This window comes from Lissotriton helveticus, chromosome 1_1, assembly GCF_964261635.1.
Source record: "Lissotriton helveticus chromosome 1_1, aLisHel1.1, whole genome shotgun sequence".
Taxonomy (NCBI): Eukaryota; Metazoa; Chordata; class Amphibia; order Caudata; family Salamandridae; genus Lissotriton; species Lissotriton helveticus.
The window spans coordinates 966,609,827-966,681,915 of NC_136057.1; positions in this window are offsets into that span (position 1 = coordinate 966,609,827).

A 72,089-nucleotide genomic window follows, 5' to 3' on the forward strand; every position below is an offset into this window, starting at 1 on the left:
CTAGAAGTTAAGCCTGGCTGCTCATGCCAAGCTACCAAGGGGGTGAGCGGGGCTATCTCAGAAGGTGACTTTCCTTTCCCTGATGGGGAACCGCGAGTCCCAGTTTGGCCTGAGGTACCTATCTCAGCGAACCAGGGATCCCAGGTGTAACAACTAGCTGAATTAACAAACAATAAAGTTCTTTCGAAGCAGGTAACAACAAAAACAAGTGCACCAACATCGATTTCTCGTCAGCACCCACAACCCAAAGGAAAACAAGCATTTGCAATGCAATGGTTTGGATGTATGACGTTACAACGCAGGCTATTACAACGCCTGCCTTTACAACGCGGTTTTTACATCGCATACCATTACAACGCATAGCGCTATTGGGTGCTGGATAGTGAATAGTTTAATTTACTATTCCAACTCCAGTCCCCGTGGACACTAGGGAAGGTGTTGGATAGTAAATTAAACTTATTCCCTATCCTAGAGCGCCCCCCAGCGCAATGCGTTGTAATAGTTTGCGTTGTAATGACCGCGTTGTAATGGTAGTGCATTGTAAAAGTTTCGTTGTAAGTGATGTTTACCAATGGTTTCGCCTTTGAAAAAGTTAGAGCTATTGGCATTTTAAATGACAAAATTTGTATTTATGTGTTGGTTTTGAAAACAGATAAATAAATGGCATTGTCATTTACATTGCCATTAGCTTAATCTCTCGCAAATGTGAGACCTATTGTACCCTACGGACGAGCTCAGCAGACAGCAATTACTCACGAACAAAAATCATGCAATGAAGACGAGGGAAACTTTAATATATCAGAAATTACAGCCATTTGAGCTACAAGAAACTCCAAGAAGCTAGTGCTCCCTCCTGTAACCTCATATTAAATGGCAAAATTACAGGAAGCTAAAAATAATGACATTTCAGACATTGACAGCTGAAACGCTTAGCACTGAGAACTTGCTACACTGCATGAGATACATAAATTCTCTACATGGAATTCAGTTGTGCACGTTTATTTTAAGGTTAGACTACTGCAGTGCTATATTGTAGGCAACTTTCAGAGATCCCCCGGCCTTTTGACCAATTTTTAATGAAAAGTCTCACCTTGCTCTGGGAGTGACGGGAAAGGGAGCAGGAGCAGTGGCAGTAGGAAAATGATGACGGACATTAAGCTGCCACAGCCGCTTCCAGAAAGCCATGGCCATGTGGGCGATTATGGACGAAAGGATGAGGCAATCAGACGGTGGCGGCAGACAATGAAGCTGTGAGTCCGCAACGTGGGGTGCCCTCACAGCTGCAGTGCTTACGCGTTGAGGCTACAGCCCGCCAGTCACACAGTGGCTTTCCGTGATCAAGCTCCTTCCGAGGTTCAAGTTGGTGAGGCGCGTACCTAGTCCCTTCATTTCCTGTTTAATTTATAAAAGCAGGTGCTACCGCACGCATCTGAGATCTGATGAATTTGCTTTTGTTGGATTTGATCAGATGTCACAAATGAACTATTTCTACGTCCAACTTTTCTTCTCAAGACCGGAAAAGAACGCTGAAAGAAATCGCACTACAATATCACGGGATGTGTTGGAAAAGATGTTTAGGTTCGTGTGTATGCTAATTTCAAGGTTTGTTAAAAATCAATAAAAAAATTAACTAAAACAACTAACACTGAAGACGCTGACCTTTGCCCTCCAACGATACTGATTATAGTTACAGTCTCACTATTATTTGTATTCAGCCCAAATCAAGAACAAGTCACATCTTGGACAGAAGCCCCCGGTTCAGCTCGACTCAGTTTATTGCGCACACAGACGAGGCACAAGTCCGACTTCAGCGAAAAGAATGAAACATCGGCAGGAACCAGTTCAAACTGTGCCAAAAACCGCAGCAATTGCATGAACACACCATCAGCATTTAGGACATTAAAAAAGCCCAGATCGCAGAGCAGCATACACACCTGGCCGGTTACAACCTTCATGTCGCGGCCGGCAGGCGCCCGCACCCCCCGCTGATCTCCAATGACCGCTCCCGGGGGTCACTGTCCGTCCCTGCGCCTCCGGGTCACCGGGCAAATGAACGAGGCAGCACGGGTCACACCTCCGGCCCAGAGACTGTTTACAGATTGTCATAGCGACACTCGTTTAGTATTACAGCACTGCCCTGCCCCGTGACGTCACATCCTGTGAAAAAACGACTGCACTCTCAAAGCCAGCAATTGCTGCCTAAACTTCAGGTTGTTAAGACCGGTGGCAAGAAATCATTCTTGAATTGAGCCGGAATACCAGGAGCCAACGTCAATTTTCTTTGTATCAGGTATTCAGAGTGTTGCAGCAGTGCTCACTGCAGTCGTGACTTTATTGCCCATTTTGACTGCACAAGTTAACACCTGGCAAAATCTGCAGTAGGATCATAGGTTGAAAAGACAAAAAAATGTGTTAATTAGGTGCACAAACATTCTGAGTCTCTGTCCCATCACCTGCTCAAACACACCGAAGCTTTCTCGCTGCCAGGCCGGGGTGGGCAGTAGTGTAACCTGAAAAAGCAGCAGCACGAAGAGCTTTAAACAGCAGTAATTTGCACAACTATGATAAAACAAGCCGAGGTGCCGTGACAGCGGGAGGGGGGCGGGAACGTGCACACGGACAGCGGGAGGGGGGGCGGGAACGGGCACAAGAACAGCGGGAGGGGGGCGGCGGGAACGGCCACAATCAAAAGCACTCACCTGGACCTGGACTTCCTCTGGCGGCGGTCGGCCGCGGAATGACCATTTATGGAGCTAGCCAATGGAAGCCAAAGGCGGGACACAAACCACATATTATTCTCAAAAGTTTTCGCCCTGCGCGAAAGTCTACTGCGCAGCTTTCGGCGAGGCGAAACCTAAAAAGGACATATTCGAACTTGCGCCAATAGAAGGAGGGAAAACCCATGGCCCCTGAGCGAGGGGGTCTTCTTAACACCCGCATAGGTGCTCCGTCCCAATGTACAATCGAACCCTTCCATGGCAATGATACCTTTGGGCTAAATACTGTGAACATTTCTCAGATGGCCTGAAGAAACACAGTCACTGGAGGGGCACAGAGGCCTCCCAGGGGACCCATATGTCGAACTGTAAAATAACAAGAAAAGTTATGTGTACTTATACGTTTATGTACTATCTGCTTACTATGGGTTGTCCCACACTTGAGTACTACTGAGGAACTGCTGAGCCAAAATAGATTCACTAATCGGGAGCTACAACACCTGCGTAGGGACCTCTCATATGTCACCTACAATTACACTAAACAGAACACCAGCATTCCACATGCATTGCACAGGACCCTTTTAAATAACTGCTGGTATCAGCACATGCGCACAGTCAGTTCCCAAGCATCAGCCAGCTCAAGTTATGTCTGCTCATTAATCCCACATGTGGTAGGCGCAGATAGGCTGTACTTGTCCCAAGAAAGCAAAATGCCTCATACACCTCTACCTGTATAGGATAAGGGCCAAGATCCAAATAAAACAAGATAGAACCACACAGGGTACCTGATATGATACCAACACAACAGTGCTATTTATCTTCACTAACCTCACTGATATCCAAACCAAGGTGAACAGGATGCATAGGAAGGGTACCTTAGAGGAGGATTTCACCTGGCCCAAGATTTCCCAGAGAAGAGATGTTTGGAGATAGCCAAACCCCCAACTCAGTGCACAAATATAACCGCTGCAGCGTATACCTGTAGAACAATAGTGGTTCTTATTGTGTCCGGGGTGGTCTTCTTAAACAACAGGTGGTCTGCCGACATGGAATGCCTACGTTGGGCCATCCAGCTCAGGCATAAAAAGGGGAATGGGTTGCATGGGGAAGGGTTTATTGAAAATATGGCTAACGCATGTCAGAAAATCTGGGACCCTGAGGTGGGTGGATACACTTGGTTAGAAGACAAAGGTCAACCCATGATTGTACGGAAACTTACACTGGATTCCTTATGTTTCAGAGGAAAAGTAACACTTTCGATGGGCACGAATGCTAACTGCCGAGTGATTTTATGTATTCTGGATATGCAATGGGGCACATCCACACTTATGGATTTTTTATTTACAGTACAGTAAACATACCTAAACTCTGATGGTTCCCAGGTGGAAAGGTATGTGTTCCCTGGTATCCATGCACACCCCAACCCTGGTCATTCCCGGAAATATGTACCAACACTTGTTAAAGAAAAAGAATACCTAGCTGCACCAACCTCATGAAAGGAGAGTGAAGGACTATTTTGGTTGGGCTCAGTTCAAAGACATTCCAGGAGAATTTAGGCTGTTCTTAGATGCACATCTGGGGGCAGGGTGGGATAATACCTTTCTTCACCCTGCAGACAAAAGCTAATGCCTGCTGGCTCGAGACCACCCGGTGGGAAATGCTCAAAATCATAACCAGCACTAAGCTCTGCCTCAATTTAGTCAAGGAAGAAATGTGAGCCATCCACCTCATGATAATGCAGCACCATTATGTGTTGGACTTAATGACCACAATGCAGGGAGGGGTCTGTGCCAAGATCGGCGCCACCTACTGCTCGTTCATCCCAGGGAATGACATGGACAATGGAATATTCACATTGCCATCTAAGCACTGCATAATCTACATTGGATTGGATTTAGGTTTATAGAGCGCTCGAATGCCGAGGTGTCTTGGCGCTGACGTAAGAAAGAAGAGATCTGACAGTCCCAATACTGATCATTTATGCTTGAGGAAACAACCAAGTTTGTATTTGCTTTCTGAGCACAGTCCTGATAGGTTGAAGTCTAAGTGTAGTAGGCAGTTGGTTCCACAACCTAACCGCACAGTGCAATATGCTCTTTCCCCCTCATCTAGCTCTGCGTACTTTAGCGGCACAGATGAGGCCAGAGTTAGCCGATATAAGACTTCTAGTAGGAATATAGGAGTAGGAGTAGAGAAGCATATGTGAAGAAGGAGGTGCTCCGAGAATGGAAGTACGTTTTATGTAAATCACTGTTGCCCGTTATCGTTGTGTTTCTATTGGTATGGTGGGATTATACAATTGGGGATCACCTGCTGTAAAAAGTCAGTCATCAAATTGGGTACAATGCAAGTAAATAGGGAGGTAGTGGTTGTCAATAGCAAACAGGAACAACAGGCACCAAGTACAGTAAATGTCGAAATGCTTGGGTCAGATAGTGTAGTTGAAAAATCAACTAGAGGGGAGAATGTTAATATGGAAAATGATGCATACATTAATGAAAATGATATATGTCTTTTAACAGATTCGCCCGTTCTGAACTCTACATCAACTTCGACTCGCAAATATGTAGTTAGACAGGCTCTGATACCTACGCCCAGGGATTGCTGATTGATAGGTCACAGGTGGGGGTGCGTAGAAGGCAGGCAAATACTAGGTCAGGAAAAGCTTGATCAATCCCACTGATAGGTGCAGCGCCATTACAATGGTCAGGGGTAATTGCCCCAATAAAGCGGGTACGCGCGCTCCTAAAACACACTATAAAGTCAGATGTCACCTGAGTCTGAAACACATAGCCAATCAGGACCTAGCACACATAGTGATCACTTGCTCCCCGTGCAAGACATCTAGACACATTCACCAGTGCCACACTGTGTCCACGCAAGGTCAAAACCCTCCTGTAGTAACCATTGACTATTAATTTATGACTGTAAAGGAGGCCACCAACATTCCTCCCATATATGGTACGCAGGAAACTTTTTATTACCTACAGTATTTTGTGTATATAAGAAGGACACCAACCCAATGTAAATGGAGACAGTCCTCAGACCTAGTGCCTGCAACTGTTCTCCCAGCTGGACTGTTTCATTAAACAAACTGTTCTGTTATGTTGCTAAATGCCTCTTGTCTTCTGTTTTCTAAGGTATTCTACTTCGAGCAACACAACAATAGTTTCAACTACGTGAAGTTTGTCATGGTACACAGAACTTGTGTCACTCCAACGGTGTGAGAAAAGCTATACTTCACATATGCCCAAAAGGTAATGCAACAGAAGCATTATTCTTACACATGACTTGATTTTGTTCCAAGTAGAAAGGTTCACAGATAGTTCCTGGGAAGGGAGTATATCTCCCTTCAGCACCAACGTTAAAATTCATAAGAGGACAACACATTTTAAAATTGGTGTCAGTTAAACATAGGTTGTTTATCCATTGGATGAGAGTGGAACCCTCTACAGTGATAAATTGGATGTAAGGTATGAGTAAATCAGTGGTAGGACAATAGATTAATATAAAAATGGTACAATCAGACTACAACATAGAAGTCTCTACCAGAGGGCAGATATGGCTGTCTTCAAGAAACAGTGAGTGCCTGATCTAGGCACTGGAGCAGGTGTGAAGGTCGTCTTCTGAGATTCAGTTACTTGTGGAATTCCAGAAGCTAGGAGGAAGCACTCATGTGTAGCGTGAGGTCATTCTGCATTTTGGGTGCAAGGTATAAAAAAGCTAGGCCTCCTGTTCTGCTTTTGCAGATGTGGGGTATGTGTGTGAGAGAGTGAGAGAGAGGGCGAGAGAGAGGTAGTACTTAGGTGTCTGGTGGGCTGGTGGAAGTGGACGTGGAAGCGACAGTTGAGGTATGCTGGTCCAATGTTGTACAGTGCTTTGTATACATGTTTGAGGAGTCCGAATTCGCATTGATTGTATATCAGCCACCAGTGACTAGTTCTGAGGTGAGGCATGATGTGGGTGCACTGCGGGAGGTCCAGGACGAGTCTATCAGCGGCGGGCTGGGTATTCTGAAGATGGTGGAGGAGGTAGTTGGGGATTCCGGCATAGAGTGCATTGCGATAGTCAAGTCTGCTCATGATTTGGGCTTGAGTGATGGTACGTCTGATGCTCTTGGGAATCAACTGAAGATTCTTTTGAGGATGCGCAGCATGTGGAAGCAGGATGCGCTTACTGTGTTCACCTGTGCTGCCAAGTGGAGTTTCTCATCTAATAAGATCCCCAGGTTACATCCATGATTGGTGGGCTATGGAGCTGGACCGAGCTCTGATGGCCACCAAGTGAAGTCCAAGGGGGATTTTTTGTTCCCAAAGATCTGCACTTCTGTCTTATCCATATTGAGTTTCAAGCAGTTGGTTCTCATCCATTCTGCTACGTGAATCATGCATTTGGTGAAGTTAGATCTGGTCGTGAGGGACTTGTCTGGCATAGAGATAATGAGGAGATGCTGTGAGATCTGATAAAGTCCGCAAGTGGTGTCATGTAAATGTTGAACAGGGGGGAGCTGAGGGATGATCCTTAAGGGACTCCACAGATCAGGTCCTTGGGCTCTGATGTGTAGGGGGGAACCTGACTCGCCTTGATCTTGTGAGGAAGGAGCATGTCCATTCAAAAGCTCGGCCTTGGATTCCTGTAGCATGTAATCTTTTGATGAGGCTCGAATGTGCTACAGTGTTTAAATGCTGCAGAGAGATCCAGCAGTATGACGGTTTCTCCTCACTCTAAAATGGTGCGGATGTCATCTGTGGCAATGAAAAGTGCTGTCTCCATACTATGATTGCTATGAAAGCCGGATTGGGTGTGATCAAGAAGATTGTGGCATCCCAGGTAGTTGGTGAGTTACTGGTTGATTGCTTTCTCTTTCGCCTTTGCTATGTATGGCAGTACGGGTTGCGTCAGAAGTTGCAGAGTTTGTTTGTATTTTAAGGAGGGCTGTGACTGCAGCATGCATCCACTCCTCGGGAAGAGATGTGGACTAGATGGAGAAGTTGATGTTGTGGATGAGGAATTTGCTGATCACTGGTCCTCCTAGGTTGTAGACATGGTGAGGACATGGGCTGTGGGGGACCTGGAGTGGTTGGTCTTCATGATTGAGATGGTGTCTTCCTCATTGAGTGTTCTCCAGTTGGCTAGGTGTCTGTCCAAGCGATCGGTAGGTGTGCAGTTTGCTGATGATGTCCTTAGGGTGCGGTTGCTTTTCGAAGTTATTGTATTTGTTCTCGATTTGGTTGTTCAAGTAGTTTGAAAGGTCATCACAGAGTTCCTGGGAAGGTAGTAAAAAATCTCCCTTCAGCACCAGCCGCGGTCGGCAGTAGGAGTTCCTGCAGGGCAGTGATGTGGGGAGGGGGAAGGGCAGGGTGGGGGGGTAGTAATGTATGGATTACGGAGTTTAACAGGTAAGTAAACATATAAATAAATAAAACGAATTTTGTTGCACGCACTGCATCGCATTTGGGGATGCAGTGCACGCAACGAAATTCAAAAGAGGGCAGCACATTTTAAAACATAGGATGTTTATACATTGGATGAGAATGGCTCCCTCTACAGTGATAAACTGGAGGTACGGTATGATTAAATCAGTGGTAGCAGAGTAGATTAATATAACAATGGTACAAATGTACAACAACATAGAAGTGGCTACCAGAGGACAGATATGGCTGACTTCGGGAAACAATGATTGTCTAATTTGAAGTTAGTTCATCATCTTAGTGAGGTAATTTTTTTTATTAGGATAACCTGGATTCCTACAACTAACAAACAAGATAAGCACAATCTGCCCCTTTTCAATATACATCACTATTCCTGTAGCTAACAAGAAAGAGTGGGGTCTTCGATTTGGAACCAGTCATTGACATACTCTTCCCCAGACAATACCCACTTTACAGAGGTTCTTCACAAGGTTCCTGGTCCCCTTGGAGGGGTTCTTATACCAGGTGCTGCGCAGAGAATGTCAACAAAAGGATCAAAGCATTTTTGAATGAAATATGTGCAGTGCTTGTCATGGAGATGTTTCAAGAGGTAACATGGGAAACGCACCATACCTTTGTGCGATGTATTTGTTGATGCTGCAGAATAAAAATAACTAGGAACTTATCGAGGCATTCCCCGAACCAATTCCCTTCATTCCCTCTCTTTTCCTCTTATCATTTTTTGCAGAACAAAAGCTATTGACTGTAGGCAAACACATTCTTAGCGAATATATAACAAGAATGCTGATAAATAGCACAGCATGAGAACACATAAACTCTGTTGATAACAATATGAAAACACAAAATATTTGACAGAACTGCTGTTTCTTAATTGTGTCAAATATCCACAGATCTGTTTACTTTTTGCCCTTTTAAGTCTCACCGACCAGACAGCGCAAGAACCCACCCACCACCTCACGGTGTTGCTCCCCACTTCTCCCGGTTTGTATGTAAAAGCACAGCAACAGGAATATTTGTGCTGCTATTTGACTAAACAGCTAACTTTATTGGCTGTGTTTTTAGGTCTTGTTTAAGTGTTGTGAGACATTTTGTTAGCTTATACTGGGCTTAGAACCCTCCCATTGCCCCCTGGAGCAAGGACGGATTACTTGTGTCCTTCCCCTGCTCATTTTTCAGGCACTACTTTTTCTATTTTGTTTCACCTCTGTACAAGACAACATGTATCTTCCAGCTGTCTCCCTTGTGTACTTCTCCTCCAGCTGTGCTCCTCTCTCACACCCTCTCTCAATAATCATCCTTGCTTCCTCCCCGCCCACCTTCCCTTGCCGTTCTTCCTTCCCTACCACCCCGTTACAAAATTGCTCCTCAGGCAAGTCTGCCCCCCCTCTGCTATCTGCAGTGCTTGAAATGGAAAAATAGAAGTGCAGGTACTCTATACCAGAGAACCTGCTTGTTTCTGAGAAGTGCCGGTACTCTCCAATTAAGTATATTACCTCATGCTCGAGAAGTGCCGGTACTATCCCTCTCAAAATAAAAATGTGCCGGTACTCCATAAAGGACAGTACCGGCCCATTTAAAGCACTGGCTATCGGTTTATTCATCAACGCCTCCCGCCCACCCTCTGTTGTCTATATTTCCCCACCCATGCCCACCCGCTGTTGTCAGCTTGCTTCCCTATCTCCTTCCTCCTGCTCGCTCTCTATTGTCAGCTTCCTTCCCCAGCACCTCCAGCCCACATATCATTGTCAGCTTGCTTCCCCAGTCCCTCCCAATGTCCCTATGCTGCCTTCTTGCTCTCCCAGCCCTTCAGCTTGCAGACCCATCCCCTCCCACTCACTCTCCAGTGTCAGATGTATGCCCCAGTTCTTTCCTTCTACCTCCCATTCTAATCGTGCTCCCCAGCTCCTCCTGCCCACCCTCTATTGTTAGCTTGCTGCCCCAGCCCCTCCCACCTGCCCTTAGTTGTCAGCTTGGTGCCCCAGTCCCTCCCACCCAATGTCTTTTGTCAGCTTGCTCTCACTCCTGCTTGCCCTCTTTTGTGAGCTTGCTTCTGCAGCCCCTTCTGCCCCCCCCCTCAATTCTTAGCTTGCTTCCTCGGCCCTTCCTACCCATCCTCCATTGTTCATTTGCCTCCCCAATGCTTCCTTCCATTATCTGCGTGCTTCCCCATTGTCTCGCGGGTGTCCTCTCCACCCACCTGTGTCCTTTTCTCCGTTCCTCCATGTAGCATGCATGTCAACAGACCCAATTCAGGCAGGAGACTCCCGATCGTTAAAATGGCTTTGTTATAGCTGTCCTCCGCCTCAAATAGACTTTGTTTCAATGTTAGTCAATGGGGGAAATTAATTCCTTCCATTTTTTTCAACTATCTCCTTCTTTCATGTTTCAAAATGTTGCCATGTACGGTATTGCCTCGTCTCTCAAACCACTCCCCCATTTATTCGTTGTTTTTCTAATTAAAAAAACACGTTACTGCTGGACGTGGTATATCACTTTTTAGCACTCGTATAACCAGTGCGCATGCGTTGTTCTGCGAGAGTTATAGTAAGGGGCATTAAAAAATGCCCCCAAAGTCTGCAGGCGGATCTGGCACAGTGCATGTGCGCCGGACGCGCTCACCATCTGTCCGTCTGCAGGCTTTGGGAGCAGTACAGCGTGACGTTGGTGGAATGACAGAAATTACACTGGGGTAATTTGCGTTCGCCCAGGCTTAGTGTTTTTAGGGTATTTTTTTTGTTTGATGCTGCAGATGAAGCACTCGTAAAACTCTGAGCTGGGCAAAACCAATCTCTAATATTTCACGTTCAAGAGGAAGAGTTGCTCGTACACAGCCACGACACTCTTAAACTAATTACAGGGTAAAACATCGAAAGTCAAAAAAACATTTTGGACAGAACAAGTAAACAAGCATTTACAAGGCAATGGTCTCGGCATCATTAAAGGTAGAGCTATTGGCATTGCTCATGAAATTTCTTTTTTTTTTTTAAATCATCAATAAATGGCATTGTCATTTACATTGCCAATAGCTTAATCGTTAAATAAATGGCATTGTCATTTACAATGCCAATAGCTACACCCTACACAGAGCCACCCTCACACAGACAGAGCCACCCACACATAGAGCCTCCTACAAAAAAAAATGGCATTGTCATTTACATTGCCAATAGCACAATCAGGGGGGCAGAGGCAAGAAAAATGGCACAATTAGGGGAGCAGAGGCAAGAAAAACTAGTGCAATCAGGGGGCAGAAGGCAAGAAAACGAGCACCATCAGGGGGGCAGAGGCAAGAAAAATGGCACAATTAGGGGAGTAGAGGCAAAAAAAATGGCACAATCGGGGGAGCAGAGGCAAGACAAGCCAACGGGGGATAGAGCGCTCCAGCAGCAGCATCTGGGGTCGGGGTATCTGGACTAGAAGCAGGCTCTTCTTGGGGTAGGTGAACTGAAAAGCACCCCACATAGAGGGCACTCGGACTGGAAGAGCGCTCTACCGAGGTTGTCGCAGGTTTACACGGACTGGAGTATTCCGCTGTGGGGCATTGAAAGAGGGAGCCCCACCGGACCATCGCAGGCTAGGAGAGCGCAACACTGGCAGGACTTCGGACCGGAGAAGCCCCTACACTGGAAGCTCGGGCAGGAAAAGCGCTCTTTCAGAGTAGCTCAGGCTGGAATACTGCCCCGGTGGGTGCATCTGGGTGAGATGCGTACAGCATCTGGAGGGGGGTTAGTTTTAAAGAGCGCTCCGCTGGGAACATCTGGGGCAGGAAGAGGGCTCCAGAGGTGGTACTTGAAGTCGCAGGTGCACTCTACGGGGGGGGAAGAGATGTTTTCAGCAGCCGGAACGCTCCTCTGGGGCCATATCTTACTGGAAGAGACACCCCCCCTCCCACACACACACACCACCCCCGCTCCCACCACACACACAAACTTTGGCCATCTCAGGGAGTAAGAGGTCCCCCAGTTAGGGCATCTTAGGGAGGAAGAGCTCCCCCAGTGTGAGCATCTTAGGGGGGAAGGGCTTCCCCGCAGTGGGCATCTCAGGGGAGGAACAGGACCCCGCTGTGACAATTTAGGGAGGAAATAGGGGCATCTCGGGGAGGAAGAGATCCCCCTGCAGTGAGGGTCTCTTGAGCTGGACGCGTGCTCCCTGGGAGAGCACCCTGCGGGGACATCTTGTGCTCAAGTGGGCTGGGGTGTTTTCTGTTGCCCAGAGCTGTTTATCTCGGAGTATCTCATAAGAGAGCTCTATTGAGATGCCCTGAGCTGAGACACCTCGGATATAGGATGTGCCGCTTCTAGGCGCGCTCTATTGGGGAGCATCTGCACCGGAGGGAGTCAGCAGAGAGCGCTCCCACCACGGCTGGGGATAGAAACCGTCTCGCAAGCTTCATTCCAGTGCTCAGCAGCTCCTTTTAATTTACAGCTGGGGCCAGAGTGGGGCTGGTCCGTCTCAGGCTGGAGAGCTCTGTTTTATTCATGGGACCAGGGGCTTTGCATTTTGGTACATCTGAATGCCATGGAGCTTTACGTGTCGGGGTCTTGGTCTGAGAGCTCGACTGGAGCAGGGGCGATGCATGCCTCTCTATATATTTCTAGAAAAAAGAGAGGGGGGTTGTGCCCCAATTACCCTCATGTACATGAGCACATGACATCAAAAAGATGTATATAAATACAAAGAGGCACAGAGGGATCGATTCAGTATTTATTTATAATCAAGGTTAAATTAAAAGCCTTGATATATCCAAAAATGAATTTTATAAAGTAATAAATACACAAATTATGGTCACATATATAGCTATATCAAACAACTAGGTGGAGCACATAAACCAAGCAACAGATGATTATATACAACGAGAGTACCTTCACTTGTACTCAATCTTTCCATATAATACAATATACAACATATACATCACATATATATATTTACACTCAAATTGCACAAAGAACACAGCCCTACAAAAGACAAAAAAAAACAAAAAATACACGAAAACACACATATGTCTATGTGCGCATTCCTGAATTTCAATGCTACACTACCAGGTAGTCCTATGTATCAGCGCCTAGGGCAACTAATTACCCCAACAAGATTATTTCAACCGGTGCTTATGCTACAGTATAGCACAAATTTAACAATTGAAACGGACTCCTCCACAGAATGTCTGTCGACGCAGTCGCGGTCGCGTTTCAGCCACACGTATCTATGGGCTTCCTCAGGACAGAAGGGCCAAATTACACTCTAGGTTGGTGCTCACTTCAAATGCCCACTCGGTAGAAAAATACACTGCCGGGGAAGGAATACATTCTTCTCTCTCTGGCAGCTCAAGTCCGCACGGCTCAACAATTTCGAGAAGCGTCGGGAACAAAGTTTACCGGCACAATGAGTGCCCGCTGGGAAAGCCTTCTCTATATATTTCTGAGCAGAAGCAATGCCCCTCAGCCTTGACCTTCGTCAACCCTTGTAACCCAAGCGTGCCAGGCAACCCCATCCTGCCCTTTGGCATCCCCTGCGTTTTTAGTTCTGCGACCACACACTTTAATAAAACCCTTTAACGTCCTCGCTTTATAGCACTAATGCACAGAAGTGACACTACTCCAGCTGTTCCAATGTTGAGAACAATGCAGAGCTTCGGCGGGGCACCTGCACGCCTGCAACTCAGTTATTGTGCCACAGAATGCCAGTGCCAGCGGGGGGGGGAGGCGGGACCCCAATCTCACTTGCACTGGAACATAGATCGCCCTCGGTGTACTGCCGCTAGTCTAGTTCTTTCGCACAGCTCTGTTGGTGCACCCCATTCTGCTCTTCACCAGTCCCCACTACAAATACACCGAGACTGGCAATGGGTTTCACACCTACCATTCGGCACTTCCAGACCCCCAGCTCTGCCAGTGGACCTCCACCCTCCCCTTCAGCCCCTCCTGCTGTTTCACCACGAGACTGCCATTCACCAGCCCCTAACTCCAGCACCGGGGACTCGCGTAGCTCTGAGAGCGCCCCAGTCATGCCCTTCGGCGGCCCAGGACTCAGCACGACGCACACATCTGACCGTGCACGTCACGGCTGTCATGCAGTTCTCGTGTGGTCCTCAGAGCACACGGTGCATGCCGAGGGACGCCAGTTCCAGGGAGGGTTTAAATTGAGCAATCGGTTCTCACGCTGCAGAGGGTGATGTAATGAGAACCCAGGGCCCTGACATCATCACCGAGGAGCATCCCATGTGTCCCGAGCAGGGGCCGGGAGACCCACAGGCTGCAGGGCAGACGGATGTAAACAGACAGGGGAGCAGGCAGACAGACGGACGCAGACAGAAATACATACCGAACACGCACACAAGTAACGAGGCACGAAGAACGGCACAAACAGGGGGGCAGAGGCTTACCTCATGTCCTGGTAGACGCTGCTCGAGCAGCAAAATGGCGGCCGCAAGCTTCCGAACATTTTCGGATTCGGGGGCGTGTATTTGTTGTTTTGAGTGACGGATGACGTCACTGGCGAAAGAACAGCAAAATGTACGCCCCCGAATCCGAAAGAGACGGAGCTTGTTTCGAGTGACGCCTCTCTCCTCCAATGGCTGGCCTCCGTTTAGGAAGCCAGCCAATGGAGGAGAGAGGCGGGTTAAACCACACTGCTAAGAGACATAAATAAGATCTCCTCCTGGAAGCTGGCAAGCCAGCATTTCCGGTCCTCGACCTAAAAAGACATTCTAGTCATCCGAAAGCAACGTGTTCACAATAAATAACTGGCAAGAGACGTGTTTTGACAACGCAGGAGAGGCTCGAACGAACCATACTCTAAATATTTGTTAGAATGTTTTGGTACCTTAATTTTGATGCGCATGCGCCCCACGCTTTGGCAGATGGGTACTCTCCATTTAAGCTAATTAACACTGAGACCTGTGTCGGATATCACCAGCAATACAAATGGGGGCATTTGGACTTGATTTCTCTCCACTAAATCCTGGTTCAATATTTATCGTTAAGTGCACCAAACGACCTTTCGTTACTTCTACTGCTCATGACAGGTGCCTGAATGACTAGGCCGGAAAAGGCAGGCAAAAAAAACATAACGTAGTTAATTATTCTGCCGTTTTTTTCCAAGCATAAAAACAATTGCTGTTCAAATCCTATCCTAGAGCCCTTCCCTTTACTCACGCCAAAACGACCTGTAGCATTTGCAATTTATGTAAATTAAACGGGCTGAAGTTCCCAGAGTCGTACACAAGGCATTTGTTTGGAATATGCAAAGTACAGTTTGTAACGTATGCTTCTTAAACTTCAGAAAACGTCAGTTTGGCGTTCAGTCTGCTTCTAAATAGTTTGATGGGACCGAAGGATGTGTTCTTCTTCTGCTACTGACATCATAAAAATGGAGGACAATGGATGTGTTAAGAGGGCTGGCCTCAGATTGTTTTGAGCGAGAAACACTTTATAGTTCAGAAAAAGCATAGCTCATGTTGTGCAAGAAGGCACAAGTTCTTGTTTAAATCGCTCTTCATTTTTGCCCCGTTGGAAAAATCTTCATGACATTTCCCAAAAGGATGCACATAATTAAGATTGTTTTTAGCACATTTTATGAACTTTAATCCGGGCATGGGTGGAGCGATTATTTATAGCGGATGTCCCTAATTTTGTATTTCCCATTCAAAGTCCCTAATGACATTTCCCAAGTGCACAGCAAAAACTATTGAAAGGATTTAAAACAATCTTGCAATGGTTAGGTTTGGGACAACTTGAAATCCTTTCGTGGTTTGGTGGAAATCTGTACGATGATTGCTTTAACTTTATGTGAATCTGTTGATGAACTGCTTAACAGAGCAAATCACTTTAGCTCTGGTGGCCAAAATGCAGTACACAAACTGCTTCTCTCCAGATATGGGGCCCTCTACTGTGAAAATATATGGTGGTGCCTTGTGGGTCAAAGTGAACACCTCTGTAGCAGCGGTCTTCTTTCCCTGGTTCGCAAACATGTATTTTTTTATTTTTATTTTAATGATCTTTATTCAAGTTTCACTGTAAACAATTTACAATGGTAATAATCATCTGTTACTTTGCAACTTTAGTCAATAAACTGCAATAAGATTACAACTACCCTCCACCCCCATGCTCTGGTACATAGCTTCATAGACAATTTAGAGAATCATAGCTGCATAAGGGTAATTCAGTCATTGACATCAAAGTACATTGCCATAGGGGACCAAGTACCCATCCATACCATCACACAGACTGATCCCCAGGTGACACATCTTTTGGGGGTTCTTTCAGGTCAGACAACATGGCCACCCACAACCTTAAATCATCTTCCAGTTTTTCATCTTCCAATGTTTCATCCGGATTTCCTCAGCAGTTGCCCACTCGAAGACATCACTCAGCAGCACCACCGCACCACAACCTAAGCATCACTCAGCAGCACCTGAGCACCATATCAGCCCCAGCTCAGCACCAGTACTGCACAATCTGAGCACCAGCACAACACCACCTCCACATCAGTGCAGCACCACCTCACTACCAGCACTGTTTATGCCCCCTCCCAATAACAAAACAAGTATTTAAAATGCAATAGGTCTCGCAATTATTAAGTTTTGAGCTATTGGGATTGCTAAAGAATGCAACACCAATAGCTCAAACTTTAATAATGCGAGACCTATTGCATTGTAAATGCTTGTTTTTAATTATGTTTATCCATGCTGCAGAGCAGCTGCATGTGGGAAAAGAGCAATTTGCTGCACTCACTGAACTGGTGTAGGAAGCTGGCTCTGTATATACTATACCAAAGTAAGAGTCCCGGGAATTCCCAAAGGCTTACAGAGGCTCAAGTAGATAATACTAAAAGCTCTATTTGTGGTAATGTGGTCTAGCAGTTAGGCTTATCAGAGGGTAGAGTTAAGCATTTATTGTACACACTCGGGCAAGAAATGAAAGCACACACTCAAAGACTGAATCCAGACCAATTGGTTTGTGTAAAACAGGATTATTTTATTTCTACTAGAGCCAAGAAGAACCCAGATAAGTAATAGCTTCACCAGTAGTAATACTTTTCGAGTACAGTAAGAATTGTTTTGCAAGGCAGTAGAAAATGCTTTACAGTATTGGAATTACTTTTATAGAATCAGATTAGAACAGTAGAACTGTGCAATAGAAACAGATAGAAATTGTAAATGCAATGCATTCCTAGGGAGAAACACAATGTTATGTATTAACAGGTGACTATTCGACTTACAATCCAGGTCTCTGAGGGTTTTGACCAACACTGGGCAAGGTTCAGGTTCAGGTAGGCACTGCCCCACCAGCTGCACTGTGGCGGTCGGGTGCAGAGGTCAGTGGGCCCAGTGTAAATCAATGGAGGCTGGGGCACCTCGAAGAGGCACGGTTTGCAGGTGAGTACCCGTGGTTTACGGGCACAGGCCCCGGGGGTTAATATCAGCATGGGCCCAAAAAAAATACCAAAGCTACACCACCAGCGGCACAGGGGTGGCCGGGTGTAGGGTGCAAAATCGACGTAGGCTGTCCAATGCATTTCATTGGAGGTTGTCGGTCGCACAAAGAGGTTGCAGGCTGGGACCAGGAGGCTGACTGAAGGTGACCACCAGATAGGCAGGTAGGTTGGAGGGCTGGGGGAGGTCGATGCACCATCCAAGACCAAAGGGCTGAGGATGCAGGGGTACCTTTTAATGTCAGATCTTCTGGGTTGGAGCCGGTCGCGGTCAGGGGGATTCTTTGTGTAGAGGCTGCAGGCAACTTTGTGGGGTGCAGTAGAGGTCAGCCACTGATGGAGATGGGGTCAGGATTGCTGGGGTAACTACACCGGACAGGTGAGTCACTTAAACTCGAGCCGTGGGCATTGGGTGCAAAGTGGGCAGGCATAGCAGATCCGCCTGGATCTGAAATCCTCTGTGTTGGAGTTTTCTAGACAGGGCTGCTGTCCTCCTGAGGAGATCTGATTTTTATTGAAGAGTGGCATTCTTCAGGGGATGCTTGGAAGTCACTGGCCACAGGATAGGCATTGTCTTCTTCACAGGCTCGAGAAGCAGAAGACAGGCTGGTAGGGCTGGGGCCAAGGCAGTAGGTCTCTTCTTAATTTGCTGCATAGCGCCCTTTTCACCCGTCTTCTTCTTAGCTTGCAGGAATCTGAGGAAAAAGGTTCAGGGGTGCCCCTAAATACGGAATTCAGGGGTGTTACAGGGCCTTGCAGGTGGTAGTCAATGGGCTACTTGACTTTAGGGTGACTACACCCTTAGAATGTCCCCTCCAGGGCCGTACTGGCCATACAGGCACAGGGCGCTTTACCGGTGGGCCTGAAGGGTGGGTGCCAGTTTTTGGTCCATGGGTGCCGTTTTTAGGTCGAGGACCTAAAGGCTGCGCTTGCCCAATCTCCGGTCGGAGATTTAATGATTTGGAGTATGGGGGCTTGAACCCGCCTCTCTCCTCCATTGGCTGGCTTCCTAAACGGAGGCCAGCCATTGGAGGAGACAGGCGTCACTCCAATAAAGCCCCGTCTCTTTCGGATTTGGGGGCTTGTTTTTGGCGTTCTTTCCACCTGTGACGTCGTCTGTCACTCAGAATGCCAAAAACACACCCCCGATTCCGAAAATATCGGGGCTTTGCGGCCGCCATTTAGTGCTTTGGATTTGCTGCTCCCACACACTTCTTTCATCCCTCAGCGAGGACGGCTTAGAGAGCAGAAGCTGCAGCTCTGCCCGCACTCTTAAGGCAAACCCTCGTTAAGGCGTGTATTGGCAAGTGCTACAATGCCTCATTAGGGGTCGAATGCGCTATATAAGTACATTTACAATTGACGTCCCTTGCCGGCTGCTAGTACTTCCTTTTAACGATAAAGTGCTTCAACCGAACCACAGCCTAACACTTTTCTCTTTCTTGTTAAAACGCATGCCATTGTCGACTTTGAAAATGTATATCTTCTTGCTCTGCCTTGCGTATCTTTGACGCTTAAGCTTCCCTCGAGCCCGTTGATTGGGCAGCATGTGAGGTCCGGTGAGTGTGGCAGCCAATGGCTGATCGGAATGCTGGGAGGTGGGCAGGGCCTTGGAGCGGTTGCTCTGTTCTCCTCACACAGAACCGGACAGACCCTTGGAGTATTTTTTGGCAGCAGCGCCCCCTCCCCTCCTAGCAATGCACGCCGCATCGAAGTGGTGCCCGAGGAGAGCGGGGGAGCAGTCTGTCCGCGTCGCTTAGTCCTTCCTTAGACCAGACTCTCCATTGGTAAAAAAATCCACCCTCAAAGACCCCGGGTTCAGCGCACCCTCGGCATAGCCTCTCTTTCACATAAAGGAAGGGTCCACGTTCCCACCATAGCGGTACTCCCGGCGCATGCACCTCCTCTGAAAAGCAACTGTTATCTCGTATGAGCCCATTTGCATCCTCCTCTTTCTAGCGGTTGAGAGACGCCCACTTCCATAGTGCCTTTATTGGGGCATATCGCCCCCTCCCGATTTGACCCCCCCACCCCACAAAGGGTCGCACCTAGGAGAGGGAGTTCCTTTGACAGGGGCAGACTGACCACCTTCCCACAGACCGGGGAACAGGCCTTTCTGCCCCCATTCCATTCCACAACCTATATTTAGGGCCAGTTGAGTTCTCATGATCCTTGCTATCTCATGCAAAAAAGTACACCCATACCGAGAGTAATAGTTATGAGCCATTCTTTTATGCTGAATGTCAATTGATCTGCAACTGCTACATTATCGAGACATGCTACCCTCATGGTTCCAGTTGCAGTCCTATCTGCCTTTGAGTCCTCGCTTATGCTCGTTCTTCATGCTGAACCCCGAACCCCGTCAGAGGATTGCGGTTTCCGCATGCTGTGAGTTCTTCCCAACTGGGGCTTACTGTTCTCTCGTGTTCTTGTCTTTTTGAGACCTCTGCACTAACTTGCATTCTCGTTCTCTTGTCTCGTCGTTATATCACATTGCTTCCCTGACTCTTAACTGTAAGACAGACTGCATACACCTGTATTCTCTCACTTTTTCTGCTCACAGCCCTTGGCTCCCTCGACGACTACAAATGGTGTAGAGCAGCAGGGAAGGTAAGTCACTGATACTGTTTCATATTTGGAGTTGTCCATCCCTGTTGACATAAGTGTTAATACCGAGGGGTGTCAAGAGTCAACAAAGTGCTGAAAAGGGCTTCTTCGTGTATCCAGAGTCACTAATTTTACTGAGGAATAACTTCCTGCCCGTTTCCTATGATCACGTTTTCCTCAGACCCTTTTATGTTAATAGTTGTAGATAACCGGATATTCCTATTCAGGAAAGCAGGAATTATGCCTTATTCTGTAAGTGCATGGGACTCTTGGGACGATATTATTGGTTCCTGTGCTCCTCTACCTCTGGAAATGTGTAAAGTTGTAGATTAAGTGTAGATGAGCCAAAGTTATTTTCTAAGAATCCCAGGATGAAGGCCTGTAGGTCTGTTATTCTCACTGTATTTGGGGTGTATTAGCTACAAATGTACCAATCACTTCCACTCAACACAACTCCACACGGGCCTTATGTGAGTGGCCCGGTCAGTTTATCAAGCTCAAACACCTGTTTGCATGGGGGGGTCGCATTACAAGTAATTGTGGGGGATTTTATTGGAGCTGGTGATTACCAGATGTGATAAAGTCCGACCCCTGAAGTAAAATTGTGGTTGGTCAAACATGCTTAAAAGGAGAGGGTTAAAACTAAACCCAGTAAAATTTGTGATATGCGAACTAATCTCACTTCTGTCAAGTAGGTAGAGCTGCCAATTGGCCATTGCCCTTACAAAACTTATCCGGTGGCACAGCTATGTATGCACAAATATCACCCCTCGTTGAACCCACTTCTCCTGAAAAAAGCTTATCTTTCAATCCCATTTTCCCTGCCTGCACAGCTGAGGTAGCTATACTTATACTACCCTCTTCTCAGTTCTTATGTCTGAAATTTAAAGTGATGGTATGCACACCAAACCCATAAGTGAAATACTTTGAGTTAGACAGAGATAGCCTTACCAATCTTTATGAACAAAATCTAGTACATGGTTGTTGGCAAACAGATACATATGTGTTCACTTAGTCCTCAAAACACTTGGGGAGGACGTCTGAACTTGCCCTATCTCTAGTTACAATGACACAGATATGTCTCACCATGCCTATACCCTTGGAGACATGGCAGTCTTCCAGATTCTCATTAGCTCTATCCTCCTGTGAGCATTTTCAGATGCTCTCGTCCGTCCATCCTGATTTTGGCGTGGTCACATCTGTTCCTTCATTCTGGTTTTCTGTTTTCCAAACACGAACTGCTTATCAAGAAATTGGAACCCATCTGATAGTGAGATGGTACATGCCCTGTAGGAATTGGGGACAAGCCAAATATATCTTCAGAAATTGGAGTGTGTGTTCCACATTATATTTCTAACACCAAGAGGTTCTTCCATTGGTAGTATGAGTTACAGAAATGACCGTTGTTCAAATTTATGGTCCTGTTATATTTAGTTCAGGGTTTTATTTTTGTTTTCATGCAGCTTTGAAAGTTATTATTTTGATGTTTGAATGTTGTTGCCTGTCTGCCTCCTCTGTGAAGAAGACGCCTTATGTAAAAGGACACGACCATCTGTGATTCTTTTAAATGAAGCGCTAACCAGACCCTCCAGGATATCGTGATTTCGCGGTTTGCCGCGGAATTGGCACATTTGTAAAAATGCTGCGATTTTTACAAAAGTGCCCGCGAAATCGGCCACTTTTGTAGAAATCGAGCGGCATTTTTACAAAAGCCGCTATATCCTGGGGGGTCTGATATGAGCATTCCCTGCCGGTGCTGCAGCTAAGCGCCTGGCGCATCTGTTATCCACTGCCGGCTGTTCTTTTTCTGCTGCTCTAACCTCTCCTGCAGATTTCCATCTCTGAGCACCTGTCTGCTTCAGACTCCCGGAGTTAGGAAACTTCTTATCCCTTCTCTAGACATTTCTCGCGGCCCTCTTCTAATTCCGTTTGCATGGACGGTCTCCATCACTGCCCGGCCCGGCTCATCCCGCCGGGAATGCACGGTGCTTATCTCTCCGCTCCCTGCAGGTCTCGTAGCCAGGATGTTGTGGCCTCAGCTCCCTGACCCCCTCACGCACTCACATGCGGGGCCTCGGCTCTTTCTCTGCTGTGGGTACTTTGCTCGCATGTTTGCTTGCCTTTATCCTGGGGTTCTCGGATGGTGCAAGCAAAGCGAGCAGGGAGGCAAGTGAGGGCTAGACTGGAGCAAGGCCTGAAGGTATAATAAACCCCCTGAAGGAGATATATTGATTCAGCGGAGATGGGTGTTTAAAAATCACCGGAACAAAAGTTTCTTTTGGAAGTGAAAGGCTCAAGCCCTGGGTCTCCTGCTCAGCCCTGGCCTTTGGGTCTCCAGGGCGGATGAGAGCGGGTGTGTTTAGCAGGTGATTCGACTGGAGTCCATAAACGCATCCTCCCCGAGAACAAACAGCCTCTGTGTTCTTGGCTGGAGGCTCTGGTTTACGCACCACATCCATACAAAACCGGCCACAAACGGCGAACCACGCGGGCAGCCTCTCCAGGCATGCTGGGGCCAGCCAGCCCTGGACACGGCCCGCCAATTTTCCGAGGGGCGCAGCAGGAGGGAGCTGCCGAGCGTCATGTCATGCAAACAGCACTTGCTCTCAATCGGGTCCCATTAATTTAATGGGACCCGATTGAGAGCAAGTGCTGTTTGCTAAAGACCTTGTAATCAGCCCTTAAAGTGCCTCAGCGTCACTTGTAGCACCACCATTAACCCCCTCCCCTCTCCTCCCATCTTCCTCACACCTCCGGTCGTGACAACGCAACGACTCCCCTGCCCCCCTCGCCCAATATCAAACACCACATGGCAGACATCACTGCATTGCAGTGCTGGGCAACACCGGGTGCTCGCACTGCAGGAAGCCTGGAGTGATTTCTATCCAGTACTGTTGTTCTACACTGGATCATCGTGACCCAGTGGCATAATGCAAAATAATGGGTCCCCCTGCAAATGGATGGATGCACATAAAATGCCGCAAAATTGCCGCTAAATTTCCATATTTGTGCCGCTAAATTTCTATTTTTGTGCCGCTAAATTTGCTAATCCATGCCGCTATATCCTGGGGGGTCTGAGCTAACCTAGATACTTTGCAGGCTAATTTGAGGATGTTTTTTAAATTGGTATTCAGTTTTTGTTCAATCATAGAAGAAAATTATTTTGCTAAACAATTTATCTCCGAGACATGCTGTACATGTAATTAAGACCCTGGTTTAGCTGATAGGTGGTAACATGGTTGCAGAGGTCACTAGTGGATGTGATGGTTGGTTGTTGACAGAGACAATACAATTATAGTGTGAGGGTGGCTCTGTGTAGGTGGCTCTATGTGAATGACTCTGTGGGTGGCTCTGTATGTGTGTGTGGGTGGCTTTGTGTGTATGGCTCTGTGTGGGTGTAAATGCAATAGGTCAGGAATTTGCGAGTGAATAAGCTATTGGCATTGTAAATGACAATGCCATTTATTTAACGATTAAGCTATTGGCATTGTAAATGACAATGCCATTTATTTATGATTTAAAAAAAGTTCATGAGCAATGCCAATAGCTCTACCTTTAATAATGCTGAGACCATTGCATTGTAAATGCTTGTTGTTACTGAGGGCCGGTTATGCAGCAGTGCTCCAATATCAGCCCCCTGTAACAAATGCGGCAGTGGTGTAATGAGAGCCGGAGGTTCTCAGTAGCCCCACGGGCCGGTTTAGAGGAGCAGCCAGGGATAGCTCGCATTCCCAGTCCAGCCGTGGTCTCCTCTCTTTGGGGAGGGGGCATCCCCCTAACCTCATTGGGTCGAATCCTTCCTTTCAAGATGGAAGATTTCCTAATGAGGGAGTCACCTCAGTCCAGGGCACATTAGAGGTGGCCCTCGCAGAGAGGAAACACACCGCTCCTGATGACTTATTGTTCCATCGACCTTGCAGCCATAAGTGGGGCTTGGTCATGGGGGCGGTGTGAGAAAGTGCCATCTTTCTTGCATGGGTATGCCCCCACTTTTTGCTGATGTGCTTTGACTGAGTGTGCCCTGGGTTCCTGCCAACCAGGTGTCCAGGGCCTGTGTTCCTTCCCTAAATCTGTGTTGAAACTAAAACCCAATTGTCATCTCTGGCCACCTGTCAGTCCCTAGTAAATGGTACCCTATGTACACAGGGCATGGTGATCAGAGAAGACCCCTAAGGGCTGCAGTACTTATTGTGCCACCCTTAGGGGCCCTGTACCCTGACACCCACACAATGCCTTTGCAGGCTGAGTGTCTAAGTACAGAACTACAGAAAAAGTGAAGTGTCCCTGAATCCTTAGATTAGCGGGTTTGAGATAGCCACATAAATATTTATGGACATGGTCTAGTTTTACAGAGGTGAATCTCTCTATCTACATATGGATTACGGCAATCTAACACTAGGCAGAGTTGAATTGCTAGGCTACAATTTGATACAATTAAACACACAACTGAATATAGTACTCAAACAATTTTAGTCATGTTAAAAAAACATAGGTTTTATTATTACCCTCCCAGTTGGGTTACAATCTAAAAAAATCTATGACATCCATATAGTTAAAAAACCACCTAATGTGGTCCTACAATGAAAATATTTAAAAACAGTCAAAGTAACTACAATAGTCGACGCGGCGTTTCGGTGCTTTATTTTTCTTTTTGACACCTTCTTCAGGACTTTAACACATTTGACTCCAATCTCTAAAAATAAATAAGAGCATTTTAGTGTTTGTTTTTGTTGTGTGGGTACAAAACTTTTGCCTAGTTTTACACTATTTCATCGTGGTAGACCTCCTGTCCAGGAAAAACTAAATTTTTGGGTACTTAAACAGCCATTAATAAGTACACCTGTAAAGGTCCTGCATGAGGTTCTCCTTTTAAGTAAAGCAAAACCTTTACATTGTAGTGTTTTACTGAATGCATCACTTTTTCATTTTTAGGTGCAGCTTATGAGTCATACCTGTATTCTTTACAGTAGATTCGTTTCAAATGATTGCTACACGTACTCTGAGATGCTCAGGTCTTTCATGTATCCTAGAGCTATATAAATCATCAATACAAAAAACCTAGATTTAGTCATTCAACCGCATATATGTTAGGTATTGAAGAATTTATCAGCAGAATCAATTACCTCTCATTAGCGATATATCGTTTTCTAGTTGCACGGAGGAGCCACCGTTGGTGGGGAAGGAACTTCTGATAATCTTATTTCCTGAATATAAAAAAAGTTTTTATGTTGCTAGCATTTGTGTGTCTTTTTCATATGTTCTCACTCTTCTTCTATAGTGTACTGACCTGTTTGTAAATCTGGCCAATACGTTAATGGACACTGTTCATGTTGGTTTGATTGCTTCTTGTCATTAGTCCAAAAACGTTCTCCTTATTGGGATTTATCACTCTAAAAATAAAGATAAAAAAATATATATATATACCATCGTGGGTTTTCTGGCTAAATTCTGTGTTACTCTATAAGCATGTCTTTATTATCCTTCTGATATATGGGAGAGTTTGGTAAGCGAGTGTGCTCCAAAATATATAGAAAGACGAACGTTTTAAAAAGGTTACCCAAGCTGTGTTCACCATCGGTATCTATTTTCTGATCCTAGATCTTTTTTTCCCATTCTCTTTTTAATAGGCACTAACCTCATAGTCCATTAGCAAGTTATTTTTATTAGCGTATTCAGTATTTGCAAAAAAGATTAAACTACGACTCTAAATTGGGTTTTATTAAGATATTCCGCATAGGTCCTAAGGGCCGAGCCTCACCTTGTTTTTAGAATACGGCCTCCCTGCTCCTCCGTGCTGTCGTCTTCATGGAAATTCGAAGAGTGCCTACCATATTCGTAGCCGGCGATTTTATGTGTTAGGCACACCCCGTAAACCGGAAGAGATTCGATTATTTCAAATGCCGCAATTAAATATTTAAATATTTATAGCTTGCTAAATTCATTCGTATTTATAATCTTATCCTCATGTTCGATGTGAGTAAATGTAGATGTAAAGGGTTTCACTTGAAGTTTCGAACAAACGAGTACAATGTACCCGGAAGTCCTCTAGTATCGTCAATTCTTTAATCATTTTCTTGTTCAGTGAGGCATAATCAACCTTCTCTTTGAGATATATGCATCAAGAATAAGTTGTCATCACCATTTATTGAGTGTATCTAAAATAATCTATATTTGTATATATAAAATAGTACCCGACTTTACATGGCGGCCATCTTGGAACGGGCTGCTCGACCTCACCTTACTCAAAGATTGGTAAACAACCCCCGTTAGTATTCACTCTAAGTTCATGAATCAGAACCCTACATTCTTGAATTACAATTCAAATCGACATTATTAGTCTCGCAGTACAGAACTAAACAGAGAGTCGACATGGCACACATCCCTGTTTGCCATGCCCACAAACTCACTGCCCTGGCATCCATCATTCACCCCTGTAGCTGGGTGCCCTATGCCAGTGGTGTGGACACAGGTGCATGAGCCCTGTGCCCCCACAGTACCCAGGGCCATTCCAGGCGCACTGTAAGTGCAGTGCTGCCATTTAGGGTATATGGTGCTGGGGAGGTCGTCATTACTAACTCCACAGAACCATGATGGCTTCACTGAAGACTGAGAAGTTTGATATCAAACTTCTCAGCACATTAAACCCGCACTGATGCCAGTGTGGGATTTAATGTAAAATGTACAACAGAGAGATGCCCCCTGAAACCTAACCAACCCCCAGTGTCCTGACTGTGTGGCTGCTGAGGCTGCCACCACCAGACATGTTTCTGGACCCCTGGGTCGAGAGCATGCCGCTCTCGGGGGCCTGAAACAATGCACATCCTGGGGTGAGATACCAGGCCTCCTCCCCCAGGATGGGCAGGGGAAGCTTCAAAGGTATACCGTCTTTGTGAGCTTCTCCAGGCCACTTGCTGTACTCAGCAACTGGCCCCCACCAGTTCTGACCCCCACTCTGGCGGGAAGAACGGAGAGAAACCCTAAGTGAGGAAAGGGGGGTGCTAGCCTATGCCAACCCCACCCTTCAGGTGGGAGAGGCGAGGTGAAGCACGACTCTGGGCTCCGGCCATCTTGAAGATGGGGAGCCCTGCCCAATCACAGCTAGGCTCCTGCCCCCCTCCCACAGGAGAGGAGCAGGCTAGGGGATGTACCCACCGCAGGGCAGGGACCCGTTGGTCCCTGCCCTTGCCCTTGCCCTACCTGTAATGTCCCTAAATTTAGTATTTAGGGGCACCCTGAACCTTCCTTCCTCAGATCCCGACTTGCAACATCCAGAAGACCAAGAAACATGAAGACCTGCCGTGCAGCTGCTAACAAAAGGACGACGTCCACTGACTTGGCTCCAGAACTCTACAGGCCTGTTGATCCTTGAAACTGCTCCTGCGAAACTTTGGCGTCTCCAGCGGACAGCAACCCCGACAACCCCGGAGGACCTGTCTGCCTTGAACCTTCCAAAAGACTGGGACTCCCATGAGCAGTGGTTCTGCTCCAACAGCAATACCCCTGGTGCCAGCAAGGAACCGCGAATCCAGCTCACTCTGCACCCGCCAAACCCGGCCTGTGCCTGAGTGATCCAAGACCACGAGGATGTCCCCCCGGTGACTGGGACCTGGAGTCCAGTGCCCAGAGACCCTCCTCGACGACCCAGATGACGCCTGCAGCCTCAGAACCAGGGACCCCTCCAACCGTGACCAGCCGAGGGTAAGATTTCCCGACACCAAAAGACACCCCTGCACCCGGTGTCCCATAGCCCCCTGTGCCCTACTTTGGGGTACCTACCTCTTCTCCAAGATCCCAAATTCCCTCTCGAAGTTGTGGTCGCACCTGAAGAATCTCCCGAGCCTGCAGCCTTTGTTCACTTTTTAACTTTCCCATTGTATAACATTGAGCGCTCAACGGCTCAAGAGCACCCTGCACCCAGTTGCCCGAGTGCCGCTGGAAGTGCAACTACTACCCTACTCTACTTCCCCACTTGCCCTGAGTAAGTGACCAGGAGCTCAACTCCCACAGCCGCGTGGCCTGCCTGCTTGCAACCACCAACCAAAGGCCCCCTACCCTTCATTGGATTGCATTTGGCCTACTCTCTCTGCACCCGGCTGCCCCTGTGCCGCTGAGGGTGTAACAACTGTACCTTTCCGACCCTAGGAGACCTCTGAGTCTATGCCCAGAACCTTAACTCCACCAGTGGAGTACTCACCTCAAAGCTGATAACTCGCTTTACTTCCATAGGCTAACATTGAGTGGTTTTTACTGAAATTTCTTCTAAGTGTGGAGTTTTGAAACTTTAAAATATTCATCTAAAATCAGCCGAATAACGAATTTCGAAATACTCACCTGTGATCAGGAGAGAAGCCAGTACTGTACCTTTTAGCCCAGTACTGAACCGCAAAAGTAATCCTAACTGTACTTACCAGTAACTTGAATTTTCTTCCATAGGAGACCATTGACTGTTTTTCTCTGAAATTTCTTCGAAGTGTCGATTTTTGCAAACTAGAAATATTCCTTAAAAACCATACCAAATACTACAATGTAATTACTTACCTGTCTTAGGTAGAGGTCCTAGTGCTGAACCTAGGAGTCCAGTACTGGATTACAAAAGTAACAAGAACCTACTTTTACCTGTGACTTGAATTTCCTTCAATAGGATAACATTGCTAGTTTTTCACTGAAAAGTTTCTAAGTGTCAACTTTGAAAATACATCTATATTCTTTACAAATCACAACTGTAACCAATACGTTTTTACTTAACTGTTTACAGCTTAGGTCCCAGGACTGAATCCAGGATCCAGCCCTGTGGTTAGAAAAGTAATCCTTAAATTGTGTTTAGAATAGTGTTGCCTATTGCAACTACTGTAGCTGTTGTACTTACAAAGTCTATTGCCTTTCTGCAAAGTAATTACCTAAAGTCACTCATATTGAGAAAAGTATTTTTTGATACCTGATGGTTCTAAAATAAAACAATTATATATTTTGATATAAAAACAATTGGCCTAGAGTTCAGTTCTTGAGTGTGTGAAACCTTTTGCTGACTGAGTGTGTACAACAAATGCTTTACACTGTCCTCTGATGCTGCCTTACTGCTCGACCAAGCTACCACTTTAGAGAGTAAGGTCATATCTGACTTTAGCCTCTGTTATACCGCTGGAGACTGGGGACTCTATACACACAGTACCTTACTTTGATCCAGTATATAGAGAGCCACTTTCTTACAGGCAGGCATGTCCACTATCTGAAGAGGCCCTGGCTAGCATATCATGGGCAGGAAGCCTTTGAGTCACACCACCCTGAATGCTGTTCCTGCTTAGGGGTAGGTTTGAAGACCCTCCATCCCAATCAGCCTTTGTCCCAGACCCAGGAGAGCACAAGGGCTTCCATCTCAGGGGGTCAGAAACATGTCTGAGTGTGGCAGAGTGGTGCAGACCAGTCAGCTGGACACAAGGGAGTTGATCATTTCTCAGGGAGCATCTCTAAGATGTCCTCTTAGTGCATTTTGTAATAAATCCACCACTGGTATAATTGTGGGTTTATTATGCTGAGGAGTTTGATACCAAACTACTTAGCATTCAGTAAAGCTATCATGGAGCTGTGGAGTTCGTAATGAAAAACTCCCAGGCCATGTACACAACATGGCTCCAATTAACTTACAGTATCTGTGACTGTCACAGACACTGTAAGGGAATATTGATCATGCAGCTGTGCCCTCCCCTGTGGTACAGTGCATCCTGCCTTAAGGCTGTGAGGCCTGTTATAGGGGAGACTTACCTATGGCACAGACACAGTTGGTGGGCATGGCACACAGGGATGTGTACCATGTTGACTCTGAAGTTTTGTCTGCACCAAAACACACATTCTGCAATGGCTGTAAGGGGCTCTGGGAGTGGCAAATTGCATTCTGCATCCCTTAGAGACCCTCTCTGGTTACAAGGCCCTTGATACCACTGGTACATTTTACAAAGGAGGTGCATGTGAGCCAAAGGTGTGCCAATTGTGAAAACAAAGGTGCAGTTTTGAGATAGAAAGCAGGCCCAGGGCACCTGATTGGTAGGGACCCATGCCCCACTCCGTCAAAGTGCATCAGATATCAGGCAAAAGGTGTGTGGGGGGTTACTGCAACGGAAACCCACTTTCCTACAACTAGTATCTGAGGCACAGGATATACTTACCATGGCACTCCTCCTGTAGGCCCATAAATCTGCTCACTGGGCTACTACTGAGGACAAAATTGCTGAATCCTGTGGAAAGTAAATTAAGTTTGCCACACACATTTTCCCTCATATTCTGACAGTTCCATGTTATTTTTTTTATAGTTTCGTGAGTTAAAAGTATTTGAAAAATAAATCATGAAATGTAGACATATTGAAAACATTGAATTCAGTGTGCAGTGCCAGTTTTGAGATACCTTGAGATGTGTGTTTGCTTTACCTCTAGTATTTTAAGATGCTGGTTCTATTATTATTTTTTGATAAAACTTTTCAGAAAATCATTGCAAAGTCAGTAGCTCAGCACTTGTATTATAAAGACACGACTTCTTGGCTTTGCCAATGCTTTTCCTCTCTGAGATACTGAATTGTTAAGGCTCCGCCTCGAGGGGACGGTGGGGGGCGGGGGGGCATCGTACATGATTCCTTTACCACGCAGCAGTTTAGCACTGCGCCATTATCTCACGAGTGCGTCTTTGAAACTACTGTGCTGGTAAAAGAAAGACACCTTTCAGAAATGTTCAGCAATTAAAAACATCTTTCCTCCTACGTGTAAAGGGTGTTGCGAGGGGCTGTCCCTCCTCCTTCCACATACAATCCAGATTATCTCCGGGGGTCAGAGTCCACTGGGCTCGGCTCTTTCATCCCAGCAGGGGTGTGATTTCCATCTCGGTGCACTCCCTGCCGGGGTTAGGCCGCGCGCCAGCTGTCCTTTTCAAGTGATAATAGGGCTTCCTGTGCGGCAGGGGACGGATGAGTCACACATTCCAGGCATTCCTTCCTTGCTTCGGGGACCGGCTTCATGAAACGTACCCGCGCATTCAATTTATGGGAACAAAAAATTGCCACAGACCTGGCTCTTACTCTTAATACTGATGTGCAGCCTTTTTTACAAACTCCCATTCTTGATAGAGACGAGAATAGAGAAATAGGTATAAAAGCGATTGATAGAGCACCGCACAATTTTGGAGAACTAAAGGAAGAGGCGTAAATACCGTGCAACATGCCTCGCAGGTCAACAATTGAGCGAACAGGCCAAATCTGCGCTCCCTGTCTCCTTTGGGACAGACTGCACGTCAACATGGGCAGAAACTATCATTTGATCGTTATGGAAATCATAATAATTATTTCTACATAATTTGTATTTAATTATGCACTGCGCTGATGCAGTATTAAACCTGCTTCAGTGGCATCTTGAGGTGGACACTGGGGATTTCCTGAAACTGGTAGGCTTGGCAGGGGGCGGGCAATTTATTTATTTATTTATTTTATTTTAAAAGTTGTATATAGCGCTAGCTTGACCCGTAGGTATCAGAGCGCTTTACATACACTCTGTAAAAAAACAGACGGAAATTGCATTACATAGTAGGCAGGCAGTAAGGAAGCAAACCAGGGATTAAAAAAATACAGCAGAAAAATAAGGTGCTGATCGTGATACTCACGCGTGAGTGACTCCCCCAGGTCACCATTATAACCTGCTAGTCTACACCTGGTGGAGGCCCCGATTCACACGTTTTTTGTCTGTTTAAATCGAAAGTACAGCGAAAATAGCCTTTTAGGAGTGATTCACAAAACTTGAATTCGCATCACTCATTCCGTGGTGTCCATGTGACGACATTTCCTGTGGGGGGTTTGGGGGTGGGTTGTGTTCCAGGCCGGACATGTCCTGGACGTTTTCCCACAGAGTTAACAATTGTGGGTATTCTCATTCTTTTGACTCTGAACGGCGGTCTACCTTTTGCCTAGTGTTCCGTTATACAGATATCACATACATACAGGTAAAACCCCTTTTCTGACCCTTTCCCTCCTAGAAAATCTTTGAGGGTGTACTACCGTCAAGGGTTGTAGTAAATCTATTTCCAGCATACGAAGAGGAAACAAACTCCTCCCAGAAATTATGAGGTTGTGGGCGAAAGGCTTATCTTTTCTTTAAACACAAATATACATTTGTATATATTCTCAAATGTAAAAAGGGAATCTCAAAATAAGTTGTCCTGGAAACTTCTGCCTTTCTTAGCTTTCCATAGTACTCATGCAGAGCTTTGTACGTTGTAAATCTGCACCATGAGGTGGAGTAAAACTGGGGTGCAAATGTCAGCCTTGCTTTCAAAGAATCAGGCCACAGTGACTGCTTTCCAAAATGCTGCTTCCAGAAATGTTAGACGGCGTATTGAAACGATGATTAAAGGGGCATCTTCCACCCACATCATGATGTACGAGATGAATTATTATATCAGGACACTGTGGAACGCCAGTGACTGACACACCTACCAAATGAAGCATAGCCAAACTCCATATGTTTCTGTACATGCATGGTCTTTAATGTTTCTAGGAATATAATTTCCTAATGTAAACACCATGGCCCAGATTCCACTTGGAGCATCACGCTGGGAAGTTTTACACGGACTCTTACATAAATTGGTATATTGTAGTGTTTTATCTAGGAAACCTGAATCGATATTCCTATTTTATGCCCTTGTCCGGCTATAATCAATAATATCCATACAACGGCATAATAATCATATCCATAATTATGTCATAGCACATGCTGTCACATTAAGCAAGGCTACTTCTCCGGCCCCCTAGTAAAGCACACCGAGTTCTCTAAACAAAACCAAGCCTCCAGCAACCTGGGAAATCCCCCTTGCTTTTGTTTTGATTTCGTCTTAGAACTCCTGTAAAGCACTGTAAGAACGGCCAGTTCTTAGTGACATCTTTATTGACGTCTTATGTCCAACCTTACGTCAAACCCAGGCACCTTTCAGGTATAAATATACCAACGTTGCCTTAAGCAAACACACGGTGGTGATTCTGGAGCAGAGCAGCAATCTACTTGCCCGGGAGCCCAGCTGATGCGAGAGCCCACGGACCAGGGCCGGACTGGGAACCAAAACGGGCCCTGGCAAAGTGCTCGGCCGGCCCCCAGGGGGAGGTCTGAGCTCTTTGCCGGGGCCGGTTTTCGGCCGATTTTGTTACAGGGCCGATTTTGCAGCTATGCTGCATAAACGGCCCTGTAACAAAAACGGCCCCCAGGGGCCCAAAATCGGCCCCCACCCTAGCGGCGCACCGGGGGATTGCCCGGTGCCCGCAACGGCCAGTCCGGGCCTGCCACGGACGCTGCCCCTCCTCCCTGACGCGCTGAGAAAGACGCTGTCTTTTCTCCTGCCGAGAAATCCAGCTCCGGCGTTTCCAGCCTACCCTTGCGGGTTGCTGGGATATCGAGTCCTGAGAAAGAGATACAAGACCTACTGCTTTCTATTACCCAGGTACGGAACTGACTAAACCCTTACAGAGAATTCTTGAGTCAGATTCTTGGCAAAACAAACTTAACTTAAACTGCTACTTACTTACTCCTTCCCACGTATTAGGCTTAGGTCAGGTACACCGGGGTAGGCGTATTTAGAAAGCACCAGTTGAGTACGATTAGTCAATGTATATATGTATGTATATATTTTATCTATTTTAAAGTATTATATGGCTAAGAAACCATATCAATGCTTTTACAGTATTATTTTATACTCCTCCTTTTACTGTACGCACTTTACTTTACCATGAGCATTACAATCGTGGCAATTCATTTCTCTTGTATGAGGAAGAAGACTGCTCAATAAATAACATCTTTTATTGAAAACGCCCGTCTCTCTTTTCTCTGCCTTCTGGTGAAACTAAGTACGCACATTTGACTGAGTGAAATAGCTGTCTATTGTTTTCACACGACTCTAGAGATACACTCTTATTCAGGGAGAGCAAAGTTGTCATGTTTTATGGTTGTCAGAAGCTAATCCCTTCTTGTCTATCCAGGGAGGTTAAACTCCTCCTCGTTTATTCGAGAAAGTTTCTAGTGACCTCTGAGCTAGCTGGCAAACCTTAAGTCTAATATAGTCAGTAGAGACCTAGATAACCTCAGTCCTACGTCTACACTGCTGAATATATTATTCCAATGCGCAGAGCCTATTGGGAATATAGGAACTACACTACATGGCGCCCAACGTTTGGTAAGGCGATAAATCTAACGCAAGACATTAGAGTAACTCAGTCGTGCTTTTTCACACAGACCCTTTTCCCCGTAAATACTCCAAAAGACGTCTGGAGTGGGTAAAAGGTTAAAAATCCACCGGAACTTAGTAGGAAGAGATTTCTATGTATAGTTTTTGGTTTATTCAACGTTGAAGGATACAGTGTTCCAAGATATTGTGCACCTAATCTTTGTTTCCTTGAAACTTGATCTGCAACAAAAATCTTTTCTGTCAGTAAAAATGACAGAAAGTGAAGAAGAAAGGGAGACAGCTAGAATAGCAGCTCAACTCCTAGAGGATGACACTAGTCTCCTGCAGACTGACCCGAATGCTATACTCATTCCGGTCAACATAAGAAAAACAATAACTCTTAAACTTATAGAGAATGGACTAACATCGAGAGGTGGTATAGTCGTATTCGTAATTGAGGCACTTGAATATCGGCAGACAGAGGTATTCTATTCATGGATAAACTTTCCAGCAGCAAACGCTGTCACACACGAATTCCACTATTACAAAATAGAGGAACCTCCGGAAGAGTACACTCCTTTCGAGGAGGTGGAAATCCCATTAAAATACCAGGAGCACCTGCTCTGGTTTAAAGGTGCCCTAAAACATAATATTCACATCACCAGGCTCGGTCCACTAGGTAGACCAGGAGCAACGTGGCCGGTTCTAGCCAGCTACACACCACATCCAGACATTGAAAAAATGTCAATACCAGAACTTTTAGCACAGCTAAAACAACTGATTAAAATTCATAGACAATTAGTCCAATATGTAATGCGGACTTCAACAGTCCAACCAGATATTAACATTCCACAGCTGACCCCTCATCAGGGGAATACAATTAAAATAACACCACAGAACATACAATCATGTCTGGGTAAAGTACCCATAAAACGGGAACAAATTCCATTCTGGTTAGCACAAAAAATCACTCAAATAGAGGCAGTATTTCCGGATACTACCCCTACTGAGAAACACAGAATTCTGACTATCTGCCTTCCAATGGGGATCGCACCACATGTGGAGGACTGTGACACTTGGGGCACAGTCTTTGCTTCCATTTACACAAAAACACATGGTGTTCCGTCCATGGCGGTAATACCCGATGTGCTAAGACAGATTCAAAATGAATACGGTCCAGAACCTGCTTTAACTCTGGGTATGAAATTACTAAAAGACTTCAAGTAGGTCTCGGCTATATTATTAGCCAACATAAAAGGGGAAGCAGCATCTGTGGTGATCCGCCAGAAATTGAAAGAAACCGATATAGCAGAACAACCATTTGAACTTGCCAGAATCATAGAAAAATCCTATGAAGAACTAGGAAGAGATAGTTTGGGTGGGAAACCCGTAAAGCCCCAACTAACTGAAAATCCTGAAAAAATATTTATTAAAAATAATCTAAACACTCCAAAAAAGAGCTGAGATGGAAATAAACAATCCACTCCCAGAGAAAAAAAATTCCAGTCCAGAGGAAGGTCTCCTCGGCGGAGAGAAAGATCTCCGGACAAAGGACACAAGTCTCCCCAGAGGGAGCCCTCTGAGAAAAGATACAACCTTAGAAATAGGGATAATCTAAAGAAACCTGATAGATATCAAGATATTGATACACGTCCCTCTCGATCTTTTCAGACTTCTTTGCAGAAATCGGAAAGAAGAGGACGGTCAGAACAAAGGGAAGAGCACGTCAAGTCCAAAGACAAAGAACCTGCTCATCAAAGTAAAACATTACAATTTCCAAGAAAGAAGGTAGCCAGCATTAAAATAGTTAAACATGCCGAGGATACTGAGGACACAGCTGAAAAACGGAGAGTGGGCCCAGACAGTGCTAGACAGCGCAGCAGAAGTGACCATAGCTCGCAAGATCCTGATGAATCATCTGGAGACAGTGGACACGAATGAATACATTCAAGTGGAAACTGCAGACAGCAGAGTTAGCAAACCTCATAAAATATACGAGATAACATTACGTATAGAGGGAGATAAGACTAGGAAAATAAGGGGTCTATTTTGGGATAACCTTTCCAAAGGCTATGACATCCTTTTAGCTGAAAAAGACTGGCCACCAGAGTTTGTCAGGGAGTGCCCTCATGGCGAAGAAATGATTATGCCTGCCTTCTCAAATCACATTCCAATTCATAAAAAATATACACTTGCAAGAAAGTGGGCAGTAGCCCAAGCTCCTGCATTATATAAAAATCATGTAGGATGGGATGAGGACTCTCCTCCTCACAAAATCCAATTAAAATGTCAATCAACTGCACAAAGGCAGTACCCAATTAAGCAAGAAGCTAAAAAACAGGTCAGGGAGATCTTAGATCAACTTGAATACCAGGGGGTGATTGAAACATGCACCTCACAAGTGAACAATCCTTTGTTTCCTGTCTCCAAGCCAGACGATTTATATCGTCTAGTTTTGGACTACAGACACCTTAACTCATGTTGCAAGACATTTGCAGTACAAAACTCACACAGTGCAGCACTAATGAATAACATTGTGCGCAAAAAATACAAAACAACATTAGACATCTCTAATGGATTCTTTTGTCAAAACATTGCACCTGAAAGCAGGTATTTGACCGCTTTCTCAATAATGGGCTCGCAGGAAATTTCTGTCGACTCCCACAGGGGTTCAAGAATAGCCCAGGATTATTCTCAGCAAGAGTAACAGAGTTACTACAAATGTATGATGATGAGGCATTATCTTATGTCGATGACATCTATCTCACAGATGACGATTTGGATACTCACTTGAAAAGAGTGAACACCATAATACTTGGGTTCGCAGCAGAGGGTTACAAATTCAACTTTAAAAAGTCACGAATTGCCCATCTGACTGTCCTGTTTTTAGGCTATGAATTATCAAGTGAAGGCAAAAGCCTAGCAGACAATTTCTTAGAGAAGTGTGCTGTACTCCAAGCACCAAAAACGCTGAGGAACTTACAATCAATACTAGGTTTCCTGAATTTCGGAAGAACTTACATTCTAAATTATGCAGAGAGAGTTAAACCTCTCTATGAATTAATAAAACCTGATTTTAAACCAATCAATTGGACTCAAAAACACACAGAAATTTTGAGATCATTGCAAACAGACATGTTAGCAAAAACAAAATTGCAAACTCGCGATAATACACGCAATCTTGTAATCCGAGTCATCCCAGGAAGATGCGGATTCACGTACCTGACCTCTAATGAGGGAGAAAAGGTACCAATAGCATACAAATTACACTTGTACTCACAAGCTGAAAAAACATTCAGTCTTGCGAAAAATGTTGTAAATGCGGTTCAAACAGCTGTAGCAAAAGAAAGAGCCCAGGCCCAAGGCAGACGGATTACTGTTTTAACAGCAGAATCAGCATTCGAGGCATTAACAAGCCCACGTAATTTAACTACCGTGGCATTAGATCCAAAATGGATACAATGGGAAAATTCTCTTGCTACAGAAAAAGTGAAATACTATTTTGACCCGGAAATGAAAAAATTGAAATATCTAACATATGAAAAAGAATATCCTCTGCCTAGCGACATTCTGCTCCTACAACAGTAAGCCTGCGTAATATACACAAACAGTTATGCAGAACCCTCAGTTTGGGGAAAACAAGCTTATAACGCTACGTGCGAGGTTGTCAAATGCCGGTGGCACGAAGGTAAATTAAGACCACTGGTAACAATGTCACAATCTGTAAAAGACAATTCAGGTCAACAAACTGAATTGATAGCTTTAAAAATGGCGCTTGACATTGCCGATCGCGAATTCCCGACACTAATAGTGTGCGATTCGCATTCCTGCGTCAAATCATACAATAATGACTTGCAGAAATGGATTCAAAACGGTTACAAAGATGACACAGGTGCCACAATCAAGCAAAAATCGCTTTGGGAACAAGTAGTTCTTGTAAAGAAAGAACTACAAAAGACTCACGTGATACATACACTGAGTCATCAGCGTGATGGCGTTCACGCTGCAGGGAATTCATTGGCGGAGACAGCCACAGCGGAAGCAACTAATCCGGCTTCCGTAGCCACAAAAAAGCGTTCAGAAAAATACATAGACGGGGAAACCATGCTGGCGGTAAAAACGTCTTCAAAAGGCGACTGTGCAGCATTACCCGTGAACTATCCACTCAATTATACATACATAATCGATGCAAACTCCGTTCCTTTTGCTCGAATCCCTGGAGGGGGGGATAGAGTAATTCCAAACACGAACAGGAGAGTCTTGCTAATAGCAGACGCACACATGGGTGAAGGTCTAGGGCACCGAAGGATCAAGGAATCTCTGACAGAATTACAATCAGAATACTGGTGGCCGGGAATGAGCTTGGATAATCACAAATTTGCAAAAAATGGTGAAAACTGCAACAGAGATCGAGAGATCGCAGTGGCGAACCGGCCGAAGTAGTGCCAGAACACCTAATAGAAAGCATAAGGTGATCTATACGCATGATTAAACAGGAAACATGCGTCTCTATGTATATTATTTAAGACTAGATTCACTTAAAATGTGGCCCCAGCGCTCGGCTGACGCCAGAACTGTTATAAAAGATTTGCGAGTCTATATCGGCACATACGCAATTGGCATGCTACATTCTGACCAGGGTCCTGCTTCTAGCTCTCGAGCTTATAAGGAGGCCATGACCAGCATGGGCATTGCATTGCGGTACTCTTGTCCCTTCCATCCTGAGGGAAACGGGATTGTGGAAAGAAAAAACCGAGACATAAAGCAATCTATAACGGCGAGGGTATTAGGTACGGGTGATGGGTGGGTCCAACATTTAACAAGTGTCCAACGTAGTCTTAACAATCTGCCAAGAAATTCTCTAAAAGGTTTCAGTCCGTATGAACTATTGTTCGGGACTAGAATGCACATTCAGGACCTCGATAGTCAGACTTCAGTGGTAGAAGAAAAATGCTTTGATATCAAAGATCGTTTGGCTATTTTACAGGACTTAAATGAAACAAGAAAAGACCTGAGCAACGTAAAGCTAAAACAGCAGCCAACAGCCACTGAAGAGAAACCACCTGTCCCAGCAAGGCCTGTCTGGATTCCAAAGATTGGGGATCTGGTCAGAGAGAAGATCACGGTGAAGAAGGAATTTGGGACTTCTTACAGAAAAGCAGTACCTGTCTTAGCTGTCAACGGAACAAGATCAGTTGTACTACCGCCCCTTGCTGGTAAAAAGGAGAACCGAGTTGTATCCATCGACCTGGTAAAACCACAATCATGTGGCCAATAATAAGTAGTAGGCCCTGTGGACTCCCAAGAAATAGCAGAAGACCAAATCTTGCTACAATCCAAGAGGTTCAAACTGAGAGACTAATCACATTTGATAAACCTGCAGTGATTAAAACGGGACTATGCAATAATGCCATGGAACTTGTGCCTCTTGAAGCCCAAATTGAAACAGTTCATCAAGAAACACCTGTCTACAACGATGTAGCCACAGACAATGCTAATAAAACAAAGATAATTCCAAAAGCAAATAAAAATCCGGAAGCGATTCCAACAATTGATAGAACTGCATCTGGCTACTTCATCAATTTCGATGACTTTTCTGAGGATCCAAGCGAGCCTGAGGAACAGCCAACAACGAAATCTTTCAAGAACAAAGTAACAGAACTCTTTCATCAACTCAAAGAAACCTATCTGATTTCTCCATGGATTGAATTTTGGATTGTGTTAGGTGTACTTTTCCTCCTGCTTTGGCTCATCATGGTTCTTTGTTTGGGAAAATTCATTGAAGGAAAATACAGTACAATGGACACAGCAAGTCAGAACATCAACTTGGTCCTAAAGCCACACAAGTCATCTCACATCGAGAAAAGAGAACTATCATCCGTGAATGTCACAGCCAATCCAATACCCGGTGGGGTAGCTTGGGACAAAACAGAATACGATATTTATGGCCCGGTCGAGCTCTTGAAGTATCCACACCAGTTCAAGATTTCATTGAGTGACTTTGTAAAACCGAGCACATTCTCTGATGATTGGGACTTTGAAAGTATTAATGATATGATGTCAGATTTAGTAATGTCAGCAAAATTTACAGAACATGATTACTTGCAGGGTTCATCTAATTATGAACAAATGTACTGCTACAACCACTTTGCACATCACTATTTGCATAAATCTGCTCAACCTAGAAATGTTTTAAACTATAATCAATGGGAACATTGTGCAACTCCACCTAAAGGCAGTTCAAAAACATTTTATGAGAAATTCCCATACTTCTCAGGGTTTAACACAAGTGAGGCAGAAGCCTTTTATTTCAAAATGTTAAATAAGACAGGAATGAAAACAATGCTGACAAACACTAAATTAATCTATTCAGAAGTATTTTATGAACAAATGACTACATTTGGTTTTGATTTTTGGAAAAACAATATTGAAACAAAAACCATCTCGGGTACCAAAGATTGGCAGGTCCAAGGTATGGAATCATTATTTAGAGCCTGCATGATCCCAGAACAAATTATATTTTTGAATGATAGCATTCAACAGACAACCTGTCTTGGCCTAGCCAAAATTAAAGACTTAAACAAACCGTCTATTCCAAAGCCAACACCTGACAGTAATAGCACTACAGACGTTGAGATAGACGTATCCCATATTTTTAACCAAAACAGAACACATCCTGATTGGAAGAAATGGTTGATCTGGCCCACAGACACAAATAACTGTCAAGATAGATTCCTGAACAAAATACAGGGGTTCAAATTGACCAGGCCAGACCCTAGATTCTCCCATAGACACATCCAGGGATAGTTACTACATACAGTGTAGGAAAACTCTGCCTCGAATGGCTACAGAAATCCACACTGGCAGAAATTAAGCAACACTTGACTTTACTTAAAGACGGTACTGACTTGCGTGATTTCATAATGGGACCACGCAAACAGCGTCAAAAACGTTTCATAGCGGCCGGTATATATGCAGCATACAACGAAGCTTGGAAAGAAACGCAAATTGAAACAGCAGAAAAAATACGGGAAATTGACCGTATTAATTTGGAAAAATCACTTTCTGTTGTGGACAATGGGTTAATGACTCTGTCTTCCAGAATATATTCACTGGATAGTATTGTATCATCTGCTATAGATATAATAGAGCAGGACTTGCTAATGTTACAACATGGTCAGTCCCAATTACGTTGTATTGTACAGCTTGGCTGGACGTTACAAAATCTGCGTTCAGGCTACGTGCCTTGGCGTTTAATCAACACAACGTCATTATTCTCTATCTTTAACCTTACTGATACACAAATCAGCTTGGCACAGAAAGGAGCGGAATATACAATTCTGAGCATTGAAAAACTTGAGAGATTACCATTGACAATGTCAGAACGACCTGTCATTGAATGGATAATACACGGAATAATAACTATTCCGATAACAACTTTCAAATTTAAATTCTGTCAAGAATATATACCAGCAGGCCAGTATGAAAGGTTGGGTAAAGGGTACATTAAGTCATCATGGAAATTACCTTACACACACACATGTTATAGTGAAAAGGAACAGAATGTATTTCTTAGTGGTAATAATTGTAAACGGTCACTAAGTGGTATACTTCTGTGTCAAGGTATTAACTTGCATGCGGCCTGTGAGGGGACTTCAAATAACCTTTCATGTCACCAGCATGGCACACCTGCAACTCGAATAGAGCCATTCTTTAGACGGCTTTCTAACGGGAGCTATATTCTAATAGTGGACCACAGATGTTGTGGCATGGTGCCAGGAAAAGCTTATCTAGTTAGCGTTAGTTCCATGGTCACTTGCTGTATGCAAGTATTGTTTCCAAACAGCACTCCAGACAGGGAGGAAAACATTTGGCCATTTTTGAATATCTCTTCTATTCGAATTGATACTTTAAGCAGAATAAAGTCTCTTCTTTTACAGACAACTGTGCCCTTGACCTCATCAAAAGAAACGTATGATCTGCAAGTCGCAAGTACAACGGCAGAGATACATAACCTTTTATCAGCAAATTTCCCCCTACATTTCGCAGAAATGTTAAGCCAAATCCTAAATATGTCTGATACTGGCGGTATCCCACATGTATTTAAGACAACTTTTTCGGGACTGTTAACACCCTTCACAACAGTTCTGGGCATTTTTCCTAATTTTGTCCATTCTGTCTTTGGCGGCCTACCACTCCTGTTGGGACTCGTAGCAGGCATTTTATTTTTGATACTTCTGCTTCGTTATGGCAAGCCAAAACGCAGACAAGACTCCAGCAACAATGGAAGAAACGATCCTAGCTATACGCTATCGGGACCGCATAACTAAAGTCCTTGGATTAGCCCGGCTAAGAGATCTGAATATGACCTGGTTTCTTTCATTCAGACCCATCTGGCAGAATTGTATCTTACCTGTGCTTCGATGTATGCTATGCGGAGAAGAATGCGTGTTGGACGTCTGTCTTACAATACAATCAGCAGTACCATTGGATACAGATACTTTGCTAAATCCGGTAACGGCTCATGCATCGTGTTGTCCCCAGCGGTTACCAATCCTGATGACGGCATTCGTTGAGACTTCACCACTGCGATTAAAGGGTAGTGAAGTACGAGATGAGAGCAACATCACCCAGGTACGATCTTCTGTGAGCACTGCTGATCCTGTCATCGATGATAGCAATCATGCTCACGACTGCACAGTTGCGGCATTTTCCAACTTGGTCGAACTTTCACCTGAAGCGGTAAACCACTTTTTTGAAAGTCTGTCTGAAATGATGTTTTCCCCCGAACAAAAAGAATAACTTTTAAGCAAACTAGTACACAGCGTTCCCTGAACTCTGAATTCGGCCTTCGGCTTTGATAAACAAAAGCTACTGAACATATTTGGAACTATATTTTTTCTCTCTCCCCTGAAAGCGAAATTATTTTTTTTTCCGATTCCAAAATATTTACCCTTTTTTTTGGCACATGTACTCTGCTTGAAGTAAAACTATTCTTAGAGAACAGAGCTTCTATTTTAGGAACTCTAAAGACAATATATCACGTCAGCCTCTAGCACAATTACAGCAATTGTATTTATATGTGATGGGATGGTCTCAACCCTTTTTTTCTGTATTAAGAGCCATTTCATGTGTAAATTTCGCAAATCATTCATGCCGATATATATATGCATCCTTTTTAATGAATGATTACACTGCTTAGAAAGCGTACAGTACCTATAATCATTTTCATGTATTTCGCATACACCATTTCAAATGCAAAAATGTATTTTGGGGTGGGTTGGTATACACATGCACCTTTTGGGGCAGATTTATGAAGGCCTTGCGCCGCCGGTGCGTCACTTTTTCCCATGTTAAAAATGACGCACCGGCGGCGCAAGGCCTTCATAAATCTGCCCCTTTATGTTTACTATTGCTTAAGTTTTAGTAATGATGGACATTAATTCGTGGAGTGGGTGTAGTGTTTTATCTAGGAAACCAGAATCGATATTCCTATTTTATGCCCTTGTCCGGCTATAATCAATAATAGCCGTACAACGGCATAATAATCATATCCATAATTCAGTCGTAGCACATGCTGTCACATTAAGCAAGGCTACTTCTCCGGCCCCCTAGTAAAGCACACCGAGTTCTCTAAACAAAACCAAGCCTCCAGCAACCTGGGAAATCCCCCTTGCTTTTGTTTTGATTTCATCCTAGAACTCCTGTAAAGCACTGTAAGAACGGCCAGGTCTTAGTGACATCTTTATTGACGTCTTATGTCCAACCTTACGTCAAACCCAGGCACCTTTTAGGTATAAATATACCAACGTTGCCTTAAGCAAACACAAGGTGGTGATTCTGGAGCAGAGCAGCAATCTACTTGCCCGGGAGCCCAGCTGATGCGAGAGCCCACGGACGCTGCCCCTCCTCCCTGACGCGCTGAGAAAGACGCTGTCTTTTCTCCTGCCGAGAAATCCAGCTCCGGCGTTTCCAGCCTACCCTTGCGGGTTGCTGGGATATCGAGTCCTGAGAAAGAGATACAAGACCTCCTGCTTTCTATTACCCAGGTACGGAACTGACTAAACCCTTACAGAGAATTCTTGAGTCAGATTCTTGGCAAAACAAACTTAACTTAAACTGCTACTTACTTACTCCTTCCCACGTATTAGGCTTAGGTCAGGTACACCGGGGTAGGCGTATTTAGAAGCACCAGTTGAGTGCGATTAGTCAATGTATATATGTATGTATATATTTTATCTATTTTAAAGTATCATATGGCTAAGAAACCATATCAATGCTTTTACAGTATTATTTTATACTCCTCCTTTTACTGTACGCACTTTACTTTACCATGAGCATTACAATCGTGGCAATTCATTTCTCTTGTATGAGGAAGAAGACTGCGCAATAAATAACACCTTTTATTGAAAACGCCATCTCTCTTTTCTCTGCATTCTGGTGAAACTAAGTATGCACATTTGACTAAGTGAAATAGCTGTCTATTGTTTTCACACGACTCTAGAGATACACTCTTATTCAGGGAGAGCAAAGTTGTCATGTTTTATGGTTGTCAGAAGCTAATCCCTTCTTGTCTATCCAGGGAGGTTAAACTCCTCCTCGTTTATTCGAGAAAGTTTCTAGTGACCTCTGAGCTAGCTGGCAAACCTTAAGTCTAATATAGTCAGTAGAGACCTAGATAACCTCAGTCCTACGTCTACACTGCTGAATATATTATTCCAATGCACAGAGCCTATTGGGAATATAGGAACTACACTACAATATCATTGCGTTTTTACACCGGTCAGCCATCAAAATGTCCACGCAAAATTGCAGATAACTTAACCTAGTGCATAATCTCCTGACTATGGTACGGATGTTGAGAGAGGCAGATAAAGTGCGTAAGAGAGGACAACCTGATCCGGTGTAGACATTGTTATTAGAAATTGGGTCATCTGGTAACTAATCCAGATTTGGCAAACTGATCACTGCCCACATCTCACCCAGTTCGGTAGGAAATGCAAATCTGGTTGTGGGATGCAAAATCGGATTCCATTCATCCATCGCTGCAATTTGAACATTTATGTTTCTACATCATTCAGTGACCCATTGGTCTCTGTACAGTGATCAAAGTCAGCAGGAAGAAACGTCTACTACTTGTATTTCATTTTGAAAGTGTTCTAATTTATAAAAAATAATAATAATAGTTCCACTTCTCATCTCTGGTACTTCCATTCCATTCCTAACCTGTCTTTTCCTTCTCTCACAATCAGCACCTGGCTGGGTCCCATTGTGAGTACTATTTCTATTTCTTTCACTCACGGTTGGCACATACTTCACATGTGGCTGCGCATATTGACCAGGTATTTACATCATCATTCTTCTCCTTTCAGTCACATTTGTGCTAACAACTGGGCCCTATGCTGATATCAATTGTTTCTTTCCTCGTAGATGTCCCGACAATACTAGGTCCTGATGAGACCCCACACCGCAGAGAGAGTCGAAACGTTGTCGACACAAGGCTAAAAGCGAACCATTAGCAAGCGCATATCATTGTATATAGCAGCTGCATATTTTGTACAAAATGAATGCTCAACTTTTAATGATCTGTAGAAACCTTGTTAGAAATACTGTCCCAATTTAGCACTGTTAATTAAGGTTCCTGTTTTCACTGGGACACAACACACAATTGTTTAAATTTTTGTTTATTCTTCACATCATATATACTGGTTTCTCAGTTTTTTCTATATTATAAAATCGAATGTGATCTATTCAATCATTGGTATTGGTAGTTTTTCGCCTCCTGACAACACAATAACCCTTCATATTACTATTACGCAAAAGATTATTATTAAAAATAACAATATTAGGTCACAGTAACCATTGTTTCTTTAAGCATTGTAACTACCCTGGTTCCTCAGTGAGTAGGGTCTCCCCTGTTTCTGTCCTCGACTCATAGTACTGTGGCTGCACAGCGAGGGATTTATCCAACAATTGGATCTATTCCTGACACCCTATAAGCATATAGGGTTACTCATGTCCCAAGGGTTATGTTGTCAGTAGGAGAAGTACCTCTATATACTGATGAATACATTGCCAAAGTTATCAGTGGACCGTCCTTGTTCACAACAGAGCCAAGTAAAATTGTAAGCCGTAGGCAACAATTGCTTGATAGATTGGAGAAAGCTAAGAAAAAGCACATCAGAACCGAACTTCATGCTTGCATGCTTACAGAGTACCTGAAGTCAGGGATTATACCACAGGGACTACAGATTAGGAACGTCCCTGGTAATTTCCGCGAAGATACGAAATTTAAGGGAAATTTTACTCACATCTTGACAACCTGTTCACGTCATTGGATGGTTCTGGGTGTTGAAAGAGCACTGGAACATGCTAAGGCAGAACTCAAAGAAATTGAGGAGTTAGAGAAAGAACTCCATGGAGGTGACGGAGTGGCAGAGGCCAAAATATTGTTAGAGAAATTGAACAAAACCATTGATGAGTTTAATTCTTTTGAACTGAAGAAAAAAATGGATAAGGTCACAAAAGATATAAAAAAATTCTCAAAAGAGAGAGCATATCCCTATCTTAGAGACGATTACTATACCACAATTGGGAACCAGAACAGACCGGATACGTGGGGAAGGTACAGGAAAAAACCAAGCCATTACATTTTCTGAATCCCCAGGAGGATCAGATGACTCAGATGCCCAACCAGGTCCTAGCAGACCAGATAATCGTGCAACAGAGCCTTTTTTAGAACGAGGCGGAAAAGCCAAAGGGAGGACTTGGTACCAGTACCCAGGCAAATGACAAACACAAGGCAAACATTATCAGTGGGGTCGACAGCCGTGCTAGGGCTAAAAATAAACAGAATGACGACCATCCCCATTTTTAACCTGTCGCATCATATTTTGTCATCCTCAGAAATATCACTCCTGAGTAAAGGCCTATCCTTTGCGATAAGCTGAGATTTTTCAATTTTTAGAAATATACGCCTTAAACTTTTCTTCAGAGACAAAGAACCTTTCACACAAGATTCAATGACAGGCCTACGTTCACCATCAACCCTCTTCAATCAATCAATCAATCACGGCATTTATAAAGCGCGCTACTCACCCGGGAGGGTCTCAAGGCGCTGGGGAAGGGGGACCGCTACTGCTCGAACAGCCAGGTCTTGAGCTGCCTTCTGAAGGAGAGATGGTCCTGGGTTCGCCGAAGGTGGGTGGGGAGGGTGTTCCAGGTCTTGGCTGCCAGGTAGGAGAAGGATCTTCCTCCGGCGGTGGCTTTGCGGGTATGGTGGTGAAGGCGTGGCTGGTCGATCGTAGCTGGCGGGTGGGCGTGTAGAAGGTCATGCGGTCGTTGAGGTACTTGGGGCCCAGGTCGTTGAGAGCCTTGTGTGCGTGGGTGAGGAGTCTGAACGTGATCCTCTTGCTGATGGGGAGCCAGTGCAGGTGTCTCAGGTGTCCGGTGATGTGGCTGTGTCGTGGGATGTCCAGGATGAGTCGTGCGGAGGCGTTCTGGATGCGCTGGAGTCTTTTTTGAAGTTTGGCTGTGGTTCCGGCGTAGAGGGTGTTCCCGTTGTCCAGGCGGCTGGTGACGAGTGCCTGGGTGACGGTCTTCCTGGTTTTAGTGGGGATCCATCTGAAGATCTTGCGGAGCATGCGCATGGTGTTGAAGCATGAAGATGAGATGGCGTTGACTTGTCTGGTCATCGACAGGGAGGAGTCCAGGATGAAGCCCAGGTTGCGTGCGTGATCTGTTGGTTTGGGAGCGGTGCCCAGGGCCGGGGGCCACCAGGAGTTGTCCCAGGCGGAGGGTGATGATCCCAGGATGAGGACTTCCATTTTGTCTGAGTTCAGTTTGAGGCGGCTGTTCCTCATCCAGTCGGCGACGTCTTTCATCCCTTCGTGTAGGTTGGCTCTGGCGGTGGTGGGGTCGTTGGTGAGGGAGAGGATCAGCTGGGTGTCGTCGGCGTAGGAGAGGATGTTGAGGTTGTGTTGGCGTGCGATGGCTGCGAGGGGGCTCATGTAGACGTTGAAGAGGGTTGGGCTGAGGGAAGATCCTTGTGGTACGCCGCAGATGACTTTGGTGGCCTCGGATCTGAACAGGGGGAGGCGGACTCTCTGGGTTCTTCCGGCGAGGAACGAGATGATCCACTCCAGTGCTTTCTCTCGGATCCCGATGTTGCTGAGGCGCTTCACTAGGGTGTGGTGGCAGACGGTGTCGAACGCCGCAGAGAGGTCCAGGAGAATGAGGGCTGCTGTTTCCCCGTTGTCGATCAGGGTTCTGATGTCGTCGGTGGCTGCGATTAGGGCGGTCTCGGTGCTGTGGTTGGCCCGGAACCCGGACTGCGAGGGGTCGAGGGATCCGTTCGTCTTGAGGAAGGCGGCAAGCTGTCTGTTGACGGTCTTCTCGATGACTTTGGCCGGAAAGGGAAGGAGCGAGATGGGACGGTAGTTCTTGAGGTCGGTGGGGTCCGCCGTTGGTTTCTTCAGGAGGGCGGTCAGCTCGGCGTGCTTCCAGCTTTCCGGGAAGGTGGTGGTGTGGAAGGACGAGTTGATGATGTTCCGGAGATGGGGTGCGATGACGGCGTCGGCTTTGTTGAAGACGTGGTGTGGGCAGGGGTCGGTTGGTGATCCGGAGTGGATGGTGTTCATCGTGCGGGTGGTGTCTTCGGTGCTGATCGGGGTCCAGTTGCAGAGGGTGGTAGTGGCGGGCGTTGGTTCGGTGATAGGGTGTGTTGTTTGTGCGTTGAAGCTGTTGTGTATGTCGGCGATCTTGCGGTGGAAGAACGCGGCGAGTGAGTTGCAGAGGTTTTGCGAGGGGGTGATGTCGTTGTTTCCGGTGCTGGGGTTGGAGAACTCTTTGATGATGCTGAAAAGTTCCTTGCTGTTGTGGGCGTTGTTGTCCAGTCGTTCTTTGAGTGCCGACTTCTTGGTGGCGCGGATCAGCTGATGGTGTTTGCGGGTGGCGTGCTTGAGGGCGGTCATGTTGTCTGTGGTTTGGTTGAGCCGCCAGGCTTTCTCCAGGGTGCGGCAGTTCTTCTTGGATTCCTTGAGTTCGCCGGTGAGCCAGGGGGTTTTCTTGCTGGGGGGTCTGCTGGGGGGGTTCTTTAGTGGTTCGATGTCGTCGGCGCAGGCGGTCAGCCACTTGGTGAGGTTGCTGGCTGCTTCGTTGGGGTCCGTTGTGTTGGTGGGGGTGTTCTGGCTGAGGGAGGCGGTGAGCTGCTCGGCGGTGATCTTGCTCCAGCTCCGGCGGGGAACCTGTTGCGGGTGGTGGTGGGTCGCAGTTTTTCTGAAGCTGAAGTGGACGCAGCTGTGGTCGGTCCAGTGGAGTCCGGTGGCTTGGCTGAAGGAGATGTGCTTGCTGGATGAGAAGACGGGGTCAAGCGTGTGGCCGGCGTAGTGGGTGGGCGTGTTCACCAGTTGCTTGAGTCCGAGGTTGGCGAGGTTGTCCAGCAGGGCGGTGGTGTTTCTGTCGTTGTTGTTCTCCAGGTGGAAGTTGAGGTCCCCTAGGAGGATGTAGTCGGCGGAGGGCAGGGCGTGCGGGCTGACGAAGTCTGCGATGTCTTCGCTGAATTGTGTGCGTGGTCCCGGGGGTCTGTAGATGAGGGTGCCTCGGAGGGTGGTCTTGGGGTCAGTGTGTATCTGGAAGTGCAGGTGTTCGGCGGCGGTGAAGGTGTTGTCGGAGTTGGTCGAGATGCGGATGGTGTTCTTGTGTACGATGGCGATGCCTCCTCCCGTCTGGTTGACGCGGTCCTTCTGGGTGATCTTGTATCCGTCCGGGATGGCTATGGCGATGTCGGGCGCTGAGGAGTCGTTCATCCAGGTTTCGGTGAGGAACGCGACGTCCGGTGCTGTTGCGTCGAGCAGGTCCCAGAGTTGCACGGCGTGCCTGTGGACGGAGCGGGTGTTCAGCAGGATGCACTTCAGGTGGTTACTGCTGGTGCTCGATTTGGCGGGGGTGGAGCAGGTCCGGAGGCAGGTGAATCGGCAGTCTTGGCAGGAGAAGGGTCCGTGGGTGCGTCTTGGGGCGGCATGGCAGCAGGCAGGGTTCCGGCCGGCATTGAGTGCGTTGAGGGTGGCGTCGTCGTAGGTTCGACGGTTGGTCTTGCATCGCTGGGGACCAGGGGTCCTGGCGCTGGGCGCGGTCCAGGCGCGGACGGGTGCAGACGGGCTTGCCTTTGGCGCGCCTTTGGCGCACAATCGGCGCGCCGGCTGCGCGCCCGCGCGGTCGTCATTTATGGCGAAGTGGGAGGGAGGGAGGAGCAGCTGGGAGGCGGGAGCGGGGAAGGCACAGAACGAAAAGGGGGCGTGGCCGCTGGCATGGCGGCGGGAAGCGGGGTGCGGGGCAGGCAGGCACAGGGGGGCTGAAAGACAATACAACAGCACTGAGAATAACAAAATGCAAGAAAAATAAAAGGGAAACAAAAAGATTAACAAAATGCAGGAAAAACAACAGGGAAACAAAAAAGATTCAACAGTACACGCAAATACGGCGGAGGGGCGGGATCGGCGAGGCAGGCTCTACGAGGCTGCGGGCAGCAGCGAGGCGAGGTGCACACACAACAGCTGGTGGCCGTGCGGCGCGGGGGTGTCCTGAGAACAGGTCACACTCAGCTGCGCCGCGCGGTCGCCATTTATGGCCAAGTGGGAGGGAGGGAGGAGCAGCTGGGAGGTGGGAGCGGGGAGGGCACAGAACGAAAAGGGGGCGTGGCCGCTGGCACGGCGGCGGGAAGCGGGGAGCGGGGCGGGCAGGAACAGGGGGGCTGAAAGACAATACAACAGCACTGAGAATAACAAAATGCAGGAAAAACAACAGGGAAACAAAAAAGATTCAACAGTACACGCAAATACGGCGGAGGGGCGGGATCGGCGAGGCAGGCTCTACGAGGCTGCGGGCAGCAGCGAGGCGAGGTGCACACACAACAGATGGTGGCCGTGCGGCGCGGGGGTGTCCTGAGAACAGGTCACACTCTCCTGCGCCGCGCGGTCGCCATTTATGGCGAAGTGGGAGGGAGGGAGGAGCAGCTGGGAGGCGGGAGCGGGGAGGGCACAGAACGAAAAGGGGGCATGGCCGCTGGCACGGCGGCGGGAAGCGGGGAGCGGGGCGGGCAGGCACAGGGGGGCTGAAAGACAATACAACAGCACTGAGAATAACAAAATGCAAGAAAAACAAAAGGGAAACAAAAAGATTAACAAAATGCAGGAAAAACAACAGGGAAACAAAAAAGATTCAACAGTACACGCAAATACGGCGGAGGGGCGGGATCGGCGAGGCAGGCTCTACGAGGCTGCGGGCAGCAGCGAGGCGAGGTGCACACACAACAGCTGGTGGCTGTGCGGCGCGGGGGTGTCCTGAGAACAGGTCACCCCCACTAATGCAATGATGCCACCTGAACTACTTGCTTTGAGAAGCTAGTACTACAAGGTCTGGATAAACTGGAAACTACCAAACAGTACATACCCTATAATATCACATTAGAGGAACGCCAGGCACTCAACGCACTAAAAGAATGACAGTTCTATAATCCTAAAACCGGCTAACAAAGGGGGCGGAATTGTAGTTCAGGACCATAAGGACTATGATACAGAGTTCCTCAAACAAATTGGGAAAGAAAGGCACTATAAGAAATTACGTGCAAATCCACTACCAGATATCCGCAATGATATACTCTGTCTCACCACAGAAGGGCTATATCATGAAGAAAGAGTTTGAGTTCCTCAATGCCGAGTGTCCCAGAACCCTGGTCCTGTACACATTACCCAAGATACACAAAAGTACCACTAATCCCCCAAGGTCGCCCTATTTTGTCTGGGTGCGGGTCCATTTTAGAGCCCATTGGGAGATACATAGATTACTTCATCAAAGACTTTGACCCTGTTCAAGAAACATATGTGAGAGATACTATGTATATGGTCAACCTGGTGGAAGGGATGCCATATGATATCAATTCTGATTGGCTAGCGACCCTTGACATTTCCTCACTCTCTACATATATACCTCAGGAGGAATGTATTCAAGTTATAGAGAAGTTACTGGAGACAAGACCCAGACCAATTCAGGTACCTACCGCCTTCATTGTATCACTACTTCGCATTGCACTACAAACCGACTATTTTGTATCAGGTGGTAATTACTACCAGCAGTGCTCCGGAACCAGCATGGGAGCAGGTTTTGCGCGTTATCAAGCAAATATATACATGGACTATGTAGAACAAAAATTTGCATTGAGCATTACTAATCTCTACTGTGCCAACATTAAATGTTGGAAACGGTACATTTATGACATTTTTCTTATTTGGTCAGGTAGTGAGGTAGACTTTAACAACTTTGTACGGTACCTCAACAGAATCCAAACATTTTTAACATTCATGTCCACAGTACATAGATTTTCCATTTCCTTCCTTGATTTGAACATCAATCATGCAAATGGGATGCTATAACCTCCCTACATAAGAAACCGACAGAGAGAAATACTCTGCTTTCTTACAGAAGCTATCATCCACGTACCTTAAGAGACGGACTACCTTTTGGTCAATTTTTGCGCTTACGTAGAAATTGTACCCTCAAAGAGGATTACATGTGTGAGGCAGAAATACTAAAAGCCAAGCTAGTGACCAGAAGCTACCCAAACAGACTTCTGAGAAAGTCATTGAAACGTGCCTGGTTTTGCCCCAGGGAGGAACTTCTAAAAGCCAAAGAAAAACCCTCAGTTGACAGACTCATCTGTGTTACCACGTTTGGTTTACACACGAACAAAGTCAGAAACCTTATAACCACCAATTGGGATATCAGCAAAAGTATCGACCCGAACATTGACACACCCATGTTTACGTACAAATGCAGCAAAAACATAAAAGACCATTTGGTCAGATCATCTACTGATACAAACACGAGCGGACCCAAAACACTACATTCTACATGGGGCCTACCAGAAATTAAAGGGCACCACAAATGAGGGAATTGTGTTTCATGCCCTTTCACAACCACCACCAAAACATTTGAACATGCAAATGTCAAACATACATTAGAATTCTTTTCTAATTGCAACACATGTAATGTTGTCTATTGCATAAGGTGTCCATGTGGCCTCCAGTATATCAGACAAGCTCAGCAACCCGTGAAGGCCAGGATTGGACAACATAGGAGCCGTATACGTAGATTGGTAGTCAATGCCCCTCTGGTTTCACACTTTGATGAGAAAAATCACACCGCAGATTATATTAAGTGGCAAGTAATTGACATAGCCAACATCCCTGAGAGGGGTGGTGGCATCGCCCAAATCCTACAACGGCTTGAATGTCGTTGGATAGATCGGACTAACTCCATAGAAAGGGGTCTCAACTCTGTTGAGGAATGGCGAGGCTTTGTGACTAGACTAACAGAGTAATACACATGTTAGTACACCGCTGGCAGTACCCGCCCCTATTGACACCGATAGGTAAGACACAGCATCCCTACCCTGTCCATTGAGACCTGTACCATGTATTATCATTTAGGACGCACAATAATCACACATCCTTAATCCTCCAAAGGGCACTGAACTTGAACTAAAGAACACATCCTTTCTATCGGGAAAAACAGGAGCTTCCAAGCCCGTTTACATTGTTTATCAGGTAATGATCGACCCTTCAATTACTTGCAGGTTCACCATACCTTATGATTTCAGTTAATACGTTCTTCCTTTCTCTTAGAGAGTTCCCCCGTCACACTATCAGCCATCTCCGCTATAGCGCATCATCCTAAAACTGTTATGCTGTGCTATCCTTGAAGCGCAGCCGATTCCCCTCCTCTCTCTCACGACTGGGGTAAGCGCTCCCAAACGCCATCTGAATCTCAATTTTTAGATAGGACGACTCAAGGTTCCCATTCCTAACCTGTCTTTTCCTTCTCTCACAATCAGCACCCGGCTGGGTCCCATTGTGAGTACTTTTTCTATTCCTTTCACTCACGGTTGGCACACCTCACACGTGGCTGCGCATATTGACCAGGTATTTACATTACCATTCTTCTCCTTTCAGTCGCATTTGTGCCATTAACTGGGCCCTATGCTGATATCAATTGTTTCTTTCCTCATAGATGTCCGTACAATCCTAGGTCCTGATGAGACCCCACACTGCACAGAGGGTCGAAACGTCGTCGACACAAAGCTAAAAGCGAACCATTAGTATGCACTTATCATTGGATATAGCCGCTGCATATTTTGTACATATTTAATGGTCGACTTTTAATGATCTGTAGAAACCTTGTTAGAAATACTGTCATAATTTAGCACTGTTAATTAAGGTTCCTGTTTTCACTGGGACACCACGCACAATTTTCTACATTTTTGTTTATTCTTGACATCATATATAATGTTTTCTCCGTTTTTTCTATATTATAAAATTGAATGTGATACATTTATTCATTGGTATTGGTAGTTCTTCGGCTCCTGACAACACAATAACCCTTTGTATTGCTATTACGCAAAAGATTATTATCAAAAATAACAATATTAGGCCACAGGAACCATTGTTTCTTTAAGCATTGTAACTACCCTGGTTCCTCAGTGAGTAGGGTCTCACCTGTTTCTGTCCTCGATTCTTGAAGTTAAGGCAAACTAATTTTCTTCAGATTCGGCATCATGAATGGATGTGCAGTTTTCATGTTTCGCCTTTGGATCTATAATCAAAATAAGGGGTCGTGGTGCACTAAGTGGCATTGCTGGTGTTGAAGGAGCTGATGGAAGCTGCTATGCAAGTGACATGATTCAAGCGTGAAGGTTAATTCTTTCACTATGATAATAATGCATCTAATGTTTTCATTCGTGGGCTGTTGGAAAGAAACCAAGGGCCCGATGTAGGTAATATCGATTTACCTACTCTTAAATACCGAATCATACCGATTTGGTATTTAAGAGTAGGTAAATTAGAAGTAGGCAGATGTAGGTAATTTTTCATTTTCAATTACCGAATCTGTATGATTCGGTATTTACCGATTCGGTAAATACCGAATCATAAATTTGCCATTGATTCCTGTGGGCCTTGAAGCCCATAGGAATCAATGGCAAATACCGATTCGGTAATTACCGAATCGGTAACTACCGAATCCTGCCAGGGGGAACGGGGTGTCACTTTGACATCCTGTAGCACCCCAATGTCAGGCTTGTGTGCCATGTGGCACACAGACATGCCCTAAGGGCACGTCTGTGTGTCACATGGCACAGGTGTACATGCACAGATGTGCATGTACACCTGAATTCGTTATTTACCATGCAATAGTATTACATAGTAAATAACGAATTCTGAGGGGCCTGTGGCACTGTTTAAAGCGCCACCTACATCTGCATTTACAGATTCGGTATTTTTACCGAGTCTGTATTTACCAATTCGGTAATTTTACCGATTCGGTAAATACAGATTCGGTAAATATACAGAATCTGTAAATACATGCCCCCTACATTGGAAAAGGCATTTACCGGTCGGTAACGGCCGAATTCGGCCGTTACCGACCTGTAAATGCCTACCTACATTGGGCCCCAAGTGCCCAATTGACAAAAAAAGTGTAAAAGTATGTTTGGAGATTTATTCTTGTGCTTCAACATACTTTTGCACTGTTTTGGAGTTTGCAAAAACTTCAAGACAATACACCAGAAAAGCTGCACTAGTTGCAGATTTATAGACATGTGAAACTATTAAGTCTCGCCTGCCAACAGCATACTGGGAGGGGCATTGTTTTCAATAAAGGGCTTGGAGCTCGCTCATTGCTTAGCATTCATTGGCTTCATTGTCACTCACCTTTCCTGCATCCTAATTGGCTAACACTTGCAGGGTGTCACTTCCTTTTCCGTCTCTGAAGCATGGATGAAGCACAGACTGATTCATCTTGATAAACAATTGAGGTATTGTTTCTTCTCCCTTCCCACCTCCTTTGTCTGTGGTACTTCTTCCCCCTTCCTCCCATGCCTTCTCCGTGTTTTCATCATTTAGTTTACAGAATTCAGCTTCAGTTCTTAAAACGCCCTCTTAAACTTGTCAGTCTTGTCCTTTCACATACTTGCTGTTATGCTCATGCTCCACTTTATCCGGAAACCGGTATGGAACGTCATTAAGCAGCCACACTGCAGTTTCCCTAACATCTGCAGTGTGCAACTCGTATGTCCAGCACATTGCATTTCATTGCTATAATTTAATCTGTGTGCAAACATCTTACATCTTTGATGTCCTGCGCTGTTTAACATCTGTCAAAAATGCAAGTTTCTTACATTTAAATCTCAAATGCTATGCATATTTTGAACCTCTTTTCGATAGAACTGCACGTCACATAGCAAAGTAAAACAAGCATTGGAAATGCAATAGGTCTCGCATTAGAAAAGTTGGAGCTAATTTTTTTGTAGATGTAATTATTTTTTTACTTATGTTGACGTTGACGTTGCCGCGAAATGAAGACAAGTCGGATGGGGTGGGGGGCGGGGGAGAAGGAGAAGGAGAGTGAGCAGCCTTTGATGAGCGAGTGGGGAGGGGGGCAGGGGGGAGGAGAAACGAGAGCCACGACCCGCAAAAGAAATCGGCGCGAAATGAAGACAAGTCGGATGGGGTGGGGGAAGGGGGAGAAGGAGAGTGAGCAGCCTTTGATGAGCGAGTGGGGAGTGGGGAAGTGGGGAGGAGAAACGAGAGACACGGCCTGGCGGCCGTGAAAGTGAAAGCTCTTGGCATTGCTGTGGGGAGGGGGAGGAGAAATGCGACACGGCCGAAAGCCTTTGATGCAGCAGGGGGCGGAGCGGATCCCTTTCAAGTGAAGCTGCTGGCGGCAGATGGCTGGCTTTCATGTGCACACGCATTTTAGGTCAATGCGCTTGCGCATTGAGCTTGCTTTTCACGGGCACTGCATGGAATCGCCCGATCGTTAAGCTCTGGTTAAGCCCCTATATTCTCACAAGCGCATTGACAGGCGAGACCTAAAAATGCATAGCAAATATTTAACATCTCTGCCTGGCTGGAGCATCACAAAAAGCTTAATGCAACCTTCTTATCAGCTCTGGTGAGATGTGACAGCAGTAGTACTATTTAGACAGGAGAGATTTGTGCACAGCACACAATGCCACACAATTCCATTCAACTCCACGACACACATTCCATTCCACTCCATGCCACACACTGCTGTGCAGTTCCACTCCACTCCACACCACAGAATTCCACTATACTCCATGCCACACAAGGCCACATAATGCCATGTCACTCTACACTACACAATGCCACACAATTGCACTCCACTACATGACACAAAATTCCATTTCACTTCACTCCACACAATGCCACATAATTCCAGTCCACTCCACACAGTGCCACACATTTCCACCCCACTGCACACACTTCTATTCAACTCCACACAATACCACACTCTACTTCACTTCACTCAATGCCTAACAATGTCACACAATTCCACTGCACTCGATGACATATGATATCACGCACCACACAAGTCCACTCCACACAGTTCCAATCTATTCCACTCCACACAATGGTGCACAATTACATTCCACCCAATGCCACACAATTTCATTCCACTTCACGCTATTCAATTCCACTCCTGGACACACAATGCCACATCATTCCACTCTTCTCCATGCCACTCAATTCCACACAATTCTACTCCACACAATGCCAAACAATTCCAATCCACTACACACAATTCCATTCCTTACAATGCAACAATTTGGCTCCACTCCACACAGTCCCACACACTTCCTTTCTACTCCTCTGCATACAATTCCACCACACTCCACTCCACACAATGCCACACAATTCCATTCCATGCAATGCCACACAATTCCGGTCCTCTCTATGCCACACAATGTCAAACAGTTCCACTCGATGCCACACAATGCCACTCCACTTCACACAGTGCCATACAATTTAATTCCTCCATATGCTACATAATGCCACACAATTCCATGCTATGCCACACAATGCTTTTCCACTCCAAGCCACACAATGCTACACAATTCCACACCACTTGACATAATTCCACTCCACCCCACTCCAACCCACACAATTCAACTCCACTCCATGCGACACGCCACACAATACCACTCCAATCCACTCAATACCTCTCCACTCCATGCCACACAATACAACATAATTCCAATCCAATCAATGCCACACAGTTTTACTCCAATTCATTCAATGCCATATAATGCTACTCCCTGCCATTCAATTCCACTACACTCTGTGCTACACAGTGCTACATAATTCAACTCTACACCACACAATTGTATTGTATTGTAATTGTATTCATATAGCGCTTACTACCCCTGACGAGGCGTCGAAGCGCTTTTTCGGTGAGTAGCATGCTACTCCAGAACTCGATCTCAAACCTGTCACGGACCTGATTAAAACTCTAATTGTCCCGCTGATTGACCAACTTAAGGGTTTGGGGGCTAGACTGGACAAATTCGAACAATCCAACCTGGATAACTTTTTCTCACTTAAGACTCTCATTAAACACCAGTCTAGAGCAAGTGAGGATCCAGAGGGTAGGAATATGGGAAAAGGACCGCCTCTAAATCCTCTCCCAGTGCAGGTTGCTCTTAGCTCAACCCCTCGTTCTGAGACAATAACTGGCAGGGATTCTCCCTTAGTCGCACCGGTTCTTTCACCCACTAAGCCAGGCCCCGTCCCTCCTATTCCTATTTTAAAAGCAAAACCCCCTATGGTATCTAAAAATCAGCCCAATAAACCATCTCAAATACACACTCCGTCAGCCGTGGGGTTGGCCAAGAGTAATCAATCTGCTCAGCTGAGTGCAAATACCAAGGGGGTTGGGACCGCATCGCCAGCTAAGGTGCCTAGTCTTAACTCGGCACCTGATGCTGCCAAAATAGCTCCCCCTAAGGTTACCTCTCGGATACCCCCGGTTAATCTTCCCCCTGACTGCCACCCCTTTGTAGTAGTGCTCGTTAATGTTCCACCATTGAAACCTAACCAGCCCGAGTCCCACCAGGCTCTAAAAAACAAGTGTCTCCATTGGTTAAAAGCTAACAAGCCACTCCCAATAGGTATGGATGGACTAATCCTTGGTGTTCGAAGGGTTGGTTGGGTGGGTCAGGGTAAAAAGCGGTTGGAGGGAGATTGTATTATTATTAACTTCCAGGATAGTAGAGTGTCTGAGGTAATTTGTGGCCAAAAACAAGAAGGGGATGGCGCTGGAATAAGAGCAGTGGATCTGACCTACTTCTACCCTAGGTCTGTTGGTAACCCGCCCAGGCTTGCAAATGGGGATATTTGTTTAGGCCCTAGGGGAAGTCCGCGATATCCCGTGGCGCCCCTCTTCCTTCCCCAAACCGGACGGCCGGAGATGACCTGGGGCCCCAGGGGTTACTGACTTAAGGCCGGGGGCAGGACTTTGGTAGAGAAATTGAGAGAGCCCCTGTCCCATCCCTTGATGCAGCCCTCATCGCCTCCCCCATCTGAAATCCACTCCACACTATTAGATGCACCGGGAATGATAGAGATACCCGACAAAATTGGAACCCCGATGGATCTCCAAGAGGTTGCCCCAAGACATGACCTGGCATCCGGGGGCGTTCCAGCTGTGACGGACCCATCTTTTAAGGTTCTCAGCTGGAACGTTGCCGGAATTTCAGGGAAATTGACACTACCTGACTGGAATGCATTTGTGGACGAGCACTCCATATGCATTTTTCAGGAGACATGGAGCATGGATCCTATTCATAAGGCGGGATACTCCGCCTTCTTTATCCCAGCAGTTCGTTCAGAATCAGGGAGGGGACGCCCATCTGGTGGCCTTCTTATCTGGGTTGCTGCCGCATTGAATTGTAGGATGAGGGAGCATCAGATTGGTAGCCCGGACATCCTTAATATTACCTTGAAGGACTCCAGGGGTCGAGCCATTTTGAACATCTTTAACATTTATGCACGTGGCACTAAGGGGGGAAGGCAGTCCCCTACAATTGCCCTCTTGGATGATCTCTTGAGATCAACTCCATATAAGGCTTGTACCCTGGTTGCCGGTGATATTAACTGCACATTCGAGCCCTTAGGCTCGGATGTGTCCCTGGACCAGGACGAGGAGGACGCTAGGAGGGGAATCCCTGCCCTTGAAATAGCCCCCATTAAGAGGTTGACCGAGGTGGCCCTGCAGGTGTATACCCTCAGCTTGGAGTTTAACTTGAGGGCTCTAAATGGGAGGACAGAGTCGGATAAGGGGGGGGTACACACATTCAACAGGTCCAACCACACATCAAGAATTGATTATATCCGAGGAGCCAAGATGGCGAACGGGACGGACGTCTGAGCTCCCGGCTCCGTAAGCCGCCTACCTTGGGCGGAATATCCTGACTTTACTCCTGGCTCACACCGTGTTTAAATGCTGAAACGAAGGTGCAGAAGCCGACTGCTTTCCATTGAGACCTCTGCAGTCTGAATTGGTGCAGGATTTACTGATTTCGTTGATCTCCGGAGCTGCCCGGGTAGCTGTGCTGATCACTACCACTGGACGCCATGAGACCGAGCTGGTGAGACGAGCGGGGGAGGTACCGTTGCCCACGGGACTGTTGCGGTCTCGGCACTGACTTTCCATTTCTCTCCCGATGCAGAGTGCCTCACCTTGGCCGAGGTGGGTCTCTATATGACTGGAGCTCCTGCGCGGCGCTTCCCCCCGCTCTGCTGCTTCTCGCCTGGGCATTCCTTAATCTGGGGCGAATCTCGGCTGCAAGACACTCGTATTGGCGATAAGGGCATGGTGATTTTCGTACTGTACAACCCCTTGCTGTGGGCTGCTTAATCACCGGAGGTTTAACGCCTGCCTCCCCGGACAGTGAGATCGGCCCCCCTCCCTCTTGTCCTTGCGGATTGCCTGAGTGGCGGCAATGGCGCCTGCCTGTCATGACAAAACGACGGCTGCCCCGCCATCTTTGTCGCGCGCAGCCCTGCCTGTTGCTGGGCTGGAGGCGGACCCCGGGGCATCGCCGCTCGCTGCGGATCGGCTGCTGATTCAGGACACCCTGACTTATAGGGATATCCTGCTCGCCCTGGCGGACTTGGGGACAACATGGAGGCGTAACGTCCAGGTGCTGGCGGAGAAGATCGATGGTGCTTCCTCTTGTGTGACGCGACCGGGACAGGCTGACCCCCTGCCACCTCTGACACTGTCTGGAACTGATACAAGGTTGCAATATGTGAGGGCGGAGATGTGCAGTGTCCCTGACGATAGTGTTACTAGTCCTCTCCTTGGTGAGGCTTTGGCTACAATGTTATCCCCCACATTGGGAACTGTGACTCTTTCCCTACAATGGCTATGTTCGTCGGCCTCCCGGTGCCTGGCTCCCCCTAGGGTCTTTGTTTCTGGAGCCGTTTTTCTACAGCGGTGGGGACTGTGCTGTCCGGTGGCGGAGGGGGTGCTCAACGACATGGATGCTGGAACTGATGGTGACCGGGGACGCTCCTCTCCGCCTCCCGGGTTTCTTCCTTGTTTGGAGCGGCCATCTTGCTCCTTTGTTCTACCCAGAGGGTGCTCGCAGCGATGGCCGGCCCCGGCTGGAATTCGCCGGTCGGGCCAGGGCTGATGTTCTTTCTCGTGACTTTGCTCGGACAGACGACGGAGATCCGGACTGACCTATTTTGATTGGCTGGCTGCACAGGATGCATTCCTTTTTTCCCCGCTTTGCTTTAACATCGCTATGTCCTGCTCTTTATTCTGGTTGTGGGGGTTGTGATTAATGTGTTGATCTGTGACTCTAGATATGGATGTTTAGATTCTCTCTTGGCTGAATGTCTTTTGAATTTAACGGAACACGGTGTGGGAGCTGTGCGGGGCTGTGTGAGTACGGGTGGCCGGATTTTGGAAGGAAATTGTGTGTTTTAGGTCTGGTGTTGGCAGTGGAGGCCGAGATTCGGTTATTAGGGCCCTCCTCCGGGTCGGCTTCTTTGATTGATGGCGCTGTTTGGGACTTGTGCAGTCCATCTTGTTTCTGGGTATCTTCTTTCTGTTGTGTACGGCCATTTTGTCTTTTCGTTTAGATGGGGGCGGGCCCTCCGGGGGAGCCATGTTCTGGGATCCGTTTTCGGACTGTCCGGGGCTAGGGGGGAATTTTTTTCTCGATGGACATGTGCTTGATTGGCGAGTGGGACTCGAGATGGGGCGCTTCTTAATTGTGTGCTGCTGTTCTGTATGATGACTTTCCCCCTTCTCTCCTGTGTTTCGTGCTGTACTATGGTATTCGGGGTGGACGGTTTATTTGCGGTTGGGGAGACCGGGAGCATATGGAATTGGCCCTCTTCTCTGCGATGGCCATGCCTGGTGGGATTTGGTGGTTCTGGCCAGACTGTGGGTGTTTCCCTCATTGGTGCTGTTTGCTTGGCTTGCGAGGACCCGGACAGCACCGTATTTTGCTATGTTGTTTTGTGCTGACCCGGAGCTCTAGGTGTGCCTGATTCTGATATTTCTTGGGTTCTCGGTCCTCCGAATCTACTGTTGTGCGCGGCGTAGAGGTTGTATATGGCTGGGAAGTCCGGGAGCTCTGACATTGGGTGGGCTCCTCCCCACCTTCCTTTTTCTGGGAGTAGTGGATTAGTTTATCCCTTCTTACTCCCTATATCTCAAGTGTGAGGGGTCTTTCTTTCCTTTTTCTTCCTTTTTCCCTTTTCTTTCCTTTCTTCGTCTGAATTTCGGGTTCTTTAATGGGCGACAGACACTCTGCTGGGGGGGGTGTAGGCCGTAGCCTCCGCATTGATGTAGGGTGGGGGGTGGGATTTATTTTACATTGTTTAGTTTCTATGGGCCTTATTTTTCTATTTCTCTGCGCTTTCTTAACCTGTTTCTTTTCTGGGTCCGTGATAGGGGTTGATGGGAGGGGCGGCGCTGTATATGGTGTGCGATTGATGGCTGATGTTTTGGTTGTTTTACTTTGTACCGCCATATTGCTCGAGGACTTAATTTCTATTGTTGCTTCCAGTTGGGCGGCCGCCTGCCAGTGTCGTGTTGCTATTGTATGGACTCAGCTCTCCTTATGTCTTATTTTTCATTGCTTTGTATTTGGTTCAAAAAAGACAAAAGAAAAACCTTAAAACTTAACCTTAAATGCTCCTTCTCCTCGGCGCCATGATTCTATTCGATGTAACATTCAATGCTTGTTGTTCTATCATCCGCTACCGCTGAGGAGCTGTATTGCTTGCACTTGTGCATTAATGTATCGTGGCCAGCCTGATGGTTGTGGGCCCGTATTTGTTCTTTTCTTTCTGCACAATAAAGGTTTAAAAAAAAAAAAAAAAAGAATTGATTATATCTTGCTTGATGTGTGTTTGTGGAATTCAGTGAAGGACATGTCTGTGGTCCCCTCAATAGAGAGCGATCACAACTCACTTTCCCTCACTTTAGATCCTTGGTGGCTAGTTGATAGGGGAAGCCTGGCACCCCCCCCTGTAGTGGAACTGGGCGAGTCACAAGTAGCTTTGTGCGGGAGGAAAATAAAGTGGTCAAAATTGATTCTCTCAGAGGAAAAGGTTACAGCCATAACGCACCGGTTAGCCCAAGCACAACTTAGCTTAGGGAACTCTGAGGGAGGATTGGGAATGGCGTGTGGAGTCTTTAGTAAGCTCACTGAGGCCCTAATCAAACTGTTCACTGCTCCCCCAAATAGACGAGCGACAAATGGAAGACAGGGAGTTTCCAAGGGATGGTACACCCACACATGTAGAGAGACCAAGACCAGACTGGTAGCAGCAGTTAAATCTAAATCTCAAATTAGGATCAGAGAGGTTAGGAAGGCTTACTCCAGGTCCCTCCAAATTGCGAAGAAGGACTGGGAGGAAAAATTTTGGGCTGACTTACTAGCTGCCAGTAAATGCAAGGATGCTAGAGGGTTTTGGAAACTGGTGGGTGCCCGCAACAGACCCGATGATACTTTGAGGACCTGTAATATCCCTTCCCAGAGTTGGTCGAAACACTTTGGATCCCTATATGCTCCTGTAGATGGCCCCCTAAATGATCCTGCCCCTGCCCCAGCCTCGCTAGGAGACGTCACTTTAGATCTGTTTACAGGTAGGGAGGTCGAGGCTGTCATAAAATGGGTGGCACCACGGAAAGCTCCAGGACCGGATGGTCTTCCGGGCGACCTCCTACGTGCTTACCCATCTGACTGGGGCATTGTAATCGCTGCCCTTTTAAATGACATCTTAGAGGGTGGTCCTGTACCGGATTCATGGAAAGGGGCGGTGGTCGTCCCCATCTATAAAAAGGGCTGTAGGAACAGCCCAGGGAACTATAGGCCAATAAGCCTGATCGATTCTACCCAAAAGGTGGCAGGAAAGGTAATTCTGGGCAGGATTCTTAACTGGGTGGAAGAAAATAGAGTGCTATCTGACTTTCAGGCTGGGTTCCGCTCAGGAACGGGGACCATCGAGCAGGTTTTCAGATTAGCACTCTTAAATTGGAAAATTGTGGAACTAGGCAAGGGCAGTCTTTACTTGGCCTTCATTGACCTGAAGACTGCTTTTGACCTGGTTCCTAGGGAGGAGCTCTGGAGGGTGCTTCAGGGACTGGGACTGCCCCCCTACATTCTATCCCTACTCATCAAACTCCACACCAGTAATTATGCCCAGGTCCGATGGGGGCAAAATGGGGAAACAACGGACAGGATACCGGTCTGTCGGGGAGTCAGACAGGGTTGCGTGTTAGCTCCCACACTCTTTTCGCTATACGTAAACGGTGTGGTTGAGCATCTCCAGCAAGAACCAGCGGACGCACCCTGTCTGGGGGGAGTAAGGATCCCCACTCTGCTCTTCGCAGATGATACTCTGCTTATTTCAAAAACTCCCCAGGGCCTACAGAAGCTATTGACCCGCTTCCAGGACTTCTGTGTATCTAGGGGTTTGGTTATAAACGTGGCAAAAACTAAATATTTGATTTTGCACCCCCCAAGGAAATTAGGAAAGCAGCCTGTCTTGAACTCCGCCCCCTTGGAGAAAGTCTCAGAATTCGACTACCTAGGGCTACGTATTACTGACAATATGAACTGGTCCGCCCACATTGATAAGATGGTTCTCAACCATAAAAAGGTAGGAGGTGCTTTGCTCAGAGAATTTCGAGCATCTCCGAGACAAGCGGTGAGCCCTGCAATTGAGATCTACAAGGCAAGAGGCGTAACATCAGAATTGTACGGGGCAGAGTTATGGGGTCATTGCAATATGGACTCTCTCACTAAGGCCGAGAACAAACTTTTGAAGGATCTCCTAGCCCTCCCTTCAAGCACCCCGACAGTCCCGGTGCTCCTGGACGTTGGCTGCAAGAGTATTAAAGATCAGGCTCGCCTCCGTCCACTGCTTCTTTGGTCCCGCATTTGGAGGGTCCAGGAGCTGAAGTCCTATGCTGACGGCCTGGCAGAGATAATGAACATGGGAGGTTGGGCCAAGATCAAGTGGCTGAGGGACATAAAAAGTCTTCTGGGGGAGTTGGGCTTGGGGGACTGTTGGATCTCAAAATCTGCTCCACCAAAGGCTGACCTCAAAAAGTTATATTGGGAGTGGGTTTCTGGCAACCTCATCAGGAACCATCACCATTGCAATTTGACTGCATCTTTTTTGGAACTAAAGGATGTGGCTGTTTTTGAACCCTTTCTGGACCTAATCTCCCTGCCAGCTGATAGGTCCCTGTACTACAAATTTAGGGTAGGCACCCTCCCGATTGGGACCTTTGTATCAAAATGGAAGGGAGCACACCGAACGTCCTTCTGTGCTCTCTGCCCATCTAGGCCAGAAACTGTAGCACATATACTCTTTGAGTGCCCAGACTATATTAAACCCAGGAGACATTGGCTCAAACCCCTTTTTAAACGCCTGGGAACACGTAGGCATTTGGTCGCACTACGGATTTTAATGACCGATTCCGCCCCTCTAATAGTTTGTGGTGTTTCCAAGTTTTTAAAACATGTCACGAGGACGAGCTCCCTGTCCTGGACGGACGGGGCGTACCTGCTAACTTCTGTCCATTCCGCCCCGTCCGCAGGATCCCTTTGATGTGGCATGGAGTGGGTCAGCGCTGCCTTCGCTGCCTCCGCTGTTGGCCCTCCCTTCTGTGACGTCAGGGGGGAGTCCCCTGACGATTCCGCCGTTCAGCCTATCGGGAGCGGCCTCGTCATCAACAACGGCCCTATCAGCGGATCAGGAGGAGGATAAGGAAGCGCCGGGGATTCCTACACGCGCGGTACCTGATGGGAAGACGCCGACCCGCGAGGAGAACGCCGACACCGAGGAAGACGGAAGGGGAGAAGAGCCATCGCTGGTATTGCCGAAGGAGAGACGCGACAAGCCAGGAGGCCCACGGACCCACGAGCCGCCCTGCCACACTTCCAGGGGAGAAGTGTGGCTAACCAAGGTACGAGGGAGTCTACAAGGGTTTTTCACCGCACGGGGCGGGACGGAGTAGGACGAGGGTGGCCACGGAACCCCGCACGTTCTCCTAAGCACATAGTCATAGCAACGCTGGGTACAAGGTGGTGGACCCTGGTGATCCCTCACTTCCCCTTCCCCCCTCTCATGCTTGTCCCTTCGTTACGCCACTAACGAGGCTCTCCTGTGTCTCTTTTCTCCCTGACTGCATCCGGAGCCGAGAAGCCCCGAGGAAAGGGAAGACGGGGACCCTGGTGTATACCTTCCCAGTGCAAGACGACTCCACGGCAGGAGGAACTCTTTGAGTGGAACGAGACTCTGCCCACGGGCAAGCCCCTTATACTGTCAATAAAGGACTTGTTTGGACTGCACTTTCTGTCGAGTCCTTCCTTCCCCGGCCCCTCTGTCACAATTGGCGAGCCAGATAGGAGCTACAAAGGAGCCACGCCATTCGATACAGAATGGAGAACATACTGACCCAAATGGAAGCAGACCGGAACGCGTTCACAATGGCCATCCAAAGTCAGTCTGAGAACATTCTGAAACTGGCCGAGGGTCAAACCCAGTTAATGACTGTCATCGGCCAAGGAAGGGCCACCGCTCCGCCCCCAGGTACGGTGGTTCCATTACAGAAGTTCACCCCTGGAGAGGACCCCCTGGCGTTCTTCTTGAACTTCGAAAGAGCAGCAAGAGCCAGCGCCTGGCCTGGGGATAGATGGCCGTTCTACCTGGCGCCCCTGTTGATAGGGGAAGCACAGGCGGCCTATCAAACGGTGAACCAGGATGGCACCACTGCCTACGCTGTAGTCAAACAGTACATCCTTGACAGGTTGGGGGTGGACGAGGAAACCCATCGCACTCGTTTCCGGCAAGAGAAAGGGGCACCAGGGGATTTACCCAAGACACTGTTCTTCAAGTTAAAGGAGGCCGCCGATCTCTGGCTCAAACCCCAGGACGGTAACATAGATGCCATCATGAATAAAATATACCTTGAACAGTTCATTGAAGCACTCCCTTATAGCACCCAGCGTTGGCTCAAACAACATGCGGGACTAACGTTAGACCATGCCATAGAGATGGCCACCTGTTACGCTCGGGCTCAAGGGAGACCGTACGTGAGGGAGCCCGAGAGACCTCCTAAATCCCTGCCTCCCATTAAACCGGAAAAGAAACCACAAAAACCCCTGCCAGAGCCACCTAGGTTGCGTGTCCAAAGACCAGAACTGCCAAACACAGGACCTCAATGTTATGACTGCGGGGAGTGGGGACATATAGCCCGGTACTGTAGGAGAAAAAAAGACAAAGAAGATGAACCAATGGACGTGAGCTATGCCCCCAGATCCATCCTTTATGCACAAGAAACCGGAACTACGTTCTATGTAAGGGTTTCCCTTAATGGTACTGTTGTAAGGGCACTGTTGGATTCGGGATGTAAACATTCAGTAATACGAGAGGAGTTGGTGGATCCATCAGCCCTCATCCCGGGGAAGCAGGTTCATATACGCTGCGTACATGGCGACGTGAAGGAATACCCAGTAGCCTCAGTCACTTTATACACTCCTTCAGGAAAGGGACAAAAAGTTACCTTGGGGGTTATGTCCAGATTACCTGAGTCCATCATTATAGGAACAGACAATCCCTCCTTTTCTGTTCTGTTACTTGAGGCCCTCCAACACTTGTCTCTTCCCCATGACACCCTACTAGCCTCAGAACCATGGGCTAGGGACACGCATTTTCGGACAGCCCAGTTAAATGATGCAAGTCTCACAAATGCGTGGCAGGTAGCACGAGATGGGAAAGATCCGTCCACCAAAGGTTTTCCTACGTTTGTGGAGAAAAATGGTTTGCTGTATAGAATCGCCAACGCTGATGCGGAACCTCAACTGTTGGTTCCAAATGACTTTCGCGATCAAATACTGTTCTTCGGACATGCCCATCTGTTGGCTGGTCATTCAGGGGCAGAAAAAACGAGTCAGGCCATCTTATGTCATTTCTTTTGGCCCGGTGTTTACGCCCAAGTCCAAAAATACTGTCAGGAGTGCAGGATATGCCAAAAACGTAATCCCTACACCCCTCCTCCGGTACCTCTGGTCCCCATGCCCATCATAGGAGTTCCGTTCGATCGCATAGGAATGGACCTTATCGGCCCTTTACCCAAATTTTCTAGAGGTCATCAGTATGCCCTTGTACTTGTTGACTATGCGACTCGTTATCCAGAGGCCTTTCCTCTGAAAGCAGCCACTTCAGCCGCCATAGCCCAGAGGCTAGTGGAGGTATTTTCCCGCATGGGTTTTCCCCGGGAAATCGTTACAGACCAGGGCACCCCTTTTGTTTCCCGTCTGATGCAACAAGTGTGTGGGCAGCTAAACATCAACCACATTAAAACATCTGTGTACCATCCCCAGACAGACGGATTGGTTGAGCGATACAACGGCTCCCTGAAACTTACCCTAAAAAAACTTCTGTCTGGGGACGGGAAGTTACTACCCCTTGCCCTCTTTGTCCTCCGTAGTCAGAAACAGTCCAGCCTAGGGACTTCCCCATTCGAGATGTTGTTCGGAAGAGCCCCAAGAACTCTTCTGGAAATAACAAAAGATAGTTGGGAAGCCGAGGGAGCCCAGGAAGCCGAGGCTCTACTGGACTATACCCGCCAGCTACAGACCAGGTTACACAAGCTCAGAACGCTGGCACACGAACATTTGGCCATAGCGCAAACCAAACAGAAGGCCTTTTACGATAGAGGCAAGAAGTGGAGAATACTTGACGTTGGTGATTGGGTTCTTATTTTATTACCCTCCTCGTCACACAAAATGAGAAAAGAATGGCAAGGGCCCTTTAAAATCATCCGAGAAATAGGGCGGACAACGTATCTTGTACAGTTGGGAAGAGGCAAAACTCAAATGTACCACATAAACATTCTCAAGAAGTGGTTGGGCGAACCTCCCCAAAACGTCAATGTTGTATCTCCGGTGCCAGACATCGCCCATACGGTTGGAGATACCCCTATAAACCAGGATCTATCCCCTGAACAACGGGAAGAAGTCATGTCTCTTCTGTTGTCCTTTTCGGGTATATTCTCTGACCGAACGGGGCATACGCATTTGGCAGAACACCACATTCCAACTCTCCCTAACACAGTAGTAAAACAAAAACCCTATCGAATCCCGGAAGCAAGACGTCTTGCCTTCCAGAAACAGGTGCAGGACATGCTGGACGCCGGAATTATTGTGCCCTCCCATAGCAACTGGTGCTCACCGGTAGTATTGGTCCCAAAACCGGACGGGAGCATCCGTTTTTGCATTGATTTTAGGGCCGTGAACAGGGTGTCCAAACAGGATGCGTACCCTTTACCCCGGGTTGATGAACTGCTGGAGCGCCTTGGTGAGGCCCGTTACATCACCACCATAGACCTCACCAAGGGCTATTGGCAGATACCTCTGGCAGAAAAAGATAGGGAAAAAACAGCCTTCTCTACCCCTTCGGGACACTACCACTTCACGGTTCTGCCTTTCGGGTTGCATGGGGCGCCAGCCACGTTTCAAAGGGCTATGGACACCCTACTGACTCCGCACTTGTCTTATGCATCAGCCTACCTTGACGATATTGTTGTGTTCAGTAAGACCTGGGACGAACACATAAACCATCTAGGAAACATTTTGTCTAGCCTAAAGGCGGCCAATCTACATATCAATGCGAAGAAATCCAGAGTTGCTTTCCAGCAAGTCAAGTACCTGGGTTATCTTCTAGGGGATGGCCGTATCATGCCTCAGACCGAAAAACTTGAAGCTATCAGGGCATTGCCATACCCATCCACGAAAAAAGGACTCAGGGCTTTCCTAGGGTTGGTGGGGTATTACTGCCATTTCATTTCCCAATTTGCCCACTTGGCCGGTCCCCTCACTGACCTCCTCGGAAAAACAGTTAGATCCTCCTCTCTACCGCCTCCTTCTTCCGCCCACATATCCGCCTTCCAAGCCTTGAAGGACGCTCTGACTTCCTCCTCTGTCCTAGTGTCCCCTGACTTCAGCAAACCTTTTATTCTTCAGACGGATGCTTCTGGGGTTGGCATCGGGGCCGTTCTCTCCCAGGAGGACGAGCAGGGTGTGGAAAGGCCTGTCCTCTTCATCAGTCGAAAACTGTTTCCTCGAGAACAGGCCTATTCTACCATCGAGAAGGAATGCCTGGCAGTCAGGTGGGGGGTCGAAAAGTTGAAATACTATCTCGAGGGGAGGCCCTTTGTTTTGTACACCGATCATGCCCCCTTGACTTGGCTCCAGCGTAACAGGGGGACCAATGATCGGATTCTTCGTTGGTTCCTGGCTTTGCAGCCGTTTCAGATTGATGTTAGGCATCGGAAGGGTTCTCTGCAGGGGAACGTTGACTTTCTGTCCCGCTTTCCTGTTTCCCCCGATCGGGTCACTCCTGGGGGTGGGATGTGTCACGAGGACGAGCTCCCTGTCCTGGACGGACGGGGCGTACCTGCTAACTTCTGTCCATTTCCGCCCCGTCCGCAGGATCCCTTTGATGTGGCATGGAGTGGGTCAGCGCTGCCTTCGCTGCCTCCGCTGTTGGCCCTCCCTTCTGTGACGTCAGGGGGGAGTCCCCTGACGATTCCGCCGTTCAGCCTATCGGGAGCGGCCTCGTCATCAACAACGGCCCTATCAGCAGATCAGGAGGAGGATAAGGAAGTGCCGGGGATTCCTACACGCGCGGTACCTGATGGGAAGACGCCGACCCGCGAGGAGAACGCCGACACCGAGGAAGACGGAAGGGGAGAAGAGCCATCGCTGGTATTGCCGAAGGAGAGACGCGACAAGCCAGGAGGCCCACGGACCCACGAGCCGCCCTGCCACACTTCCAGGGGAGAAGTGTGGCTAACCAAGGTACGAGGGCGTCTACAAGGGTTTTTCACCGCGCGGGACGGAGTAGGACGAGGGTGGCCACGGAACCCCGCACGTTCTCCTAAGCACATAGTCATAGCAACGCTGGGTACAAGGTGGTGGACCCTGGTGATCCCTCACTTCCCCTTCCCCCCTCTCATGCTTGTCCCTTCGTTACGCCACTAACGAGGCTCTCCTGTGTCTCTTTTCTCCCTGACTGCATCCGGAGCCGAGAAGCCCCGAGGAAAGGGAAGACGGGGACCCTGGTGTATACCTTCCCAGTGCAAGACGACTCCACGGCAGGAGGAACTCTTTGAGTGGAACGAGACTCTGCCCACGGGCAAGCCCCTTATACTGTCAATAAAGGACTTGTTTGGACTGCACTTTCTGTCGAGTCCTTCCTTCCCCGGCCCCTCTGTCACAAAACATTCATGGTTGATTCTTTGCAAGAGACTCTCAGTTTCAATTTAATTCAT